Source organism: Beta vulgaris, chromosome 9, assembly GCF_026745355.1.
Source record: "Beta vulgaris subsp. vulgaris cultivar EL10 chromosome 9, EL10.2, whole genome shotgun sequence".
Lineage (NCBI taxonomy): Eukaryota > Viridiplantae > Streptophyta > Magnoliopsida > Caryophyllales > Amaranthaceae > Beta > Beta vulgaris.
In genome coordinates, this window is record NC_079210.1 from 12674216 (window position 1) to 12735163 (window position 60948).

Below are 60948 nucleotides of genomic sequence, written 5' to 3' on the forward strand. Positions count from 1 at the left end.
CAGCACCGGCATCACCGCAGCGCAGGCAGCAGGCCGCGCCAACAGCAGCGCCCAGCGCAGGAAGCTCGCGCCGCGCGAGCCACCACGACGCCGGCCACAGTCCGGCGGCACGCCAGCCACCATGTCGGTCGAATTCCGGCGGCCCTTCCCCCTTTCCCTTTCAATTATCATCAACCCTTGTGCATAATTGAATGAAAGTTACAACAAATTGATTTGGGGAAAAAAAATTAGGGTTCATATCAATTTTGTTTTAAAAAAAAACATGAACTAACACACAAAATCTGATATTTTGTGATGTGAGATTTCAATTTTGAGTATAATATATATTTATATATATACATAAAAATCCAATTTTTATGTTTCCAATCAATTAATATCATAATATCAATTATGCAAATAAATTCATATATAAAGCCCTCCCTTAATTGAATTAAAAAATGAAATAAAACATGCATCAACATGATCATATTAATCTATGCAATAGGCTAACTGATACCACTGTAGGAACTTAGATGCATAATGCGGAAAATCAAGTATCAAATACTTGTACATCTATCCCAAGATCATTGCATAAATTAGTATGAATCAAACATTAGTATAGAATTATACCTTTGATGCGTGTGTTCCTCTTTTCACCAAACTTCTAGTAGAGATCACCTTAGAACGTCAAGCGCCGTTCCTCTAATGTTGGTCCACGAACAACACTTGGATCACCACGTATGCTAGTACGGAAGAGAGAAAAGCACTCTCTTACTTTTGTGGTGAGGGCCGAAAAATGAGTGTGAAAAGACTAAGGGAAAAATCAGATTTTTCACTCTAGAAGTTGTAAAGTGTATGTACACCTTTGTAACCCCATATCAATATATAAGTTGGTTACAAAAGAGGTGTTTCATGAGGCTTTATTTTGCCTCATAATGTCATACATTATGAGCCTAATAAACTCATGAGTTACAACTCTTCCCATCCATCATCAAACCACGCAACCCTTTTCACAAATGGGTTTGGATATTATCCAAGTGTTATTACTTGTATGACCTCATAGGACCCAATAATACTAGTAGTTGGCCCTAATCATATTAGTCCAACAAACCACAATTAGCTTCTAGCAAAACGTTGTGATCATCTAATATTATTGAATATATTATCTCCATAACTTATCCTAATATTATTTAGTTTATTACACTTGATCGAGGACAAAATCCTTCAAAAGACTTGGTAACCAACTGTTTGAATCCAAAAAAGACTCAAACACCAAAAAAAAAACACAATGGCACCATTATAGCCTGACATTGGTATCAAATTGTTATCAGGACTGGTACCAAGGTATCAATATTTTCGGAGAATGGTACCATTATAACCTAGCATTGGTACCAAGCAAATGTTAGCCACACGCGCGTGAAATCTTCCAACGCATAAAATGACCAAATTACCCCCGTTTGAGTCCCCTAAGAGACTCAAACGGTTGGACGCCAAGACAAGCTCCGATTGCTAGAGCGAGGTATATATAAATTCAACTGTAACTTTCTCTTGAGAAATTTTATTTTTTTTCATCCATTTAATTTACTGTGTGAATGGAAAAATTAAAGCTAGCGTCACTCAAGTTGAATTAATGATTCAAGATGAGTCAGCTAATTTAGCAATAATCGACTTAATTTGGATGTTGCTCACATTGACATATCTTTTCCAATGTACTTCAAATCTTGACAACAACAAATGTGATTTCTATAATAATTTTCATGTTGTTTGCATATTTTGTCGTGAAGGTAACAACCAAAAAATCACATAACTAGAGAACAAAGAAACTTGACCTCAAAAGTCAAAAATGAACGAAGAAACAGACAAGGTTGCTTAGGTTTCTGATCTTATTAATTACATGACTTGACTTTGTATTTCTCAGATATATAAGGTCCAGTGATGTACTGAATATTTTATTATCTTGAATATAAGTGAAGTTATATTTACTTTTTTTTTTTTTTTGGTTCTATCTCCTATTGCATGCATAAGACTTATTTTGAACTACTATTTAAGCATGTACAATGGTTGGTGTCTCTCCAACTAGCTCTCCACACTCTCTCTCCTATTCTCTCTCTTCAAGCTACTCTCAAGAGCCATGTCTAAAAACACCCAACAACAATAAAACCCTTTAAAGAGCTCTCCATTCAACTTTTCATTATTTTGTGGTCCCCATGTCAATAAATGAACCTCATTTCATATTATGATCAAAGTTATATAAATTAAGTTATTCATGTAAATTAAATATAATTACAAATTAATCTTTTTCATAATTTAAGCAAAGTAGAATTTTTAAAAAACAATATAATTATGAGTGCTAATATTTAATTTTCATAAATTTGGCATGGAATGAAGAATTAACCTACAACATGAAAAACTAATTTTTAAATATTCAATATTAGGCTCATTTTATAGATAAAGGAAAATTATACTTGTTGGCATAATAATTATTACCATCTTTTTTTAAAATTTTTATAGAAAAGATCATTAAATGGTTGCATGAAGAAAATAGAATTGAAGTAATTACAATAAAAAGTGGGTCCCACACATTGGAGAGCCATCTCTCCATCAACCCAAATGGTATCTCCCCCAAGAGCCCTTTTGCAAAGTGTCTCCATGGAGAGACACCCAAGACACACCCAAGAGCCCCATTGTTGGGTAAGAGGTGGCTCTCCATTTTCTCTCTCCTTGGAGAGCTAGTTGGAGAGCCCCATTGTACATACTCTTAGGTGCGAGCGATGTTTCGGATTGATTATAAATTTACAATTATTAAATATTGTATGTATATGAATTTCATTTTTGATTTTCTTAGCTTTTTGCAATATTTTGTCTAGTGCATAAATGGACACCATGTCATGATGAGTTATTTTAATAAAATTTAAGCAGTTGGGGATTAAAATAACAATTTTAATGTAATTAGGGTGAAAGAATAGATACAAGTGCTAAAGATCAAAAAGTTATTCTATATCTTTATAATAACATATAATTATAAGACTTTATTATGTTTTAATTTGAAAATTAAGTATTATAATTGTAGTGGATTAGTGGTTATATAAGCACATTTTTGTTTCAAAGGTATTGTGTTTAATCCTAGTAATTACACATGGTAAATATTTTTTAATGAGATTATGAACACGTGTATTAAAAGTTTGAGAAAAGTGTTATGTGGCACCGTCCCTTTGATCAAAACGCCTTTTAATATATTTGTATAGATTTCAAAATTTACATGTATATAATCGAGAGGGCCAATTATTTGTATGTCTAATATGTTCTATAGAATAGGGCCTCGTATCTATGAGGGACTCCAAACTAGGATAAAGTCCTAGAAAAAATTGTTTCTTATGTTAAGGTGCGTTCTCTTAATTGCCTTAAAAATTTAAGTTTCAAATCTAATCAGTTCAGATAAGTTTAAATCAGGTACAATTAGGTCAATAAGTTCAAATCAGGTTCAATCAGGTCAATAAGTTCCAATCAGCAAGTGCAATAAGTTCTAATCATGTCCAATAATTTTAGTCAAAGTATCACCATGATTATATCGTATTATAATAATTGTATTATTGTCTATTATTTTATTATTCATAGTACTATTAGCTTATGATGTTATTATTAAAAAATTTAATTAAAGTACCACTATGATTATGTACTATTATATTTCCATTATTATCTATTATTTTAATTATTCATATACTATTAGCTGATTATGTTATTATTAAAAAATATATTATAATCATAATCAAATAAGGTTAACAATAATAATCATCATAATTACAATATTTTTCAATTCGTCTTTAAATAACTAGAGATAACATGTTTACGTAACCAATAACAATGAAAGATATAAATGTTATCAATTGAAAGATGTAACATGTTCATGTTACCAATAACAATCAAATATACTTTTCAATTCGTCTTTAAATAACTAGAGATAATATGTAACTTTACCAATAAGGTCTAATAAAGTTCAATCAGGTCCAATCAGGTCTAATAAGTTTCAATCAGGTTAATAAGTTCCAATCAGCTTTAATAGGTTTCAATAAGTAACTACAAGGGTGCGTTCTCTTCACATGAAAAATTCTGAACTGAACCAAACTTATTTGAAATGAATTGCATTGAATTTAACTGAACTTTTTATACCTAATTGGACCTAATTAGACTAATTGGACCTCATTGGAACTCATTGGACCTGATTGAAATCTATTGGACCTAATTGGAACTTATTGACATCATTGAAACTTATTAGACCTTATTGGAGCTATTTGGAACTTATTTAAGTTTATTTAACAAAAACTTTAATGAGTAATAACATAAATAGCATCCCTCAACATTTGTTATGACATAATAATTATTAAAATTTATCCTTCAAAATATTAGTAATTATTAATTGTCTCTTATCATTAATATTTTTGAAAAATATCTATTTTACCAAGCATTTAGAGGTCGTAAAGGCAACAAATGTAATTTGAATAATAAAATAATAAATAATAATGCAAATATAATACTTCATCTGTTTCAATTTAGTTGTGACACTTTCTATCTTAGAAAGTTTCAATTTAGTTGTGACACTTTCATTTTGGGTAAAACTTCTCTCTATCTCTCTTCTATTACATGGGACCCTTTTATTTTCTTTCTCTATCTCTCTCCTCTCCAAAAATTGCTTAGGAGACTGTGATTTAAAAAGTGTCACAACTAAATTAAAACGGAGGAAGTACTATATAATCATAGTGATACTTTAATTAATTTTTTTGATAATAACATAATCAGTTAATAGTAATGCGAATAATAAAATAATAGATAATAATGAAAATGTAATATTATTTAATCATAGTGGTATGTTACTTAAATTTTTTAACAATAACATAATCAGCTATGAGTAATATGAATAATAAAATCATAGTCAATAATACAAATATAATACTATATAAAGATAATTGTACTTTATTTTTTAGTTTTGATTTAAATTTATTGATCATTGAGTATTTTGATCTTCTTGGACATGATTGGAACTTAAGGCACCTGATTGCAACTGATTGAAATTTAATGACATGATTGGACTTATCTAAAACTTAATTTTTTTAAGGTGGAGAGAAAGCACTCTAAGTTGATCAAATCAGGTCCAATCAGGTGTAATTAGTATTGCTCATTTCAGTTTTGATCAATAAGTTAAAATAAGTTTAGTTCAGTTCTAATGTGTTGTATAATATGAGCACTATAAGAGGGGGGGTGAATTATACTGAGAGAATAAGCTATACTTTTCGCGGAATTAAAAGTAAACTTGGAAACAAACAATGGGAACACGAAAGATTTAGCGAGGAAAAACATCCTAGGCCTAGTAGGAAGAAACAACCTCGACCACAAGGGATTTTAAAACAACTTTCCACTATAATAGGCCAAAACAACTCTGATTACCACCTATTACTTTTCTCTCGATTCTCAACTTAATTCACTCAACTCAAGTTCCCAACGACAATTCCCACAACTGACGTTCCTCTCAAACTTCACTCGAAGTTCCTTTCCCTTTCTCTTTCTCTTGCTTCACTCAAAGCTTCGCACACTTACAAGAGTTCACTCAAACCCTTTTCTCAAAAAAATACACTTTGTAAAACAATGGAATAGTAATAAACTCGATTAATGTAAGTATCGAAAAACGATTTATATTTTAAAAACCGAAACATTTTAAAAACCCGAAAGATATTATTTTTGAAAACAAAATCTTTTAAATAAAATATAAAAGATAAAAGATAAAAAGATAAGATTTGAAAATCGGCTATTTTAAAATCAGAAAATCTTTTTAAAATCTTTTCCTAACAAACTTAAACTAAATTCCTAAAATAGTGGATCTTAGTAAAACAACCCTAAAAACTCTAACAATATATTGGGCGCATATTTAGTTAGCGCACAATTTTAGAGTCTTAGGTGTTCCTAAATCAGTTTTAAGTCTTGTTCCCTAACCTTGTTCCTATAGTGCCAGGTATGTTCCTATCATGGGAACAGATGCAAGTTCCTTTGAGAATTCACCACGAACTTAATAAGCTTTTACTCAACCTTAACAAGAAGATTAATAAATACCCTAATGTATTCTAATCTTCATTCCATGCTTGATTCTTCACTTCGAACATCTTTACTTCGATCTTGATTAATTCTCCGTTTAATCTTCAATCAAGTATTCTCTTAGCTCGAGCATGAATTACCTTGCAACAACATAAATAAAATATACTATGTCTTTTGTGGTTAGGTCATCTTCAAAACTCAAGGGTCAACAATTTCCCCCTTTTTGAAGATGACAACAAAAGGCATCATATAATAAAATAATACACATAAGTCATATAAAATATTTTAACAAAGTATGTAACCAAGTTAAATTAAGTATTATAGACTCGTTTATTTTATTTTGTAAAGTAGAAATATGAGAACATAAATATGACAAAAAAAATTTACTCTGATTGCCTTTATCTTTCCCCCTTTGGCATCTTCAAAAACATAGTCCACGATTTCAAAAAGATGAATTTATTCACTAAACACATCCACCACCAAACTTGTAGAAAAATTGGTTAGTATAAGCAAATAAAGCATTCAACTCTAAAAACCGCAATCCAAGAATATTAGCCATTCATTAGACGCACACATGCAAAAAGATAAACTTAGAATTATCAAATAAAAAGTTCCATTGTAGCATGATTAAAGGAGAAGATAGAAAAGACAAATATTAAAAAGTTCATGTTCCCACAAAAAAAACAAAAACTAAACTAGAAAAGTTTATGGTTTAGGAGAGGGAGGTTGCTCACTTCTTCCACCACATCATGAAGCTTGCCATCACTTCTTGATGATTTTCGGCCAAGTTGATCATTCCTTGAGCAACATTCTTCCAACTTCAATACCGAGTTCATACTTGAATGAGGAAGAAAGTTACCAAGCGCCATATCCTTGTTGTCCTCCAAGGCTTTGTCAACTTTGCATTACCCCTTTTACCAACCCATTTAAATCCTTAGCTTCCGTAGCAAACTCCATCATTGCTTCCGAATGACCCATAACCAAGGAGAACAAAAATCCAATCTTCTAGCATGAGCTAGAGTATATGTAGAACCAATGGTAGGATTTTGAGAAGACGAGGGAGCTTTGAGAAGGATTGGTGCGGCTGTTTGTTCCTTAGGTTTGGGAACAAGGTTGTTCCTCTGAATGGGAACACACTGTTTCCTTAGCTTTAGGAACAGAACAGGAGGTTTTGAGGTAGAGGGAGGGATAGGATCTTTTGTGGTGCTGGGTAGAGGTGAGGCAGATTTTTGTGGAGATGGAGGAAAAGGAGGATTGGTTTCCATGGAACAGGAGTCGGTTCCCTAGAAGGAGGTAGGTTAGATTCATAATCTTCCTATCAAACCTCCTAACTTCATCTTCCTCAAACTTTCTTGCATCAAGCAAAGGAAAATTAAGCACTTTCATGTTTTGAACCTTTGACTAGTCTAGTGCTTTGTAACCGGTTTCACCACCTCTCAACCACCTTCTTCCCTTTCTTCTTAGTTTCTTCTTTTCTTTTTCTTTTTTCTTTTCTTTTTTTCTTTTCCTTTTCTGTTTCTTCTCTTCAACTTCTTTTTCTTCTTCTTCTTCCACATCATCATCATACTCTCATCATCATCAAGTTAGCCTTCCCTTGATTACTTCTCCATTCACAACACAAACATTCAAGTTATTCAAGGCACGCACATTCAACATATTTCCCGTGATACCCAATGGTTGAGTTCCCGAAATTTTCACATTAAACTTAAGAAATTTCGGTTACTAAGAGCTCCATACCAACAACAAATCCATTTTCAATGCAATGACTCAATGTTGAATCATTAAAGAGGAAAGTTTATGTGTTTTGAGAGGCTAAACAATGAATATAAATTAATCCAACATGCTAACTTGAGCACGTTTGGAAAGACGAGGCAATAAAGCTTTCTTAGAATGTGAAAAAATTTTGTGTAGGGAGAAAGAAGATTTGATCAAGAAATGTTTTTCCCTTTTGACCACCATATTAACAATCAATTGATCAAAGAAATTCCGAAAATGGATAGGAACCACGTTGTTCTTGAAATAAACATCGTTCCTCTCACGGGAACACCAAGCAATTTACCCAAATTTTAGCATTAAAATAATTTGAGTTCCTTTACCAAAGTGGAACAATTTCCTTCTTCATCCATGGAAAAGTTTTCACAAAATTCGTCCATAATTTAGGAATAAACTATTTCCATAACATTTCACAAAAAGATTTCCCAACCTTGAAACTTAATCATATTGAGCAATTGACGAAATTTACTCTTTTGCACCAAGAAACATCAATAAAAAGTCCATGACATACCTAGATGCCGTGGAATTTTTTCGAGCAACTGTTGTTCCTCTCTCGGAACATCTGATTCCCCCTCACTTGTTGCATGTGATCTTCCAACCTCCATTTCAACGTATCTTCTTGTTCTTCCTTTTTCTTAGAATTCTTTGATGAAATTGGAGAAATATCCATGGGTGTAGGTGATTCAATTTTAATGGAGAAGGAGAGGGTTTTTCGGCTTTGTGGGAGGAGAGAGAGTGAGAAGTTTTTGGATTCATGTTTTGTGGAGTTTTCGGTTTTATGAGAAGGAAAAAAAATTAATTTTTGGTTTAAGGAAAGGAATAAGAAATAAATAAAAACCGTGTATGTACACGTTTTTGAAAAAAAAATCTTCTACTAATAAAATATCTTCAACTAACTTGAGAGATATAAGGAAAAATCAGATTTTTAGGAGAAAAAATCTGAACAGTATATTTTTGGTTTTTTGAATTTTGAAAGAAAAAAAAAATCTAAACTTAAACGCTGGGAACAGCGTTTGGGAACAATGAATGGAAACAATGAAATTTTGCTACTTTGGAACTCCATTAATTTTTTAATCCTTTTCATCACTTAAGGCATAGAATTGTCTTATGAACAATAAGGGGAATATTATTGGACATTGGTGAGCAGTTTTCAGACATTTTTACTTATACATGAAATAATCATATAAGAATTGTGATGTATTTAAGCAAATAAAAACATCAAATATGCACATCCAGACATAATGCCAAAGAATTAACACAAAGGGGAATATTGTAGCAATCATTTCAACTTGATTAAGCCAAGTTCAAGTCTCAATTTCTCAAACCTATCTCTATTTAAGGGCTTTGTCAAAATTTCTGCAATTTGACGTTCAGTCTCACAGAATTCCATTTTAATAAGACCCTTTTCAACATTATCTTTCAGAAAGTGATGCCTAATATGGATGTGTTTGACTCTTGAATGATGCACGGGATCTTTAGAAATACTAATAGCACTAGTATTATCACAATAGATGGGAACACATTCAAAGTAATTCCATAGTCACGTAGTTGTTGTTTTATCCATAGCATTTGGGAACAACATGCTGCTGCTGCAACATATTCAGCCTCGCTGTAGATAAAGCAACTGTGTTTTGCTTCTTGGTGCTCCAAGAAACTAAACTATGACTAAGGAACTGAACCATACCTGATGTACTCTTCTATTGACCAGATCTCCTGCATAGTCAGCATCCGCAAATCCTTTAATTCAAAGGTATCACTTCTCGAATAGAATAGGCTTAAATCATCTGTTCCCTTGAGGTATCTTAGGATTCTCTTCACAGCTGTGAGATGAGATTCCTTTGGATTGGCTTGAAACCTTGCACATAACCTACACTGAAAGCAATATCAGGACGACTTGCAGTTAGATATAGTAATGAGCCAATCATACCTCGATACTTGGTTTGATCCACACTTGTTCCTATAGAATCTTCATCCAATCTGGTTAAGTTCCCATAGGTGTATGATTACTTTGGATGCTTCCAAACCATACTTTTTCAATAGTTCCTTTATGTACTTTTGTTGATGGATGTAGATTCCTTCTTCTGTTTGCTTGATTTGCAACCCCAAGAAGAAGTTGAGCTCACCCATCATACTCATTTAAATTCTTTACTCATGAGATTAGCAAAGTCCTTGCACAAAGATTCATTAGTGGCACCAAATATAATATCATCAACATATATTTGAACAACTAATAAATGTTTTCCTTTTGATTTTAAAAACAAGGTTCGATCCAATTTTCCTCTTTTAAACTCATTTTCAAGAAGGAACTTAGAAAGTCTTTCATACCATGCTCTTGGAGCTTGCTTTAACCCATAAAGAGCTTTGTCAAGCTTAAAGACATGATTAGGAAATTCTTTATTTTCAAAACCTGGAGGTTGTTCTACAAATACCTCCTCATTAAGATAACCATTTAGAAAAGCACATTTTACATCCATTTGATACAATTTAAAACCCATGAAGCAGCAAAAGCTATGAAGTTCTAATTGCTTCCAATCTTGCAACTGGAGCAAAAGTTTCTTCATAATCAATGCCTTCCTGTTGATTGTATCCTTTCACAACTAACCTGGCCTTGTTTCTTATATAGTTCCGAACTCATCTAATTTGTTTCAAACACCCACTTTAAACCAATAACCTTGTTATGTTTAGGTTAGGTTCAAGGTGCCAAACTTTGTTTCTTTCAAATTGATGAAGTTCATCCTGCATTGCTACGATCCAATCAGCATCAGTGAGAGCTTCTTCATGTTCCTAGGTTCCAACATAGAAAGAAAAGCATGAAAAGCACAAAAATTTTTCAATTGAGATCTCGTTTGAGTTCCCTTTTATGTCACTGATTATTAGTTCCACAGGATGGGAACGATGAGTTTTCCAAGGCTTTGGTTGGAAATCCTGGATGGAAACTTGGTTTCCTTGATCATCTTCATTTCCCTGTACTTGGGAACCAGGTTCAACAATAGTGGATTCATTCACTGTGATCATCACTTAGTTCTTCTTCTTCCTCATTGGGAACAGGAACAGGATGTTGTTCCCTTGGCTTTGTTCCCATGACTTCGTCTTCCAAAGTCTCATCAATAAGACTTATCTTTTGCAATCCTATTTCGAAGTCATCTTCAACCTGTGTGCTTGCATCAAATTTATCTGTTTCATCAAAAATAACATGCACACTTTCTTCTACACACATAGACCTTTTATTATAACTCTATAACTTGCTACTAGAAGATATCCTAAGAATACAGCTTCTTCACTTCTAGCATCAAATTTTCCAATTTTTGTTTCCCATTATTATGAACAAAACATTTACATCCAAATGTTCTGAAATATGTAATATTGGGCTTTTTACCAAAATACAGCTCATAGGAGTTTTATTTAATAAAGGTCTTACCATGGCTCGATTTAAAATGACAAGCAGATTCACAGCTTCGCCCAAAAGTTTTTAAGAAACCACTAGCATCAACATAGTCCTAGCCATTCTTCTATGTTCTATTCTTCCTTTCAACAACACCATTTTGTTGAGGTGTTCTAGGGGCGAGAAATTGTGATCTAACCATTGTCTCTCTAAAGTCATCGAACTTAAATTTTCAAATCTTTCCATGGTCGGATCTAAGGTGTAGTAATTTTGACCACTCAAATTTTGAACTTTCTTTGCAAAGACAAGGAACTCATCATAAGTCTCGTCCTTGCTAGAAAGAAAAATAACCCAAGTAAATCTAGAGAAGTCATCTACAATGACAACACATATTTCTTTCCACTCCTACTTTGTATCCTCATAGGTCCACATAAATCCATATGATTAACTCTAAAGGTCTTGTGGTACTTACCACATTTTGGACTTGAAAGAGGACCTAACATGCTTACCTTTTGCGCATGCATCACACATGATCTAAATGAAACTTAGTAGAGGGTAAACCTAAAACTAGTTCTTTAGAACGCAGTTTGTCAAGCAAGGAAAAGCTAGCATGACCTAGACGCTTGTGCCATAAAAATGAATCATCATCAATAACACTAAGGCATGTGAATTTTTTTTTGGGAACAAGGTTGAGATCCACAACATATGTGTTCCCTTTCCTTGTTCCTTCCAAAATGATATCCTTTGTGCTATTGTTGACAATAAACATTTTTCACTATTAAACTTCACACAGTTCCCTCTATCACAGAATTGGGAAATACTTAACAAGTTATGCTTTAATCCATCAACTAGAAACACATTATCTATGGAATGTGACGATGACTTACCAACTTTGCCCATGGCAACTATGTTACCTTTCTTGTTGTCACCAAAAGTCACACTTCCACCATTATAGGCTGAGAGTGAGAGAAATCTTGATTTATCTCCAGTCATATGCTTAGAACAACCACTGTCTAGGTACCATGTGTTGTTCCCCCTCACTCCAACCTGCAAGAAAACTAATTGTTAGAGTTAGGAACCCAATCTTTCTTGGGTTCCTTTCCTTCAGGAACAATAGATTTCTTTTTCCAAATCTACTTGTTTCCAAGTTCTCATTAATGCGACCAAGTCTTTTAGGACAAGAGTTCCTAAATGACCAGTGTTCCCACAAAACATACAAACTTTATCACTTGGTAAATCAACTCTCTTTTTAGGTTTTTCAAATTTCTTTTTGTGATTAAAACCAAGACCTTCAGTTCGTTTTGTTTGAGGGTTCTTAATCCAGTTTGGAATAGGTAGCATTTTCTTTTCATTTCTCATTTGGTGCAGTTCCCCTACAAGTTCATTATTTTCAATTTCCAAAAATGAAACATGATTTTTCAATTCGTTTATTTCAGATTTGAAACTTTGCAAGGGAACTGACTTAATGTCAAATGAACTTACTTCAGGAACAAACTCTTTTAGTTGTAACTCAAGCTTAACAAGTAGTTCTCATTTTTAAGATTTTCGAAATCCTCTTTTAATTTAAGATTTTTGTCAAACAATTCGAAAAATCTTTTCTCAATATCAATTCGAACATTTTAAGCCAAGAGGTATGTTCCTTTGCACATTAAAGCATGTTGACATTGTTTTAGTTTAATGTCTCATCTTTGCAATCATTTACAGCGTCAACAATAAACTCAAATAATTTTTCTTTACTTAAAGAATTAAGACGAGTTTTGATGGTGTCTAGACTTGCCTCAAGAGATTCAATCTCTTCATCAGATTCGGAATTGTCAAGAGCCATAAGACAGAAGTTTGCAGTCTCCTCATTTGGTTGAGGATCATCTTCTTCTTCAGAGTCAGAGTCTCCCCATGCAGCAACCATAGCTTTCTTCATGTCAGATCGAGTATAGGATTTTGTATTCCTTGTTCCTATCTCTGCTTCGTTCCCTTCCTTTGCCTTTTTCTTGTTCCCATTGGGGACAATCCTTGATGAAGTGCTCAGAACTGCCACACTTATGACAAACAAGTTTGTTAGAATATTTCTTATTCTTACCTTTGTAATCTCCATTCTTCATGTTCCTAAACATTCTTTTGAATTTTGGACCATGAGAGCGGATTCTTCTTCATCGGTTTCTGAGTCTCCACTTTCATCAGCTTTTAAGGCAATCGATTTTGCTTGGACATGTCTCCATTCTCATTGTCCAATTGCAACTCATGAGTCATAAGGGAACCAGCAAGTTGTTCCAAATTGAACTTAGTAAAGTCCTTAGTTTCCTGTAAGGCAGTTACCTTAGCCATCCACGATCCCTAGGAAGGCTCCTTAGGACCTTTCGTACCTGTTCCTCAGATGTAATCACTTTACCAAGAGATGTTAGCTCATTAATAATATTAGTAAAGCGTGTAAACATGTCTTGGATAGACTCTTTTGATTTCATTTGAAAAAGTTCATATTGGTTCATCAAAAGATCTATTTTTGATCTCTTAACTTCACTCGTACCTTCATGAGTGACTTCAAGAAGATCCCAAATTTGTTTTGCGGTTTTACATCCCATGACACGATTGTGTTCATGAGGTCCAAGACCACAATGAAGCAGTTTTATAGCAAGAGCATTAATTTCCATCTTTTCGAAATCAGCTTTATCAAAATCAGATATAGATTTAGGAATTACCTCATTCTTGTCATTAGTGGTAGTGACTTCAAAATCACCTACCTCTATGACTCTCCATACCTGGTAATTGTCGGCTTTGATAAAGATCTCCATTCTGTTCTTCCAGTAAGTGTAAAACTTACCATTGAACATTGGTGGCCTCTGCGTAGAGTACCCTTCTTCCAGTTTCTCTCTAGTATTCATATTTTTCAAGATCTTGAACTCAACAGGGTTTCCTGAATATTAGAGTTCCCGCTCTGATACCAATTGTTGTATAATATGAGCACTATAAGAGGGGGGGTGAATTATAGTGAGAGAATAAGCTATACTTTTTGCGGAATTAAAAGTAAACTTGGGAACAAACAATGGGAACACGAGAGATTTACGAGGAAAAACTTCCTAGGCCTAGTAGGAAGAAACAACCTCGACCACAAGGGATTTTAAACAACTTTCCACTATAATAGGCCAAAACAACTCTGATTACAACCTATTACTTTTCTCTCGATTCTCAACTTAAGTCACTCAACTCAAGTTCCCAACGACAGTTCCCACAACTGACGTTTTCTCTCAAACTTCACTCGAAGTTCCTTTCTCTTTCTCTTTCTCTTGCTTCACTCAAAGCTTTCTCACACTTACAAGAGTTCACTCAAACCCTTTTTCTCAAAAATACACTTTGTAAAACAATGGAAGAGTAATAAACTCGATTAATGTAAGTATGAATTCTCTTAAGGAAAAGGCACTGACACTTTAGATAACTTAAGACAAATTAACTAAGTCAGACACATTTGTCTCAATGAATTAGGCGCCTATTTATAGACAATTAAGACAAGACATGATTCTCCCATTTTAAATTAATTAATTAAATTAAATTAAATTATTCTATTGTCAATGTATAACATCCACTAATCCACTACTTCACTTCATAAGAAGCAGTAACATATTACGTGGTTTTACAAAACTTGAGAAATAATTAAACTCATTTAATTAAATTAAATACTTGGAGAATAATTAACTAAGCCACTAAATCCACTAACTACAAAAACGTGTAGCAGTATCTTTAGGCGTGTAATCAGTTTTTAGGAAATAAATAATATACTTTAGCTAGTTTTTAGGAAAAATATCTTTTTAAAATATCTTTTATAAAACGAAAAACATTTTATATTTAAAAACCGAAACATTTTAAAAACCGGAAATATTATTTTTCGAAAACAAAATCTTTTAAATAAAATATAAAAGATAAAAAATAAAAAGATAAGATTTGAAAATCGTTAATTAAAATCAGAAAATCTTTTTAAAATCTTTTCCTAACAAACTTAAACTAATTCCTAAAATAGTGGATCTTAGTTAAACAAACCCTAAAACTCTAACAAATATATTGGGCGACAATTTATTAGGCGCACAATTTAGAGTCTTAGGTGTTCCTAAAAAGTTTTAAGTCTTGTTCCCTAACCTTGTTCCTATAGTGCCAGGTCTGTTCCTTTCATGGGAACAAACCAAGTTCCTTTGAGAATTCACCACGAACTTAATAAGCTTTTACTCAACCTTAACATGAAGATAATAAATACACCCTAATGTATTCTAATCTTCATTCCATGCTTGATTCTTCACACTCGAACATCTTTACTTCGATCTTGATTAATTCTCCGTTTTAATCTTCAACCAAGTATTCTCTTAGCTCGAGCATGAATTACCTTGCAACAACATAAATAAAATATACTATGTCTTTTGTCGTTAGGTCATCTTCAAAACTCAAGGGTCAACATGATGAATTAGTTAAGATAAGTTCAGTTTAGTTCACAATTTTTCGGGTGAAGAATAGGGGTGATAATGAGCCTAACAAGCTCGCGAGTAGCTCGAGCTCCGCTCAGTCAAAGCTCGGTCAAAGCTCGGCTCTAACTCGGGCTCGGCTCGAGACTTAAACGAGTCGAGCTAGGCAAAGCTCGACTCGTAAAGCTCGTGACCAGCTCGAGTATTATTTTATACTAAAAAAAAATATTTTATATCAAAAAAATATTTTATATTAAAAAAATATTTTATATTAAAAAATCGTTTATGTGTTAAAAAATTATTTATATATATTAAAAATTATAATAAGTATTTACTTTCAGATATTAAATAAGGTATATAATAGAAGAAAGATAAAAAGAAAAGGTAAAAACAATTAGAAAGAAAAAGAAAACAAATTCTAAACAAGCCTAAACGAGCTCACGAGCCGAGCTCAAGCCGCAAATTCTAATCACGAGCTCAAGCCGAGCTCGGCGAGCTCACGAGCCGAGCCTATGAAAAGTTAAACGAGCTCGAGCCGAGCCCAGTTTTGGACTCGGCTCACTCGATAAGTACCCCTAGTAAAGAGAATACACCCTTAACCTGTTTGTTGCGGGTATTCTTCTATTCAGTTTCTTTGGTCATGAAATTCGCAATAAGACCAGTGTTCATCTTCCCATCTTAGTACTCTTACAAATCAACTATTTCTACAGTAACTAATTTCGAATTCCACATTGAAATCCTGCCTTTTCTTCTCAGTTCAAGACCATCATCTCAATTCTTCAACAACAACGTAACCTTATTATTGAAAAAGGATGGCTTTAGATACCAAGCAAAGCTTTTAGTTGCTAATAAATTTATCAATAATGATTGCTTGTTTTGAAGATAAGACTACTAGTTTACATTTGTGTAAAATTTCTGCCTTTTGACTCATCTTGTAAAACACTATCATACTATGATTACATAATTACATAATTACATAATTACACTATCATACTATCATTATTTAATTTCAATATTACCATTTATAATTTTTCCAAGCCCATAATTCATAATTAGCATAATTTGTTCAGGCCTCCATATGATTTGAGCAGTGCATGAAAATTAAGATCTAATCTTCGACTTTTTCTACCATTTGGAACCTCACCTTTTCTTTTAATTACAAAATCTCATACAAGCCTGCTTTAACATGATTTATGGTAAGATAAGGGTAACTTATTGTCCTAAATGGATCACTTATAGTAGAAATGATCTTTTTAAGATATATGGTAATCCATTATCTAAAACTAAAAGTGACCCCTTTAACTTATAAAATGACACTTATAAAAAATAAATTGAGGTGATTTTATCACAATTTTACTATAAGACAGTCTTATATAGGACTTTGTTTTTTTTCATACAAGTCACGTTTTGGAGGAATAAACTGAATGTAGTTAGAACTCAGAAGATTGGGGCTAACTACTAGATTAAATCAAATGTAACACTTAATTAGGGGAGTGAACATTTTTCTTGGGCATCTTTTGTTTTGCTTGAAACGCACATGTTGTATCACATGCCACTTGTCATATTCATTCCCTGTCCCATATAACTTGGATTTGACGTCGTAGTATTTCCTACTAACGTCCTGAATACAGTATTTTTATACTATATATGTATACCTCCATTTTTTTCTCTCTTTTCTTTCCCTCTCTCCCTTCACTTCCCCAACCCCACCTTCTCCAATTGCAAAAGTTCCCACCACACCACCATCAACACCACCACCAACACCACCACCGCCACCATATCCCACACATACCACCACCATTTGTCAAGTAAATGTACCACCATTGTTTTACTTCTTAGGTGTAGATGTAGCTACTAGCCAGTGCAACAGTGGAAGTTACATTAGATGTTTTCTTGTAGGTTCCAGCATTGTTCTTCAAGTGCTTAGTTTATTTTACCCCTCCCCCTGGGTACTTGGCATCGATGTTATTTCTTCTCTCCTCTGTTTTTTCTTAATTTTTAATTTTTTTTTTAGAAAAGGGGGGTGCCCACCAAGGACGCCCCACCACCGGTGGAGGCATCCTTGGAAGGCGCTCAATCACATGGTGGAGCGCCTGCCAAGGACGGGCGTCCTTGGTGGGCGCCCCCTTTTTTCTGATTTTTTTTTTAAAAAAAAATAGCTAGGCGTCCACCATGGACTCCCCACCACCACTAGTGGAGGCGTCCATGGCAGGCGCCTACCTATGTTTTTTTAAAAAAATTCACTGTAAAAGAAAAAAAAACAGAGGAGATACAGTCGCCGGAGCTCCATCAACATTATGAGAGGTACAGTCGCCAGAAAGTTTGGTGGATGGGTTTTGAAAGGTGGGGTTTTTGTGGGTGTGAGGAGAGAGAAAGTGGTGGATTGAGGCTTTTTTTTCTCGCCGGAAAGTTTGATGGATGGGGAGTTTGAGAATTGAGAGAAGTGTATTTATGTTTTATAAAAGTATTTATATTTTCCTTTTAAAAAAAAATTATGGGAGGTGGTGGTGGTGGTGGAGGGGGGCGTGAAGGTGATGATGGTGTGGAAGAAGAAGGGGAAGTGAGGAAATAGGAGAAAATGAAAAAAAGAAATGAAAAATATAAAAAGACAGTATTTTATACAAGTATAGGGCGTTATCGGAAAATTCTAGGACGTGATTTAGCAAATGATCGTATACATGTCTTGCAGCATATGTTAGTTAAAGCAATAATTAAAAATGTGAGGTGGAACTTTCAATGCCTTGCAAAAAGTCAAGGTATATTCAAATATAATATATCATTAGTGTGTGTTTCGAGTTACAATATCGACCAAGAGATACCTAAATTGCACAGCAGCCATGTATAGAAAATTGGTGAACCTCGCCAGTAAGAGCACTCTTATCAATGATCATGAAATAAAATCATGTAATCTGAAAAAAGGATATTAAGGACAATATTCATAATCCATTAGGATTGTAATTATACTTCTTCTTAATACATTTATGAATTTAAATGAAATTTTTTCGGATAATTATAGGTGAAAATTTCGAAAATCCTTCCTTCATTTTTTATACATGCTACATAGAGAAAGTCGCGGGTATTTAAGAAAGATAGAGAGAGGAAGTAGGGAACCACCACTTTTTGAATAAAAAATTATTTATTAAGGAAAAAGTATGAGTATTTTAAAGGAGAATGGTGGGAGGGGGGCATCAACTTTTTATTGTATTTTAATACTTTATGGTGAAAAGGGATCCATTTATAGTAGGTAGCATCTATTATGACATGTTCATTTAAGGGAAATGTAGTATCTATAAAAAACGGAGGGAGTATATATCAGCTCAATTTTTTTTTTAGGGGATACGATTTCCGGAAATTAATATCATACATGATGAAAAACTTGATATAAATAGAAGGGTCATTCCCACCATAAAAGTGTATATAGAATTATCTTGAGACAAAATAAAATAAAATGAAAAATGCTAGGATTGTTGTAGAGCAAAGGAAGTATTAGAATTTACTTTGCATTAATTTTCAACTTACAAGACTACAATACAAGTAAATACAACAAAAATGATATGATGAGACATTTGTAATAGGTCATTGACTTCTCATTTTTGTGCAATCACTCTCTTAAATTGTACAATCTGCCAAAATTATATTATTGATAGCGTCTGTTATAATTCACGGTGCAAGTACTGGTGGTCTGGCGAGTGATGGCCAGTAGGTGGTATGGTGTAGGGCAACGATGGTGCAAGACAACAAGAGATAGGGGTAGAGCGAGATTGTGGAAGTGGGAATGAAAGTGGTTGCATGATTGAGTGTCAGTAATGGTATGAATTGTGATATTATATGAGCTTATGAATGAAGCACTGGTAGAGCGAAATATTCTTTAGTCAATTTTTTTTTATAAGATGGTAACATGTTCCACCATGACATTAAATACATTAGTCAAATAATGCACATGTCATAAACCGATTTTAAAATATATTCTTAATACACAATATAATTATAAAACTTGAAATGATGAGTAAATAGTCAAAACATGATTTTCGAAGAAACATTCTAAAATCTTAAATTGTCAAAAACAAAAATAATTCCGTGTATTTTGACTTGTTTTCGTTTCATTTACGTATTTATAAACTAGAATTGCACGATTATAAGATTGTTTTAAACTTTAAAATGTTGTAACAAAATATTTTTAATTTCACATTTTTATATTCTTTCAACCAAAGTTATTAAAATCGCGATTCAAATCTTAAAATCTTACGATTTTACGATTCAAAATATCATAGACGATTCGATTCGCGATTCTAGACGATTCTATACATTTCTGTTGACTAGCGAAAACCTCGCAAGTTTAAATCATGCTAACAAAGAAAATAAGAGATATATATTGTTAGCTATTGCCAATATAGTGGGTAAACAACTATTTTTTCCAATTTTTAGGTCTTTTAACTTATAATTTTAGCATATTCAATGAATATTGAGTGCAATATCTTGATTATACATGTTTGTAGAATCTTACGATTCTACGATTCGATTTTACGATTCGATTCAAAAGGTTGTTTTCGATTCAAACTAGAATCTCGATTTTAACAACATTGCTTTCAACTATAAATGTATGGATTATAATAATTATGGATTCAACAAATAAAGACTAAAAACTCTACTTAAAAAGAAAATAATTCCTGTATATTTTACACGGGTCTAAATTATGTCTACATAAACCTCACATGCATTTTTGCACGAATTAAAAACTAGTGTATAAAAAAAAAAAAATCATGAAACAGTTAAATGTGAATAGAAGAAGTTAGTGTGTCACTGAAGTTTAGTTAATCATTCAAGCTTAGTAAGCTAGTTTTTGCAATAAATTATGTTGTTTCCATACCACTAAAGTTTAGTTAATCATTCAAGCTTAGAAAGCTATTTTTTGCAATAAATTATGTTGTTTCCATATCTTATCTGAAGAGATTACCGACAGAAAAAATCACAGGACTAGACAACAAGGTCACTGTAGTTACATCAAGAACTTAATTAATTATAATGTTCTTTTGAGGAGTTTGATATTTTGTATAGCTAGCCCTAATGCCCAATACAAAGTCAAGTGACGTAATCTAAGTCAAGTAATAATTTACTTAACCCTATAATATCTTTTCTATACATACGAATGGAATGCATTTTTCACTTCTTTTGGTGTTATCATATTCTTTTTACATTTGAAAACTCTTCTTATTTTGATTTTTATGCAACATTTATCTTTAGCTATTAATATTTTTAATTATCTAATTATTAAAGATACGAAAAATATGTATTTTTCAAATATACGTCAAAACATATACCAATAACTTTTACATATATTATTGGCATATACTACATCCATTTCAAAATAAGTGAAACACTTCCCTTATTTGACATATTCGCAATAAGTGAAACCAAACTTTAAATAGTAAAAAAATTCACTTATATTACAAATATGCCACCATAAAAGTGAGAGGGGACCATAACCTTTTTGTTTCATGACTCTACGTTATTATGGTCCCAACTTTCTCTTTTTATATTCCTTGGTATGTGTGTATTTTCTCTATGTTTAACTTATTGTGAAACGGAGGAAATATGTTATTATCAAAGCTATAATAAAAATGAGGCAGATATATATCTATACAAATATATTAAAAGACGTTTCTAAAAATGTCAATGTGTCATGTGGCGCTTTCTTCTAAGGTTTAATGCAAATGCTCTATTTTCATGTCAAACCTCTCAACTAAAACAATAAATTGTGTAGTTACAAGGTATCGAACACATATCATTTAAAATGAAAGTTGAGAGGTTAACCATTGATCCACCATAACATCATTATTTAGTATTGCAAAATAAAATATAAAAAGATCTTGTAATTATATTTCATTAAGAGACATACACAAGTAGTTAGATACTTGGATACCTAACACATTAATGGTAATAATAATAGACTATTGTAGATATAAACTCTTACTTCAATTTTTTGTATTTTTCAAATTATGACGTTAAATGTTTTCCTCACAAAATAGAAATTTACGGAATGAAATTAAACAACCCGGGACATCGTTCAGGATACTCACTAGTTTTTATCTGAATGATGGGGGGAAACTTCACAACATAGCCAAAGACCAAAATAATTCCTTTAGAGTCCTTAACTAAAATTAGTACTAATTAAATAATGAAGTACTATTTGAATATGAAGTTAATTTTCTTATGATACACATGAGTACATGACTATGATAAGAAAATCAACCCACAGCCTGGTTTAATTTCCTATTCCATATATAGTCTATTATCTATATATGTTCATGAATCAGCATCTCCGTCCACTCCTGACTGTCAATCATAGCACGGCGATAATTGAGATTTGAGAAGATATCCTCATTTGCTTTGAACAGCTTGAGTGCGCAGATGCGAAGGCCAAAATAGGGCAGCTTAAAATATTGGAAGTATCGAATCTTTTTATTATGTTTCATCGCTGAAAATATATATTCTCGTGCATCATGCACGGGTACGTATACATGTGTTCATAAATAATGTCACAAAACCTTACTCGTTTCTGAATACCAAAGGTGTGTAATATACTGCGATGTACTGCAATGTTATCAGAGGTTTATAATACAGGCTGGGAACTATTAAAAATAAAGAAATTAATCATTAAAATTAGACCTACGAGGCTACGATGTATATACTGCAATACAGTATATCATCAATGCCATTAAAAAAGAGCTTAATATGGCTGTGGTCTTCCATGCCCTTAAAAAATGAACTTGATTGTGGACTACACTTAACCGTTCACGCGTTGATTAGTCGTTATTGTGATTTGTTGGTGTTTACTGAAGTCTTTTCTTTTGAAGGGCCAAGTTTTAATATTCCGATTTGATATCATCATCTACTTTTCCTATTCCTAGTTCACATTAGCTTATCATTTGCTTTTGTTTCCTATCTAATTAGCTAGTTAGTTAGGATTGGTGTTATTAGCTTGCTTCCCTATTATATACCTCATTTGTGATATGGGATTGCACATTTTTAGGAGTGACTCATGTTATAAACAAAAGGATATAAAGAACCCTTTAACCAAAAATCAAAGTGTCGTTTACTTTGCAACTTTTTGTAAAAGAAAATGTTGCATTTATTTTAAAATTAGTGAATTTTTATTAGTGTACATGAGTCATTAAGATCAATTCGAGTATTGACTAACTACCGTCTAGAGATGGAAACATCTGTCAGTCCCTGGACGTGTCTCTTTCCAATGAGAAGGATGACCAGTCGGCTTCTAGAAGTTCTTCTTTTTCTTACAGCTTTCGTCTGGAAACCAAGGATGTTATTGGTTTCTGTACGATCCACCTTTTCTTACTGGCTACTGCCTTCGTCTGGGAACCAAGAATATTATTGGTTTCTTGACGAGCATCCAATTCTGATGAAGGGTGGCCACCTGTTTTGGTTACTCTCCTTCCATGAGTAAGCCTCGTCCAAGAACTGAGTTTTCATCAGTTGTTGGACGATCCTCTTCCTTTTGGGGTTTAATTTTTAATTTGTATCTTTTTGTTTCCAAAAAAATGCCCCAACGTCCAAAGCGTTGGCAGAAAAGGCGGCCGTCAAGAAGAGGCCAGCTACTACATAAGACGTTCCTTCGCCCAAGAAATCCAAAGGCTTCACAACCAAAAAGACAGCGATGGTTCCCTTTATTGGGGAACTTGGGTTGACACCTACTACAATAGCCAGACAACCAAACTCGATTTTCCTTCTGGAAGGCACTGAAAAGGGTTAAGAAGAGATCACACTAGCCGGACGCGGCTAAGGACGACTCAATATTTTTTGGGTCTGTAGCAGGGTTGGTATCTCAAATGTCCCCTGCATATAGATCTTCTTCATTGTCTTTTGGTGAGTCCTACTACTCCAACATAGTTATGACTCTGCACGTTGGTGGGAGTCCGATGAGTTCGTCCAACAAATTAGCAGTAGTCATTTCCGTCATAAACACTGACGATTCTACCATTTCAGATAAAGGTAAAGGAGCAGCTGAAGAAGTTCTTGCAGCTTCCCCCATACTTTCGGACGACGATCCCTCGGCCGCCTTTGCCAGGATGTCCTGGGCCCAGCGTGAGAAGCTAAAACAGCAGCTCTTCAAGTGCTTCCCTGAGTCTTATATCAAAGGCCTAAGAGGTGCTTTTTCTGGACATGTTGCCTACACGTCCCAACTTGCTGCTGAAGTATGAAAAATGTTTCTTTGCTGTTCATATTTCATACTTGTCAAAAAACTTATTGTTTTATGGTCGCCTTTAACTAATTGATCTTATGTTTTCTTCTTCCCAATTCTTTGCTCGCAAGATAATAACAAAAGACTGGGCAAGATTGCTCAGAAAAAAAAATAAGCAGCTCGTCCGGGATGCCACAACAGCCGGGGACAGGGCTATGCATGACATAGTGAAGCAGGAAATCCTGCATCGCCAATCAAGGGAGGCTAGGGAGTTGCGGTCGGCCGAGATGGAGGCGCCCATCAAGAATCATATCCTCAAAATCAGCCAACTATTCGACGAGAAGGACGCGTTAGAGTTGGCCTTGAAGGATGAGATAAACACTGCTCTTTTGGTCGCGGTACAACTTAGAAGGCAGAATTGCCATCTAAGGGCTTAGAACCATCAGCTAAAGGAGGAGGCAACTCAAGCCTTCAATCTACTAAAGAGGCCCTCAATGAGGTTAGTGATACCTCCAAGTCCTGGGCTGTGAAGGCATTTGAAATGCTGGTCGAAGCTGACGATGTTCCTCGATACGAACGTTGTATAGAATTCCAAGAAAGCCTTCATAGGGCCATGGTGGCCGACGAGGAGCTCCAGTTTTTCAAGAGTCTTCTGACGACGAAGAAGAGGTGGAGACGGCCGACCCCGAGACTCAGGCTGATGACACCAACCACCCTAGTGAGTAAAACTTATAGCCTTAAGTCCCCTTGTTGTTGTATCTTGGCTAGGAGGCCTTTTTTGTACTTAACTTTTTTTTTTTATAAACCATTAGGTTGTAATCCTTTTTGGAATTTATATCAGAATCGCTTTTCCAACATTGTCTCTGCTTGCAATTTTTTGTTAACTAAGTATGGCAATGCTTTGTGCAATCTGAATAAACATGGACGAATTAAATCCCAAAATTTAATTGAACACCCAAGTGTCGAAGTTACTAGTCCTTGATTAAAGAAACGGTTTACTTAAAACACAAATTCGGACGTTAATATCTATTTATGGACGGCCCCATTTCTTGGACGGTCATTTTTTTCTAAATTTGCACAAGTGTTAGTGTTCTTTGTCTGAGAATAAAGAACAAAACAAGATGATCAAGCTGTCTACGGTCTAAGGTCATAAGGTGACGCTTATACTAGACAGTTTAATTTCATTTGAATAGTCATTATGTCTTTGCTCTCACCCCTTCTTGGACGAAGTGAATTCGATGAATCCTCTTTGTTCCGAGAAGGATAACCGCCATGTCTAATAGTGAATTTTTGCAAGATAAAGCATTCAGGATACCAGTAAATCGTCCTACTTTCTTTTGCAATAACTTATACCTTTACTAAGGTGGTTATTACTTGGGTGGCCTTTTGATAGAAAGTAAGATCCCTTTACTAAGGTTTCTTAATGCTGGTTGTCTTCTGTTAGGAGATTGATGTTACCCTTTCTAGAATTGATCAATTCAGAACATGCTGTCATGTTACAAACCTTATAGATCTGGAAGATGTTTGGCCGATCTCCTAATAGAAGCACTGTTTGCCAATGAAATTGTCCTTGTGTTTTTCTATGTTTGGTGGACGTGCGTTTATATTTCATTACTTTGTTATGTAATTATTTATTTTAGACCACTATTTTGGCCGGTGGTAAGATGACCCTAATTAAATGGTAATAAATAACAAGTAAAGAGACAGATATAGAGCGAAAGTAGATTGTATTATATGAATTTTGCTTGGCCGAGGGTCAACGTACATGTATACGTATCTACTTTTTCATTTATGTGTCGTAGAACTTTTGTTAGAGAGAAACAAGCTTCCACTTAATTACATCAGACATTGTATCTTTTCAAATTATCTGACTTCCAAGTTCGAGGGATTGGACGACCATCCATGACTTCAAGACGGAAGGTACCACTTTGTACTTCCTGGACGATTCTGTAAGATCCTTCCCGATTTGGCGTGAGCTTGCTGAGCTCTTTGGCTCTATCGACCAATTCCATCTTCCTTAGAACCAGGTTCTCCACTTTTAGTGGTTGCCTGGCGACTCTTTTGTTAAACTCTTGAGTCATCGAGGCTTATATAACCGCATCCTTAACAAAGCATTGCCCCTGACTTTTGGTACTTGGTCCAAGGCCGTGCGCAGAGCAGCCAAGTTGACCTTCTTTAAGTATAACATGATTCTTAGAGTGGGCTCTTCTAGCTAAATGGGCAAGACTGCTTCTGATCCATAGACAAGCATGAATGGGGTCTTGGCCGTAGTTCTGATAGACCATAGAACCAATTGTAGCTCTTCTACCCATAAGCCTTTTGCATTGTCTAGTTTCTTTTTTATGCTGCTTGAAAAGATCTTATTGAATGCCTCCACTTACGTGTTTGCCTGAGGATGGGCAACAGCCGAGAAGTGAGCCTATATTTCTCGCTCGGCCAGCCAGTCTTTGAGCTTAGGGTCTCAAATTGCAGCCCATTATCAAAGACAATAGACTGTGGCATGCCAAATCGTGTTATGATGTTCTTCCAAATAAGGCCTTTTACATCATTAGTGGTGATTCATCTCATTGCCTCAGCTTCAACCTACTTAGTAAAGTAGTCCATTGCTACTAGTATGAACTTTTTCTGGTCGGTCGCTACAGAAAACGGTCCCAGAATGTCCATGCCCCACTTAACGAAGGGAAGTGGGAATAAGATTGGGGTCAGATAGTTGGACGACTTCTAGTGTATATTACCATGTCTCTAGCGGCTATCACATTTCTTAGCATAGGTAAGGGCGTCTTCCTTTAAGGTGGGCGAGTAATACCCAGTCCTTAACGTTTTTTCCCTTAACATTCTTCTCCTAATATGTGAGGCGCTGGCTCATTCATGCAACTCCTTTAAAACCTCCAATCCATCCTCCCTAGTGATACTCTTGAGGAGAGGACGGTTAAAAGCTTTTTGGTAAAGGGTTTCATCCCTGAGTTCAAACCATTTGTCCCTGGCCTTGACATACTTAGCCTCCAACAGATCTGCATGCAGCCGGCCTGTTTTCTTGAATTCAATGATGGGGTCCATCCAGACTTGCCCCCGTCTGAGGAACAACACTTGCTCCAGCTCAATACTTTTCCTTAGTTTTACTTCCAAAAACACAGTTCATGGTGTATCACCTTCGGCCGAGCTGGCCAATTTTGAAAGGGCATCAGCCTGATGGTTCTCAGATCTCCAAACCTGGTCGACCATAAATCGGTCAAAAAATTTGACTTCTTCTTGAATTAACTTCATGTATTTACTCTTGGAGGCTTCTTTGCACTCAAAATCTCTATTCTTAACTGACGACTAGCAGATAATCTGACTTAGCCTCAATCTCTAAGGCCAAAGCTGCCTTGCACATTTTAATTACTGCTAAAAGTGCTTCATATTCTGCTTCATTATTTGATGCCTGAAATTCAAATATGAGAGCATACTCAAACTTGTTTTCTTCTGGCGATTGGAAAATTATTACAGCCCCATAACTATTAGTAGTGGAAGACCCGTCTACCATGAGCGTCCAATGCTTTCTGCCCCCAGCTGGATCTTGGACGGGTTCCACCGTAGGCCGGGTAACTACGATGAACACAGCCAAGGCATGCCCTTTGGTCGCTTTTCTTGGGTTGAAACATCAAATCAAATATGTTCAGCTCTACTTCCCATTTGAGCATTTGTCTAGAGGCATCCATCTTTTGCAAAACTTGTTTTAAGTGTTTGTCAGTATAAACTAGTATATTGTGGGGCAAAAAATATTCCCTCAATTTTCTTTTGACCATGAGAAGTGTCATGCCGAACTTCTTTACCAATGAGTACCTGTATTCTGCATCCTTCAATACATGACTTACAAAATAGACGGGAACTTGCATTGATTCCCTTTCATCCAGGACAACTGCGCTCACCGCTTGAGGCAAGACGACCAAGTATAGGAACAATTTTTCCCCCTCGGCTGGACTGACCAACCGTGACAGCTGACGGAGGTGCTCTTGTACTTGCTGGAGTGCTTGCTCCGCTTCTTCGGTCCTCTCAAATTTTGCCTATTTCTTGATAATTGAAAAGAAACGATGACATTTGTCTCCTGATTTAGAAAGGAATCATCCTAGGGCTGCCAAGCACCCTGTCAGACGTTGAACTTCCTTAACCTTGGACGGTGATGTCATGCTCAGTATTGCTTGAATCTTTTCAGGATTTGCTTCAATATCTCTTTGGTCGACCAGGAAACCCAAGAATTTTCCTGCAACCCCTCCAAACACGGTTATGAGGATTCAATTTCAACTTGTATTTTCGAAGAGTTTCAAAGGTTTCTGAAAGTTCATCAATATGACTCAGCTCCTCCTGGCTCTTGACAATCATGTCATCAATATAGGATTCCATATTACGTCCCAGTTGAGGCTGAAAAACAGTATATATTAGCCGCTGGAAGGTAGCTGATGCATTACGGAGGTCGAATGGCATTCTCATCCAACCATAGAGCCCCTTCTTCGTTATGAATGATGTATTATCTTGATCTTCCGGCCACATTGGGATTTGATGGAAACCAGAGTAGGCATACATAAACTTAACAATGCATTCCCAGCCGTAGAATCGACCAACCGATCTATTTTTGGCAAGGAAAAATTGTCCTTAGGACATGCCTTATTTAGAACAGTATAGTCTGAGCATATTCTCCAAGTACCATTAGGCGTGGGCACCATAACAACATTCACTATCCATTCCGGTTAATATGTCTCCCGAATGAATTTGGATTTCAACAACTTCTGTACCTCTTGATCAATGGCTTGATTCCTAACCGGACCTAAGTGTCTTTTCTTCTAATGAACCGTATGTTCGATTTATGAATAGTGACCTCAGGATCAATTCCTGGCATTTCCTCCACGGTATATGCAAAAACATCTTTAAATTCTTTCAACAGATTGACTAACTCATCCTTTATCTATGGATCTAGAACAAACCTAACCTTCAGCGTCCTTTCCGGACGTCTATCATCCAGGTAGATCTCCATTGGCACTTCTACAGGCTCTGGCCATTCTAGTCCAATTCCCATGATGGCCATCACTACTTCTGACAAAGCTGCTTCTTCCTTGATGGCCATGCACTTCCTCTTCTTGCTCGGCAATAGGCTGGACGATTTGCTTATTGGAGGGGCCCGTTTGAGGTCTTTCAACCGCTGTCCTCAGAGCATCTACCTAGCCTTTCACAAAATTAGTCGCCTTCCCATTATCAGTCATCTTTGACTTCTCTGATTTTTCTCTCCTCCATGATGAAGGTTTCAGAGTGGTGAAGTAGCATTCTCTAGCTGCTTGTTATGGTTCAAAAACTGCTTGATATCGTTCAAAGTGGGTCGTCCGAGAATGACATTGTAGGCGGTCAAATCTCGAACAACCATGAAATTTATGAACAGCGTTCCGGGATGCTTTCTTGTCCCCTACCCTAACGGGTAAGGTAACAGTTTCCACAGGGTGGACTACTCCTCCTTCAGACCCAATTATGGGATGATGCACTGGGACTAAATCACCCTTATTGAAGTTCAGCCTTGACAAACAGTCCGCACTTATGATATCCTTCGAACTTCTAGTATCAATTAGAATTCTTCTTACTCTTAAAGTGGCAATCTTCATCTCCACAACCAAGGGATCATCATGAGGGGTTCTCAATTTCCCACGATCCAGCTCAATGACGACAACCTTAGGAAATGGGTCAGACTCTGCTTGATTGGTAAGAATGATCTGGCAGAGTTCCCTTAGGTAATTTTTACATCCTCGGTTAGTTGATCCTCCAGCTACAAAACCTCCAGATATGACAAGTACCACATCCTCGTTAGTACTTTCACTTTCTTTTCTCTTGTTTTGACAGTCATCTCTTTTCTAAAACTTTCTTCCCCCTTGGGGCAGGTATGAATTCATTTTCCATTTGCGAGCCAAATCTTTCAGAGCTCTCTTCATATGTTTGCATTCATTTGTTTCATGGCCACAGTCTTCATGAAACTGACAATATTTACTCTTGTCCCTATTACTATACGGAGTTTTCATTTCAGCCGGCGCCTTCAATTCATGTTGATCTTTTATCTCCATAAGAATGGAGTAATTGATCTTTACTGAATTCTATAGGTTTCGCCGAAGTTTCTGGTCCACTTCTTTTACTTCTCCTAGACGAGGTCGTCATGGAAGTCAATGCCCAAGTTTCTTCCTTCTTGGGATTATTCTTCAGACTTTTTTGTTTCTAGGTACTTTGCCTCTGCACATAATTCTGTTGCGTGGATGAACGCTTCAGCCTCCCGGAGGGCTTCACCTACAGTGGTAATCTTTTTCTTTACTAGATCAAACTTGAAACTTCCAAGCCTCAAACCCCTGATAAAGACGTCAAAGGCCAACCTCGCATTCAGATCTTGAATCTGCAATGCTTCTAAATTGAATCTCTTAAGAAAACTTCTTAAATCAAACCCCTGATAAAGGCGTCAAAGGCCAACCCTGCATTCAGATCTTGAATCTGCAATGCTTGTAAATTGAATCTCTTAAGAAAACTTCTTAAATCCTCTTTTGGTCCTTGGATGACCTTCTCCAAGTGCATGCTACTTTCTGCTCTTGCCGATTTGCTACGAAATGACTGGTGAACAAATAGTTAAGCTTCGTGAAGTTATTCACTGATTTAGGGGGAAGATTATTAAACCATTTTTGTGCCACACCTTTCAAAGTAGCTGAGAAATTCTTACACCAGGTAGCATCATCTACTACCTGAACATACATTTGATGCTTGTATGTAGACGGGTGATAGTCTGCTGGATAAGTAGTTCCATCAAAGCGTTCTATCATAGGTAGCTTAACCTTTGGGAACGGGGGAGATCCCATGATTCTGGCTGAGAATGGAGTCGGCTAGTTAATCTTCAGAACCCCCCCCCCCGATGATCCTTCAATGGGTATGTGCTCCCGCCGATATTCGCTTAGTATAGGGTTAGAAGAGATGTTTGTAAGGCCTGGTTGTAGGGATGGACATGGGTCCAGGACCCTACCTGGACCCTGTTGGACCCGACCCTATTTTAAGGGTCTATGTCCAACTTTTTCAGACCCTAAGGGTCCGGGTCTGGGTCCAAGTAAATTTTTTAGGATCCGGGTCCGGGTCTTAAAATTTTGGACCCAGACCCTACCCAGACCCAACCCTTAGACCCTAAACTTATTTAATATATACATTTTAACTTCTTTTAAAAAAAAAACAAACTGATTTTCTAAAAGACTAAAATCTTACTATAAAACCAAAACATCCATTCTGAACTCTTATGTAAGTTGTGTTTGTTTCTTTTTTTCAATTTGTATGTTTGTGGTTTTGTTTCGTTTTTTTTCAATTTATATGTTTGTGGATTGTGTTTGTTTCGGTTTTTTTTCAGTTTATAAGTTTGTGTTTGTGTTTGTTTCGTTTTTTTGAATTTATATGTTTGTGTTTGTTTTCATGCGATTTTTGTGTTTGTTTCATGCGAATTTCAGATGATTATTGATATTAATAATGCTGAAAATTTGGCAAAATAAAGAATTTAGGACTGGACCCTCCAGACCCTCAAGACCCTCCAGACCCTAAGGGTCTGGGTCAGGGTCCAACTTTTTCAGACCCTTAGGGTCCGGGTCTAGGGTCCAGCTGGACCCGACCCAGACCCTACCCTTGCCCATTTCAGGCTGAATGTCTATACACCATAGGTTGCAATACAGTTTTTTCTTGCCTGGGCTGAATGACAGATGGTCCTAGACTTATTTCGCAGTTTTGGACGACAACCTCAATGGAGGATCTCTTATGTAGGGGTTGGACCCTGATGCTGAGTGCTGCAGAGATGCTGCTTTCTTTGCCTCTAGATACTCCCTAGCATCTATTTCCATTTTGTGACCGCTAGGAGGTAAGTTGTCCCCAGGTCGGACCACCAACTTCCAGTCCATTTTCCTCCGCTGCTCACTAGCCGCCAGCTCTTTTCTTTCGATATCCGTCTAGCCACTTCCTGACGATGAGGCCTACTTGTTCCTGGCTGACCCTCCTAGGAATGCCCTTTTGGTGGATTTGCAGCAGCTGGATTTAGATTTATCATAAAAAATAACATGTTATTCTTGATCTGCTCCTGAACAACAACAACCATCTTAGTCTAAAAATCATTCAAGACGCTTTCCAGATGGGCAGCTGTCACCAGTCGCTCAAGATATTCCTTGATGATAGGCTCGCTGCTTCGTCTAGAGAGATTGACAACAGCCGGGGGCCTATCTCTTCCTCTCGCTGGCCTTTCATCGCCCATCGTATCTTCCACTCGAATTTCAAAACTCCTATTTCTAGCAACGTTAGATGAGTGACAATCAGTCATTGTTGCGTCTCCCCACACACAGTGCCAAATGTTACGTAGTGCTGAACTCGTAAAATACTGTTATTTCCAACATGTTCTTCAATAGGATACTTGTGCAACAATACCCTGACTCAAAATAACCCAAACTTGAGCTCCGCTTCCGGACTTGCAAAAAGGGATCCACCCTGGAGGTTTGGGTGATATTTTCCCCTTCGAAGCTTAAGTCACGCATCAAGAGTAGAAAAGGAAACTTTTAGAGAGAGAAAGTAGAGAGAGAATTATGACACAGTAACAGCACACTGCTCTAAAAACGTACCTTTTTCTTGATTTCAAAGATTATTTATAATGTCTGAAATAATTGTTGTACCCTGAGGTCACCCTAATTTGGGAGCACTTGATTGGTTAAGCAATGAAATCATGACATGTGGCAAGCATTTATTGGAGAGTACACATCATCCTACTTTATGCAAATGCCCTTTTAGGATGCTGGGGTAGAGTACAAATTAGGCCAGAAAATGGGCTAGTACAATTCCCAAACTAGGAATTGTAGTTCAACCATCTGCATTTTGGACCTTGTACTTTCTGCGGCAGAGAAGGGACACACGTATGCTCCTGATGGATCCACATGTCCAGTTTTGAGTCGTCGATCTTTAGGCTACAACAATGGTCATCACAAATGTGTAATAATTGTAATTGAACAATAATTTTTGATTACTTATTTAATTAATATAAGAAAAACTTCTATATATTTCAAGGTTACTAGTTTGATAAATTTATTTTGATTAATAACGTCAATAAATTTTTGGGCAACTTTAATCTTTCTCTTGATCAAACCTTTTTTTGATTTTGGAGAAACTAAACGAAAGATATGATATGAGATATTGGTAGACTAAAAGATTAATTCACAAATACAAAAAATTTACTTATGAAATATAAGATTTTAAAAAAATCTTTTTAGTGAAACTGGAGATTATAAGTTTTGTTAAAAATAATTCACTAACATTAAGAATAAGATAATATATACCTTACAGTAGTAGTCAAACATGAGCAGCTACAATTAAAACTGACACGTGTGAGTTTGTGGCTCAAAATTTTACCATCAAAATTCTAACTCCTAAAACAAAATATAGATATTTAAGAAAATATTTAACTTAGGCAATTAATTATTACATAAGATCGGAGTATCTTAATATGTGGAAGTAATGAGAATAAGTGAAAACACATTGTTATCCTCCACTATATCTTATGATATAGATATCTTTGGCATAATTTTAAATATTTAGATTCTATATTTAATATATAAGTTCTTTGTAGAACGATACTTATAGATATTACTATATATAGAAATATATTTTAACATAAAACGGGAAATTTCGCTAATATCTTCTCATATAAAAGCAGTTTAGTACACTACTAATACATTATTACGATTTACGAATTAGAAATTATAGTTCTTGTACTATAGTTATTTTCGCAAATTTTCCTGGACACATAGATTGAAGTACAACAGGGAGTGTATACCCTGAATACTAAGTAGGTACTAACTATACCCACCTTTTAGGCAAGGTTCTGGCAAGCTAAGGGAATGTCTTGACATTTAAATTTCCCCTAAAGTTATTTATATTTTGTTCGGTTAATTGATGATATATAATTAATACTATAAGCAATTAATTACATGGTATCTGTATAGATTTGATCATTTGTTTTGTATGGAGGGTAAGTGATGTCTAAAACTTCGATTTTGCATTATGATGCTGAAATAATTTGACAAAGCAAATTCAATTCAAATAAATTAGTAATAAATTTAATTAAACATTTCGAATATAGTTAAGAGTGAAAATTGCCAATATTAAGGACAATATCCTTTTGGATTGTAATTATACTTCTTTTAATACATTTATGTATTTAAATGAAATTTTTTCCGATTATTATATGTTAAAATTTCGAAAACCCTTCCTCCGATCCATATTTTTTATACATGCTATATAGAGAAAGTGGTGGGTTTTAAAGAAAGGTAGAGAGAGGAAGTAGGGAACCACCACTTTTTGAATAAAAAAAAAATTATTAAGGAAAAAATATGGGTATTTTTAAGGAGAAGGTGGGGAGACCATCAACTTTGTATTGTATTTTTATACTTTATGGTGAAAAGGGATCCATTTATAATAAGTAGCATCTATTTTGACATTTTCATTTTAGGGAAATGTAGCATCTATAAAAAAAATGGATGAAGCATATATCAGCTCAAATTTTTTTGAGGGGATAAAATTTACGAAAATTAATAGATTGCATGATGCAAAAATTGCTATAAATAGAAGGATCGTTCCCACGATAAAAGTGTAAATAGAGAATTATCATGAGACAAAATAGAATAAAATAAAAAAATGCTAGGATTGTTGTAGAGCAAAAGATGTATTAGAATTTGATTTGCATAAATTTTCAACTTACAAGACTACAATACAAGTAAATGTAACAAAAATAATATGATGAGACATTTGTGATAGGTCATTGACTTCTCATTTTTGTGCAATCACTCTCTTAAATTGTACAGTCTACCAAAATTATATTATTGATAACGTCTGTTATAATTCATGATGCAAGTAGTGGTGGACTGGCGGGTGGTGGCCAATAGGTGGTCGGGTGCATAACAACGGTGGTGCAAGACAACAAGATATAGGGGTTGAGCGAGACTGTGGAAGTGGGAGTGAAAGTTGTTGCATGATTGAGCATTAGTAATATGCGAATTGTGATTTTATATAAGCTTATGAATGAAGCACGGGTAGAGGCCGTAGAGCGAAAGATTCTTTAGTTAATTTTTTTTTTTTTTAAAAAAAAAATGGTAACATGTTCTACCATGGCATTAGCTACATCAGTCACATAATGCACGGGTCATAAGCCGGTTTTAAAATATATTCTTAATAGATGATATGATTATAAAACTTGAAATGACGAGTAAATATTCAAAACATGATTTCCGAAGAAACATTCTAAAATATTTAATTATTGTTAAAAACAAAAAAATTACCGTGTATATATTTTGACTTGTTTTTTGTTTGATTTACGTATTTATAAATTAGAATTGAACGATTATAAGATTCTTTTAAACTTTAAAATGTTGTAACAAAAGATTTTAAATTTCACATTTTTATATTCTTTCAACTATAAATGTATGGATTCTAGTAATTATGGGTTCAACAAATAAAGACTAAAAAAGCTACTTAAAAAGAAAATAATTCCTGTATATTTTACACGGGTCTAAATTATGTCTACATAAACTTCGCATGTATTTTTGCACGGATTAAAAACCTAGTGTATTTATAAATTAATATACTCCATTGTCAAAAAAAAAAATCTTGAAACAGTTAAATGTGAATAGAAGAAGTTAGTGTGTCACTGAAGTTTAGTTAATCATTCAAGCTTAGTAAGCTAGTTTTTGCAATAAATTATGTTGTTTCCATATTTTATCTGAAGAGATTACCAACAGAAAAAATAACAGGACTAGACAACAAGGTCACTATAGTTACATCAAGAACGTAATTAATTATAATGTTCTTTTGAGGAGTTTGATATCTTCTATAGCTAACCCTAATCCCCAATACAAAGTCAAGTGACGTAATCTAAGTCAAGTAGTAATTTACTTAACCTTATAATATCTTTTGTATACATACGAGTGGAATACATTTTCACTTCTTTTGGTGTTATCATATTCCTTTTACATTTGAAAACTCTTTTTGTTTTGATTTTTATTCAACATGTAACTTTAAATATTAATATTTTTAATTATTTAATTAATTATTAAAGATACGAAAAAATATGTATTTTTCAAATATACATCAAAACAAAAACCAATAACTTTTACATATATTATTAGCATAGATGTTATTACCAAAACTATAATAAAAATGAGACCAATATATATATTTTTATCTAAATGCTGAGGGGGAAATTCACAACATAGCCAAAGACCAAAATAATTCCTGTAGAATCCTTATCTAAAATTAGTACTAATTAAATAATGAAGTACTATTCGAATATGAAGTTAATTTTCTTATGATACACATGAATCAGCATCTCCATCCACTCCGGACTGTCAATCATAGCACGGCAATAATTGAGATTTGAGAAGATAGCCTCATTTGCTTTGAACAGCTTGAGTCCGCAGATGCTAAGGCCATAGTAGAGCAGCTTAAAATATTGGAAGTATCGTATATTTTTATTATGTTTCATCCCTTAAAATATATATTCTCGTGCATCATGCACGGTACGTATACATGTGTTCATAAATAATGTCACAAAACCTTACTCGTTTCTGAATACCAGAGGTGTGCAATATCTGCTCGGTATCAAAGGTTTATAATACAGGCTGGAAACTATTAATGAAATACAGAAAGTAATTGCCTACGAAGCTACGATGTATATACTGCAATTCAGTATATCATCCATGCCATTAAAAAAGAGCTTAATATGGCTGTGGTCTTCCATGCCCTTAAAAAATGAAGTTGATTGTGGACTACACAGTCTACACTTAACCGTTCACGCGTTGATCAGTCGTTATTGCGATTTGTTTGTGTTTACTGAAGTCTTTTTCTTTTGACGGGCCAAGTTTTAATATTCCGATTTGATATCATCATCTGTTTTTCCTATTGCTAGTTCACATTAGCTTATCAGTTACTTTTTGTTTTCTAGCTAGTTAGCTAATTAGTTAGGATGGGTGTTATTAGTTTGCTTTCCTAGTATATACTTCATTTGTGATATGAGAATGCACATTTTTGAGGGGTTCATGTAATGATAGAGAGAGATAGAGAGAAATTGAAGAGTGATAAAAGAAGAAAGATTGGTACGCTGTATCGCTATATAGTTCTAAGGTGGAACCTAGTTTGTTTTGTTAAGTGCAACCTCTCTCCTTATAATGGGTGCGTCCTATGTCCATATTTAACACCATCCAACTGGTCATCTTTATGTTGTTACAGCTTTTTGTTTCAGCCTCACAAATAAACTACTTATAATTTCTATTTTTTGGTGTTCTATTGTTCGTTGTTGCTGGGTTTATATTGTTGCCCGTAATTTTATTAGGGAATCATACTTCTAGACATGTGGAGTGCGTGGATGTGTTCATGGACTTGCTACGTCTCACAACTTTTCCCCTTTACCTCCAAATCCAACCCATCTGTACAGTTTCATATGCCAATTAAAAGGTTCTCGAAGCCAGCATCTTTTCTAAAGCGAAGAGTTTATCATGGGTGCAACAAAAAAAAGATTTGGTTTCTTATTGTTTCGATTACTCATGTTTTAATGCACAACCCACTTTTTACCGGATACAATTCTTTTATCTCGCAAATGGTGTGCCATTTGTGCTGGTTGATAATAATAATAACAATAATAAATAATAATAATAAAAAAAAAATAACAATAATAACAACGTGTAAAAAAAGCATACTGAGACATAAGGAATTCATTTATCATACACTCACGTCAGGTGTACCATGTACATGATAGAAATAAGACTTATTTCTATTTATTTGGTAATTTGGATGATTTTAAATGACCAATGAGCATAAAAATAGCTTGAGTGGGCGATACTTAGAAGCCACAAATCACATATGAATATGATAATATTTGGACACATAAGTAAATATAAAATTTGTGGGACTGAAGATTTAGATTGTTTTTCACCCTTTAATTGATAGTCTCTAATTCTCAACTTAGCGAAGATTTCAGCCGAAGCGAGCTGCTTTGTTTGTTTTCTATTAGGACGGCAACACATGAAGATTTTTTTAAAGGGTGATGAAAGTTGACTTATGGAGCATAATTCGCGTCCTTCCAAAGATTTCTGAGTGTTTTGTAAAACCAAGTTTGCATTTCATTCGATTGTGCAAGCTAAAGATATTTCCTTAAGTTATTTTAGTTTTCAACTACACTTTAGTTTCAAAAAGACTTTTGTGTGACTCTACACAATATAAAGTTACTATTTTTGTAGATATAGTACTATTATATATATATATATATATATATATATATATATTATATATATATATATATATGAAAATGGGTTTGGCTAACCCAATAAGGGGAGGAGAGTTTAGCCCACTTACAAGCCTAAAGAGGTTCCATCCTAAAATCAATTGGTGATAGAAGTAATAACTCCTAATCTTATAAAGTGGTTTATTTTCTCCTCTTTCTCCAATATGGGACACTTATATGTGGGCTTTCAATGAATTTCAACATATGTCATCTAACTTACTTGTTGAAGTGTCTTGTAGACTTATTATACTGTGGCACGCACTGAAACCTGAATTTGTATACGTTTTAATCACACTATACTTTGTCCCACATACTTTTTTATCGTGCGTCACTCTTTTTTATTGATTGTTATTACCATTATCTATAACCACCTTTTAATCATCTAAAATCTGAACACATAATTGTAAATAAATAAGAACATGTGGCACGCACCTGGTACAGAATTATGAGGTGAAAGATGTGCACACAATCTGTTTGGTGACCTTGATATATTATAAATACCTTGCCCTAGTCACACCGTTTATTTTATCGAGCAAATAACACCACAAACAAACACACAAACCCTCCTCGAATAGCCAAAATGCTTTCCCTTGGCACAACCATTCTCCTACTTCTCCTTGGGTTATTGGCTTCATGGAGATCACTAAAGCAACTACTTACACTACAAATTTCATCCTCAAAATCATTGAATAAATTAGAAGCTCCAAAATTACCTCCTAGCCCACCAAAATTGCCCATCATAGGACATCTTCACTTAGTAGGGAGCCTCCCTCATCGTAGCTTCCAAGACTTAGCGAAGAAATATGGACCCATCATGCACTTAAACCTCGGCTCCATGCACGTCATTGTGGTCTCATCACCAGAAATGGCGGAGCGCCTTCTTAGGAACCATGACATTCTTTGTGCAAAAAGGCCTATGTCCCAGGTATCTCATGACCTTTCATATGGTTCTAAGGGAATTATTTTCACACCATATAGTCCTTATTGGCAAAATGCGAGGAAATTATGTGTTATGGAGCTTTTAAGTGCTTCGAAAATAAGGTCATTTGCATGGTTGAGGGAGGAGGAATTGGGAAACCTAATGAGTTCATTGAAGGATGCTTCGGCAGCTGATCAAAGCGTAGATATTGGCGCTTGCGTTGGTGGTGTCTTTGAGGAATTGATATATAGAATGTTGTATGGAGCTCCTAAGAACGACTTGGCTCTTAGAGCTGTTGTTCTTGAGGCTTTGAGACTATCAGGAACACTAAATATTGCTGACTACTTGCCTTTTCTTGCACCTTTTGATCCTCAGGTTTGTTCCATGCATCGTCTTTATTCAATATACCACTAGATGCTAAGATGCATGAGATGCTATACTGGTTAAAACTAGTATCATCTCTTAAATGAGATATTGAGGATTTGATTCTTGTCTGGGTCATATTATTCGTTTAGATATTAGACTAAATTCACGAAATCAAAGTCAAATGATACTAAAAATTCATATATATCTGGGAAATATCGTACTAAACTTTAATTCTGAACAAAAAAAAAAACAAAAGATGGAATAATTATAGGCTTATAGTATAATTTCTCTATATATTATTGTAATTCTACTAGTTTTGCTGTATATTCACATTTTAAATCTAGTTGTGAACTTGTGATCGGTACCATTTCAGCTTTAGTTGGATGGTAATTAGGTGATCATCATTTCCATCATCTGTAAATCTCACATGAATTCAGAGTCCATATTAGCTTACGTGTTATTTGCCATGTACTAACAAGCGTACCAGTTTCATCAGTATCACATGTGCTTTCGGGACAAAAAGACCAAAGAGAACGTTTTTAGTATAATCTGTTAAGGCTATTAAGGCAATCAACCGTATCCAGCAAACACGTTTCCACAAGTTTATTCTTTTCTAAATCATGCAAGGATCAATATATTGTTGTTCTAGAAAATCCTTATTAATTTCAATTGAATGTGCAGCCTGACCCCTTGGTGCGTGCATGGAATCATGATGTATGTTCAATGACACAGTATTAATATTTGACCTTTAAATCTTAATACAAAGTTTTAGAATGCATTTTTTTCTTAGAAAAAGTTGACAATAGGGTCTGACTTTAAGGTGATAATTTTTAAAACGACTGAACTATTGATTAATTATATAGGTCTCAACTTTAGGGGCCAGGGGGTCTCAACTTTTTGTGGGCCTTAGTGACTTGAAACTGGCTTAATAAGTCATACTCTCTCCATTCTTTATTAGTTTACCCGTATTCCTTTTTGGGATGTCCTTTATTAGCTTACTCCTTTCTTTTGTTTTTATTTTTGAAATGGAACCACTAATTTTTCATCGCACATGCATAGAAGGGTTACTTGAGGGAGCCACAAAATTATTTCTCCTAAAACTCTGTACAAAAGGAAGTGGTAAACTAATAAAGACCGGAGGGAGTAATTTGTAAAACGTGAGTCACAATAGAAGGGTTACTTGAGGGAGAGAAGTAGGAACTAGGTGAGATTTTATAAATAATTGTTACTTTCATTACTAAGATCCGCTAAAAGTTAAGACCCCAACAATAAGTACATATACAAGTTAATCAATAATTCAGACATTTAAAAATTTATCGTCCAAAGTCCAGACCCTTATGGTCAATTTTTCCTTTTTCTTGTATTACAATATTGATGCTTTTAAGGGTTTTTTCCCATATATAATTGTCCCTGAAAACACCTTAGTAAACGAAAAGTTTCAAGTTTCAAGGTGTCAAATTAATTTTTTAACATTTTTAGTAGTCTAATCATAAATCCATCATCTGGTTACAAATAGATAGTTTAAATCATTTTATCTCAATACCCAGCATGTAACAAAATTTCCTCAATTAACTACATGATTAAACATGTTACAAGATATTTGTTCCAACTTTTATGGGTATCATTGATATAATTATATATATTATATAATTATAGGGTCTCAAAAGGCGCATAAAAAAACTGATGAGGATTGTGGATGATGTATTGGAGAAAATTATCAATAGCCATGAAGATGAAGCACGAAAGGAGCACCGAACTCACCGAGATCTGGTTGATGTAATATTATCATTGATGAAGAACAATAATACATCATCATATGGCATTGAGAGGGATGGTATGAAAGCCATTTTAATAGATCTAGTAGTGCCAGCAATTGATAGTGCTACCAATATAGTAAAGTGGGCACTTGCATCTCTTCTAAAGCATCCAGAAAAAATGAGGAAATTGCAAGAGGAGATAGAAAATGTTGTAGGAAAAAACAGAATGGTGGAGGAGAAAGATTTGCCAAAGTTGAAATACATAGACTTAGTTATCAAAGAAATTTTTAGGCTCTACCCAATCATATTTGCTCCACATGAAGCAATGCAAGATATTACATTTGATGGGTATTATGTTCCAAAAGGCTCACAAATCTTCTTAAATTCATGGACAATTGGCAGAGATCCAAATATATGGTCAGATAATTGTGAAGAATTTCAACCAGAAAGATTTTTGGTTAATGATGTTGAAATAATTAGCGGACAAGATTTCCGCCTTGCCCCCTTTGGATTTGGTCGGAGGAGATGTCCTGGTACACAGCTTGGTCTACTAAATGTTAAGCTAATATTGTCTCAATTGGTGCATTCCTTTGATTGGAAAATGCCTCATAATATGTCTCCCAATGATTTAGTCATGCAAGAGAAGTTTGGCCTTGTCATGTCCATGGCCAATAACTTGGTACTTATTCCTAAATATCGCCTCACTAGTTGAGATCTTGTTTTCTTTTTAAAAAAAGTTTCTTGATACTTCTTATACAACTTTAAAATATGTGTAATATATTGTGAAAAATGTAATTAAAATCTAGCCCCCCCTTATGTTGATCAAGGCTGAACTACTTGACACTATTGCTAATGTAGTAAAAGTCAAAAGATTAAGTTAGTTTTGTGGATTTAAACTATATTTTATCGCTTTTCTAGGAACAACACGGTTTTACCATTACTCCTAAAGTGTGGGTTTTACGTGTTGAAATTTATATAGTTAATGTTGTTGTTAATGGTTATGGTTGTATAAATGTAGTATGATGTTTATAATTTGAGAACCTTGTGTTGATTTTTTGTGTTTAAAGACGTTTATGAAAGGAGACTTTTGTGTTGAGCTAGCTTTTGTACTTAAACCTTTGAAAGGAAAATTTAACGAATTTATAACCTTAGTTTTATATTCATAGGAAAAATTATGTGTTGCTTGTTGCAACTAGTAAAGAGAAGTAAGAAGTTAATACTAAACTGATGAACTAACTCTGGTAATTAATTAATTAAAGAACTATAACAACTTTGAACGTCTAAGGTTGATAACTAATAAAAAATCAACTAAACAAATAACAATTCGTAAAATTCACATTTTAAAAGTTATGGTAAAATTTTATATATGGTACCTCAAGCATTAGTATAACATTGTTTAAGTTCATGAAGCTGGTGAACTGAGTAAACCATTAGACCTAGATCCTACACATAATTAGCGGTCGTATTAAGCTTAGTAGGGATCCTTGACAATAATTCGAATGCATTAGCTCTGTCCAATAAAGCCTATTATAAATTTCGATCCTTGACTTTAATTCTTATGTATCAGCTTTAAGGTTATATACTTTATTATGGTCAATACACTTATTAGGAAAATATCATAACGAAAAACAACTTTTCTTAGCTCCAAGCTTTCTCTTGGCATGATACCCTATCATCTACCATCTCTTAGAAATTTAGTATGGATATATATAACGGTGAGTAATTGGATAAATGATCTTCCAAGCACATACTTATACAGTTTTATATAAGTTAGTTACCAACCCACTAAGAACAACGGAGTATCACGTCAATACTTGTGAGATACTAAGAAGAACCATTTAATCTTGGTTGTTAACAAAACACAATCCCAACAAGAGTTTGTAATTGATGTTGTTTAGAAAAAACACAAGAGAATCTCATTCTCTAAGCAAGTATATGGAATAATGATTGTTGTAACGGATGTGAGAAAATAATATTGAATGCAAAACAACGGCATGTAGATTTACGTGGTTCAACAACGATGTAGTGGCTACGTCCACGGGCATGAGTAAAGAGAGAAGTTTTATTGATTTTGAGGAATTTCGGATTACATATGTGTATATTACACTAATGACACTTTTAACGAATTTTTTTAGGTTAAAATATATTTTATAACACAACTCGAACTCACATCCACGCGTCAAAAACCCACCGCCCGATTGGGTGGTCACTTTCTTCACAATCCAAATTTGTCTCGGGCCCGACACTACTACAGAAAAGGCAATTTGCGTCGGATGTGAGGCGCCTATTTGCGTCGGACTATGGTGCGACGCCAAAGCCCTCGACGCAAATGACTCAGAAACGATCTGCGTCGTATACGGAAACGACGCAAATGGTTCAGCTATTTGCGTCGCACCTTTATACGGTACGACGTAAGTGGTTCTCCCTTGCCCAACATAGAGCTTCAGAGGGTAATGTGCGTCGCACATTACCTAGGGTGCGACGCAGATAAATTGATTTGCGTCGCACCTTGGGCTACGTGCGACGCAAATTACAATTTGTTTTAAAAATAAAATTGTTTTTTTTTTTTGGAAAAATAAATTTTTTTATGAAGAATGAGGCTCTGTGCAAACGCAATCTTGATGACAAATTTGATTAAGAATGAGGCACTTCGTTGTCATGAATGTTGATGGAACGAGATAATAAATTAGAGTCGATTAAGAAACGAAAAAAATCCTAACAAATAACAAAAATAAAAAATTCAGATCTAACATACAAAAAAAAAAACGAAATTAAAAAACTAAACATAAAAAAAACCAGATCTAACAAACAGAAATTTCACTAAATATATTTTAAAAAAATTACAAATCGCGAAATGGAACGAACAAATTCGCCAAAAACCAAATCTCGTTTTTTAATCTCGTTCTTCAAATCTCTTTCTTCAATCTCGTTCTTCAAATCTCTTTCTTCAAATCGCTAAAAACCAGATCTAGCAGAAAGATATCTCGTTCTTCAATTTAAAAAATAAACATAAATATGACAAAACAAAGAAATTCAGAATAAAATTTGAACTAAAAAATACCTGAGAACGTTAGATCTGAGAAAGGGTTGGTGGTTTTTCAATTTTTATCGCTGCTCTTCTTCGAATCTGATGTTGGTGTTTGCAGGCGGTGTTCGACGAAAATTCCTAAAAGACGATGAACCTAAAAGATGGAACAACAAAACGACGCACATAGGCGCGGTGTTCGACGCGGTTCGACGGAAATGAGCGTGTTCGACGCGGTTTTTCTACAAAACGACTGCTACAACGAAGAGAGAGAGAGGGAGGAGGTGTTCGACGAAACAACGAAGAGAGAGAGGGAGGCGCTGAGAATTCCTAAAAGACGTTGAGAATTGAGGGGCGTTTGAAGAGAGAGAGATAGAGGGGCGTTTGAAGAGAGAGAGAGAGGGGCGCTGAGCATTGAGGGGAGGGAGAGGCGTGTGAGCTAGGGTTTTTGAAGTAGTGGGCCTCCTGAAATAAAATGGTAGTCTTAATATGCGTCGCACATTAGAGAGGTGCGTTGCAAATTGGGTATTTTGCAACGCACCTAAAAGACGTGCGACGCACATAGTTTGATTTTTTTTTTTTTAATATAGAGACAATTTGCGTCGCATAAGTCAGGGTATCCGACGCATATTTGGCTTTTGCAACGCATGTAAAGCAGGTGCGACGCAAATGGGTCACGTTGTGCGTCGCACTCCTCCCACATGCGACGCAAATCCCAGCTGTGCGTCGTTTCCGTGTCTGTGAGACGCAAATCAGGGGACGCAAATTAACCTTTTCTACTAGTGCGACCGAGCGCTGGTTGCCTGGTCATAATTCGGTAAGCTTACCTGATCGGTCGCCCTGCTTTTAAAACTTTATTGAGACAAGCGACCCCATCTGGTCGGGCGAGCATACGTAAACCATTCTTTAAGATATACAAGGCATATATTCCTACAAGTCTCCACCTTGACTTGAATCCTCTCACAACGAACTAGATGCATTTATCACAATGGCCAAATCCTCCCTCCAACATTGCCTCGAAAGGCAATCAAACTAGATTTGTCCCGTAAGGATACCAGATTATCCCCGAAGGACCCCAAAATTCCCCCCAAAGGACAAGTTACAAACTTGAACATTGTGCAAGTCCAAACAATGTTGGAACTTACTCTGCGAAACCAGCTTAATGAACATATCAGCAGGATTATCAGCTGTACCTATCTTCACCTTAATTCTTGTCTCACTTCTTAGAAAATGATACCTCAAATCAATATGTGTCAAAGTTTGCCTACGTAAACTATTTTTGAAGATATACACGGCATATATTCCTACAAGTCTCCACCTTGACTTGAATCCTCTCACAACGAACTAGATGCATTTATCACAATGGCCAAATCCTCCCTCCAACATTGCCTTGAAAGGCAATCAAACTAGATTTGTCCCGTAAGGATACCAGATTATCCCCGAAGGACCCTAAAATACCCCCCAAAGGACAAGTTACAAACTTGAACATTGTGCAAGTCCAAACAATGTTGGAACTTACTCTGCGGAACCAGCTTAATGAACATATCAGTAGGATTATCAGCTGTACCTACCTTCTTCACCTTAATTCTTGTCTCACTTCTTAGAAAATGATACCTCAAATCAATATGTGTTAAAGTTTGCCTACGTAAACCATTTTTGAAGATATACAAGGCATATATTCCTACAAGTCTCCACCTTGACTTGAATCCTCTCACAACGAACTAGATGCATTTATCACAATGGCCAAATCCTCCCTCCAACATTGCCTCGAAAGGCAATCAAACTAGATTTGTCCCGTAAGGATACCAGATTATCCCCGAAGGATCCCAAAATTCCCCCCAAAGGACAAGTTACAAACTTGAACATTGTGCAAGTCCAGACAATGTTGGAACTTACTACGCGGAACCAGCTTAATGAACATATCAGCAGGATTATCAGCTGTACCTACCTTCTTCACCTTAATTCTTGTCTCACTTCTTAGAAAATGATACCTTAAATCAATATGTGTTAGTCCTTTCATGATGAACTTAATCCTCGGCCAAGCATATCGCACTCAAGCTATCACAATAAATTATCGCTTGATGATGATGTAGACCCAAATCACTGACTAGCCCTTTTAACCAGATTCCCTCCTTAGCTACTTCTGTCAAGGCCATATACTCCACTTCACTAGTAGACAAAGTCAATGTGCAAAGTAGCTTTCCAACTCATAGTAGAACCACCAAGAGCGAACACATAACCAGTCATAGATCTCCTACCGTCCACATCCCCAACATAATCATAATCAGAGAAACGAACCTATAACTAAACATGTCACATCCTCCATAAACAACACTAATATCTAACATACCTCTAAGATACCAAAATTTTATGTTGACTGCCTGCCAATGCTCCTTATGAGGATCACCCATGAACCTACTAATAACACTGACCCCATGTGCAAGATCCGGCCTAGTGCAAACCATGGCATACATCAAGCTCTATAGTGCACTAGCATAAGGAACCCGAGTCATGTACTCCTTCTCCTCAGCAGACTTAGGTGCGAAAGGAACCGACAAATTATTATTGGTTGCACTTGGAGTATCTATAGATTTTGCAGTAGACATGCCAAACCTCGTAGTATCTTCTCAATGTAGCCTTTAAGTGACAAGAAAAACTTCTTTTGAGCCATCCCTCTATAAATTTTCGTACCTAAAATTTTTCGAGCCCCACCCAAATCCTTCATCTCAAACTCATCACTGAGAAGCTCCTTCAACTTATGAACATCCAACTTGTTCCTTGCTGCTATAAACATACCATCTACATACAGAACTAAGTGAATAAAAGGTCCATCTGTCAGCTTGTTGTGATACACACAACAATCATATGAACTCCTGTTGTAGTCTAGCTCCATCATGTAGCTATCAAACCTCTTGTAACATTGCCTCGGAGATTGCTTTAGCCCGTATAAATACTTCTTCAACTAGCATACAAAAGTATTTTGCCCCGGAACCTAGAAGCCATCTAGCTGAGCCATGTATATCTCCTCTTCCAACTCTCCACGTAGAAAAGTTATTTTAACATCTGGCTGCTCGAGCTCGAAATCCTGATGTGCAACTATTGCTAGTAGCACTCTATAGAAGTGTCTTACTACAAGTGAGAAAATCTCATTGTAGTTTACTCTCTCTCATTCTGTGAACCCTCTTGCAACTAGTCGAGCCTTATACTTGACCCCCTCTAAAGATGTCATCCCCTCCTTTTTCTTGAAAACCCATTTACAAGTAACAATTTTCCTCCTTGGAGGCTTAGGCACAAGTTTCCAAGTCTCATTCTTATAAAGTGACTCCATCTCGTCTCTCTTTGTAGCCTGCCAAAGGTTAGATTGTACATGTAACTACCTCCCTGCAGGTAGATGGTTCATAGACATCCACCTCCTCAACAACTTGTAGTGCATACGCAACCATATTTTCAAAACCATACGTGTTTGGGGGTTTCCCAATATTCGTCCTCATAGGACGCTCTTGAGCAAGGCTAGACGCCTCTTGTTTGGTGTTGAAGAATGTGGTGCTTCAAAATTTATGTGTTGATTTTCTTCACATGTTTCATCACTCTCATCATGATTGACTTGCTGCTCCACCTGTTTATCAACACTACCACTATCTGCTAAAATAATGGACTTGATAGTAGGATTGAACACAGAATTTTCATCAAAGACAATATTTCGACTAAGTATAACCCTACTCTCGGACATGGACCAAATTCTATAACCCTTCACCCCATCCTCATATCCTACAAACACTCCATTTTTGGCTCTCGGCTCCAATTTACCCTTATTTACATGATAGAAAACACTACAACCAAAAGCTCGCATATTAGAGTACTAATCTGGAGGCGTGCCTGACAACATCTCATATGGTGTTTTGAGATTGATTTTAGAGTGAGGTCCACGGTTGATCAGATAACATGTTGTAGTAACGACTTCTCCTCAAAACCTTCTAGTCATGCCAACATTAGAGAGCATGCACCGAGCTCTCTCTAGAAGTGTTTGATTTATTTGTTCAGCTACACCATTATGCTGTGGTGTATCCCTGACAGTAGGATGCCTAGCAATCCCTTCATTCTTACAGAACTCATCGAACTTAGATAAACAAAATTCCAAACCATTATTAGTTCATAGTCTTTTGATCTTCTTCTCAGCTTGATTTTCCACCAAAGCCTTCCACTGCTTGAAATTCTTGAAAGCTTCACCTTTTGACTTCATAATAATCAACCAAGTCATTCTTGAAAAATCATCAATGAAGTCTACAAAATACCTATGACCTCCCAAAGATTCAACACGTGAAGCACCCCAACAATCGGAGTTGATATAATCAAGAGTAACTTTTGTTCTATGAATGCGCTTAAGAAACTTGATATGATGTAGTTTCCCAAAGACACAGTAGTCACAAAACTCAAGGTTTATGCCCAAGTGTAATGTGCCAAAGTGCAAAATGTACCATCATGTATCCGGATCTTGATAGAGCCTATTCCAACTATCTTGCAGACTGTACTATTAGCCATTGAAATATTACCCCCAGCCATCTATCTGTTCATAAGTAGTGAACCACTACCTACGAAGACTCATATGATACGACGCTCTAGAATTAAGAACTCACACATCATTACAACGCGTTTGTTCATTAGCTACTAAAGCAAGATCGTCCTTAACAAGAGAAACCAGACCCGGATTTATTTTCCTGATACTTCTTCTAGGACATTCTTTCAATGCTCCTTCTCCTTACAGCAATCATAGATATCATTAGGTTTAGGACCCATTTTGGAATTTCCAAATTTCCTTAAAAAAATTTTCTTGAAATTCCTATGTCCCTTTTTACTACTAGACACTAACGCAATTCCCTAGTATGAAGAGATCATCTAACCTCTTCTAGAGACACAATATTTACTAACAATAAAAGATTGCACAAAATTCTCATATGACAATGGTAAAGATACAAGAAAAATTAAAGCAGCATTCTCATCCTCCACCTTAACATCAATATTACGCAATTCTAACTATACAGTATTTTATTGATCAAGGTGATCTCTAAGAGGTGTATCTTCATTCATGGGCAGACTGAATAAACGTTGCTTCAAAAACAACTTGTTGGTTAGAGATATTGTCATGTACAAACTCTCCAATTTCAACCATAGACCAGATGCGGTATCCTCCTGTGCGAGTTCAGTGATGATATCTTCAACAAAACATTTGCCTTCTTCTCCAGAACGATCATCTCAACAGTAACTGAATCCGATGATTTTTTCGCTAACGATGCCCACAACCTTTTTCTTTAATAAAGCCCGCATCTTGATTTAACCGGGAATGAAACTATTACTCCTAGTGAATTTAGCAGTTTCACATTTATCCAGTCATCTTTCTCACTCATATCACAAAACCAAAGTTCTGATACCAATTTGTCGTAACGAATGTCAAAAAAACAATAAATAACACACAGATTTAGGTGGTTCACCAACGATGTGTTGGCTACGTCCACGGGTAGGAGAGAGAGAAAAGTTTTATTGATATTGAGTAATTCCATATTAGAGATGTGTATATTACACTAATGGCACTATTAACAAATTAGGTTTTAAGAGATTTTATAACCCGACTCGTAATCGCATCCCCGCGTCAAAAACTCCACCGCCCGATCGGGTCAAGCGAAAACCGCCCGATCGAGCGGTTCTTTTCTTCAACACCCGGATTTGACTCCGACCCGACTGGGCGCTGGTCTTCGGTCTTAATTCGGTAAGCACGCCCGATCGAGAGAGCTCGCTTGATTCAAAAGGGCAACCTGCTTTTAAACCCTTGCTAAGTCGAGTGACCCCTCCCGGTCAGGAGAGCCTGTGTAAACCACTGTTGACGATATTCAAGGCACAAATTCTTGCAATGATTTCTCATCACACTCAATACATATGACACATCCTTATTTATATTATAGGTGATAGTTAAACGAAAGGTCTGAAACAAGGTGTTGCTTCACGCCAAAAGACACATTTAAATTCTCTAACTCATATTATACTTATAAAGTTATACTCCACGACACCAAGTCCAATAAACATCATATATATAACCTACAAACACATTTAATTATAAATAGTGTTCCAATACTCCTCATCCATTTATAGTATGAATGCTATATAGTTTGTAACTTACAAATAATATAAAATCAACTAAACTTGTGCAGAAATGAAAATGTCTCAAATATTCAATTTTCACTTAGTATAACTTAATCTACAAACTTTCGATTGAAATGATTGACTAAGCATCGAACCACTCAACCATAAAATTTTTGAAGATGATATACACACAAGCTTACACAAAAAAACATTGTAACCTTCGACTCCATTAAAGGCGTCGAGTCCATATCGACATTCATGAGTGTTCCTAGTTATACCTCAAACTAGGTGAAGTGGCCAACCTTCTTACGTATATAATTAAACATTTTATAACATGCTCTCGCAATCGAAGTACTAACTAAATGTTTATTAAGAAATTAATCAACATCCAACATTTGGAAAACCAGTACTAACCTTGGGATGTAATTATAAATATTATAGTGCTCCAAATCACCAATAAAGTGTAATTTTAAATATTATAGTGCTCCAAAGAAGCACTAACCTTGGATGTAATTATAAATATTACCTTAGGATGTGATTTTAAAGATTATCAACATCCTCATTGAATTATTCAAGATTTTGCATTGTACAAGACGTGAGTTGTGTTTTCTTCATTTGCAGTTTTCTTAAGCAAGGCTTTACACCCATCCCTACTTTTATATGACACAACTTGACAATAATTTTGGCCAAATTCATCAAGTTCACATGAAACATATATAAAAAGTTAACTAAGACAACTCCATGTTAATAAAATCACAAACACTACAATGTTACAATCCAACGTGTTGTGACTTGGCATATATAAATAGAATAACATATAATTATCATATGTCATTGATACTCATTGAAGTATATCACAATAAATGGTGATATGCTGCATGGTCCAAGCAAGCCATGAAACACTTCAAATATCAATTATTAAAAAATAATATGTTAATATTAAAACAATCAAGTAAATTATATTCTTACCAATTTTAGTAATAATAAAGTAAACACCTTATCTACATAAACCAAGATTTTATATATGAAAAAAACCACGTAAGTGTACTTCTTAGGTCACAAGGAATTAACCTCCTCCATAAAAAAACATCTCCATGAAGTAAATCCTCCAAGAAGAAATACCAGCTTCTTGTAAAAAACAAATTCCTAAAACCAAAACTACTTAACTTACGCCAAATAATTCTTTTTGAGCTAAAGAACGTATTTTTTTCCCAACCAACATCGTCTATTAAATAGATCAAATCAAAGATATTAAATTATTATCTTTTCACGACATTTAATAGTTCCAATTTAAACAAAATTAGTTTCAAGTATAAAATCATATGTATACACTACCAATTTCAGACAAATTTGTTGTCCCCAAATTTGATACATAATCAATGTATACTACTAATTTCATCAACATCATTAATTAATGATCTCATAAATTCATATATCCAATTACCATGTCTGTCATTATATTTGATTATGTAGGAACTTAGATGCATAATGCGAAAATCAAGTATCAAATACTTGTACATCTATCCCAAGATCATTGCATAAATTAGTATGAATCAAACAATAGTATAGAATTATACCTTTGATGCGTATGTTCCTCTTGTCCACCAAACTTCTAGTGGAGATCACCTTAGAACGTCAAGCGCCGTTCCTCTAATGTTGGTCCACGAACAACACTTGGATCACCACGTATGCAAGTACGGAAGAGAGACAAACTCACTTGCTTTTGGTGGTGTATGAGGGCCGAAATATGGGGAGGAAAACTAGAGAGAAAAATCAGATTTTTCTCTTAAGAAGATGACACACAAAAAGATGATCAACTATGTAACTCCTAATACAAATATATAGGAGTGGTTACAAGTGAACTTCATGAGGTTTTATTGGCATCATAATGTGATACATTATGAGCCTAATAAACTCATAAGTTACACATCTTTTCCATCCACCATAAAACCGTCCAACCCATTTCACAAATAGGTTTGGATATTATCCAAGTGTTATTACTTGTGTGACCTCATAGGACCCAATAATACTAGTAGTTGGCCCTAATCATATTAGTCCAACAAACCACAATTAGCTTCTAGCAAAACGTTGTGATCATCTAATATTATTGAATATATTATCTCCATAACTTATAATATTTATTTAGTTTATTACACTTGATCGAGGACAAAATCCTTCAATCTCCCACTTGTCTAAGAACAAGTGTGTAACCTTCAAACTCCTTAAGTCGCTTAATGTCTAACTTGATGATATGATAACATCATATGTTCATCATACCAATATTCAAGTCGTTCCTTGAAATCTGAGTTCGAACTTGTCGAAACAAATGATTAACTTCTTAATCCATTTGAGCACGGCCATGCATTTTCTGTTCTCACTCTTCAAGAGGCCAAGACACCAATCCTAACTCTTAGGAGGACTTATCCAATCTTGTATGACCAAAGCTCCCACTCAGTTCATAGCAGTTCCGATCGTTGCTTTTATAACCTCCTTTTACGGCACGGCGTTTTGCAGCGTCAAGAACATACTAATCCTTAAGTAAGAACAGTTTCATACTCATGTCAAAGGAATCCACTAAATATATTAATAAGAGTCTCATAAACCTTTTAGAGAACTCCCAATAGGTCTGCCCAGCGTGTATCAACTATACAAGCCTATGCAAATGACTAGACATCTCCATGTCCCTATAGCCCATGAAACTGCGCTATCAATCAACTTGCAATCTAGTCCATGAAATTGAATGATTTACGTTCAACTTAATGATTCGAACTTATAACTCCTGTTCACTGGATAGAGTTCCATTTGTCAAATCACGTATTTGACAATTCAATCAAACGTTATAAAATACTTTGAACGTTTTATTTAATACTAAACCAAGATTACATAAGAATAAAACTTCTATTGATAAACATAAACATAACATATCAAAGCGAGTAATTATAACTGTGAACTAATTAAAAGTAAATAGTACACAATTAAACCCACTCTCCTATATGCTTAAGCCCTATAGCCCTAGTATGACCCTCATGCTTGGGCTGTGGCAAAGGTTTAGTCAAAGGATCAGCGACATTGCTATCCGTATGAACCTTGCAAACTATTACATCCTTTCTCTCAACGATTTCTCGAATAAGATGAAACTTTCTAAGTACATGTTTACATCTTTGATGTGATCTTGGTTCCTTAGACTGAGCTATGGCACCATTGTTATCACAATGTAAAACAATACCATCTCCAACACTAGGCACTACTCCTAGCTCGAGAATGAACTTCTTCATCCAAACGGCTTCCTTTGCTGCATCTGCTGCAGCAATATACTCAGCTTCTGTCGTACACAACAAGAATGTCAGCCTTTAGCGTCCGCAACAATCAGACGCTAAAAACGCGGAATCGGACGCTAAATATATTAGCGTCCGCCGACGGACGCTAAATGGCTGATGCAAAACCCTTGGTCGCTAATTCTCCAAATAGCGTCCGCAAAAAAATTAGCGTCTGATTTTTTATATTTAGCGACCGTTCACTAAGCAGTTGCTAATTAGCGACCATAGTCAACTGCTGACGCTAATTAGCGACCGCTTGGGCCTAATTAGCGACCGCCCTGGCCGTCGCTAATTAGCGACCGCCTGGGTAGACGTTAATTAGCGACCGCCTAGGCCGTCGCTAATTAGCCTTGGCAGTCGCTAATTAGTCTGGTCAGGTAGTACACATTTGCACTTTTTTTTTTTTTTTTTAAATTTTGGTTAACTAGAATTAAATGTAATAGCTTTTTGCTTTTAATTAATTGATATTAAATATAATAAGATATGGAATGATGCAAATACCATAATTCTTTTATTAAGGCAAACAAATTAATCAATTCAATTATTATTGATAATAAATGTAATTACAAGTGAAAAAAAAATTCTACAACTAAATTTTATTATAGTTCGAACAAAATCTAATACAAATCTCATATAATTACATGTACACTTTAAACTCCACAACAAAAATCTGGAACCAAAACGGACTTTAAATCTGGTTTTTGGATCGAAACCAACTTCAAATCTGGAACTCAAACTCAAATCTCATAACCCTGCAAATCAACAAAAACAAAGAAATTAACAGGCTAAATACACAGGCACCCCCCAAGGCAGAATATACTCAAGAAAACTTGCATGATGAAATACTCAAACGAGCAGCATTCAAGCCAATTATAATATCTAGACAAATATTAATTTGTGCTATATAAGATTATGTCAACTTTTCTAGCTAATTATAATTTCATCACCTATTGATTTTAGAAGCACTTATAAGGAGGTAGAGATACTATAATTTTTCACTACTCATTCATCCTAACATATTGTATTTACTGATGAAAAGCAATAAAGAACCAACGTACATAGTTAAAGCAACTGAAATAATATACCACCTTCAAAGAGGCACAAACCCAGTAGTCTTCACAACAATCTCTCCTAAAGGCAGAAAAATCTCTTGTATTGACCAACACTATCTTTTTCTGATTGTCGCAAATCGAGCTAGTTTCCATTGCTTTACTTGAAGGTAATTTGGGAAGTTTATCAGATCTAACAGCTACTAATGAATTTAACATATCTTCTCACAGGAAGTTACACCAGATGGTAGCATATTATTTTAATTCAGATAAGAGATTACTGACTAGTAAATAAGTCACAAGTTAAAGTTCTTTTTTTTTTAATCTCTTACCTATAATCTATAGCCTATACCTCAAATTCCATAATTGACAAGGATTTAATCTATAGCCTATATACAAAAATCTACATCTTAAACATGAACATCACTTAACCATCTTAGCTGCATTCGTCTTACAAGAGTTATGTGTCAAAAATGCCATTTAAATTACAAAACTTCATTATAATTTTACACACCAAACATCAAAGGATAGTTTTAGTACTATTACCACATTCAGAATTGTAGCCATACATATATATATATTGGCTTCACTGTGTACATATGGTTAGAAGCATAAAGTGAATTTAATGTGTCAAAAATGCTGTACACATCAAGAGTGGAAGAGTTAAAGATGAGGTTATCTATATTTTCATCAAAGCATTATACAATTTTTGAAGAAGTAACCAAAAGGTAGTTGAATCATCATTTGGACAAGGTGTTTCACGTTTCGAGTTTCAATGCAATCAATGAACACATGATATTGAATTATGATGAGACATGATACGCCTTACAGAAGTTACTACCAAATCTATCATGGAAAGGTCCTGTTTTCATCATAATTTTATACACATCTATGATTTATGCTCGTTTTTAGAAAGAATTGAAGGAGATTGCAGGTTCTCATACTGATCAAAGTTGGCTAGCAGCAGAAAATTACGATATGGAAGCTGTGACATATACTTACCTAAGAAGTTGTCTGCCACCCTTTTCTGGAAAAAGAAAATATAAGCATAAAGTTAATTTAAAGTCAAAAATGGATGCATCAGAAACATGGATAATCAAGTAATCAGTGGACATCTAGGAACCAAATTTATTTTGAAACAAGTAAAGGTGTTTCTCTAAAGAGAAAAAAAAATCAATTTTACAGCAGTACCAGCATGATACTATCGTACAGCTAGTAAGAGACTACATAAAATGAGAAAATTGAATATGTAAAGTTAAGTGGATAATGAGTAGACACAAAATTTCGTTTCAAATCTCATTTACAACCTAAGCTCATACACAAGAAAAGGTTCATGTACTGAAAGAGCTCCCATGAAGATTACAAAGCAAAACTATGTTGAGCAGAATAAAGGAGACAATTTATTTCACCTGGATGGTTCGTTTAGCTAAGGTAATTGTGAAGAACTGACGACAAGATGTGGCATCGCACTAAGAAGTAAGGAACTCCCCAAGATATCCAAATATTAGTCATGAATCTAATCATCTACAATCTCATTAAATACTTAGCCCCATGTTCAAGTAACACAGCCCATAATTATCAGTTACAAATATCAGTTAGCAAATGCCAAAAAGATCGGAGGGAGAAGAGAATATTATCTTCTACGTTCCATTTACAGAACGAGAATCAAGCTCAGCCCACCATTAGTGATAGGCTGAACTGATATTGTACTTAAAACACTCATGCCATTAGCGATAGGCTAGTGGAACTGCTGCAACTTCATTTTAGAAACAGAAGTCAGATATTTTTGCAGCATAGACTTCAGGAGGTTTATAGCTGATGAGTTCAGGTTTGGGTGAGTCACACTTGGAGCTAGACCAGCCTGTGAGCAAAGAGTCGTCTTTACTACTCACACTTAGCTTGAGCATTTTATAACAATCACAATTCGGGGAAAAAATTATACTATGGTGATAAGGAAAGGCAACAAGGGAGAACTAATTTTCCAAAATATAGGTTCCACAGTAATACTAAAAGAGAAACAATGTAGACGAAAAGCAGAAATATGCATAAAGAGTAGATGTCCAAAATAATTTTTAGATCAACTCAATCTTGAGTCTGTCAAAGAACATAATAGATAAAACTTTGAGATGTTTTTATGATGAATTTCTCATAAAAAGGCTACCGTTAAATAAGTAGTACGACCTTGATGGAATTGAATCCTTTTTTTTCAGCTTCAACGATATGTCGATATCCAGATTTAGCTTCAAAAAAATCCGCTCAATAAGACAAATAAGATCACCAGTAAAGGTAAGAGGAACAACAATAGCAGTCAAAATTTTGAGAGATACCTCTTTAACAAAACGCTTCAAATTAACTTCTGTAGGTGCTTGAGATACTCCTAAAGAACAGACAAAAAACCAGATAGTCCACCAGATTACAAATTCAACACAAAATCATATATAATCCCCAAAAAAAACCCAAATCTGATGAGAAGAAGAAAAACCTAAAAATAATTAGGACAAAAACCCAACGAAAAAATCAAGAAAAAACCAGATCTGAAACAAAAATCGAAAAAGAGAGAGGATAAATAAAATCGAGAACACGAAAAAAAATACGAAATTAACGAAAAACATACGAAATTAACGAAAAAAAGAGGGATAAATATGGGGTTTTGAAGGAAAATTGATAAATTAACAAAAAAAACTAGATCTGAAACAACCCACATAAAAACCCAAAAAAATCACTAACCCTAAAACGAAAACCTCGACGGTGATTGGCTCATAAATCGATCGACCCTCCTTCAAATCAGAGAAAGTGTGGTAGCGGACCATTGAATAGCGTCGACGGTGAGAGAGAAAAAAATAGAAATCGATCGAACCTCCTTCAAATCAGAGAAAAAACATAGCGGAGCATTGAAGAAAAGAAGAGCGAGAAAGAAGATGAAGAAAGAGGAGGTTGTGATGTGAGAGAATAAGGAAATAAGGTGGGTCGTCTTTTTCTTTATGACCATTGAATACCGTCCGTCATTTTAGACGGTAAATTTGTAAAACGGACGCTAATTAGCGTCCGCTTAAAATACGGACGCTAATTTTACAAAAACGGACGTTAATTAGCGTCCGTTAAAAGACGGACGCTAAATTTACAAAAATGGACTCTAATTTGCGTCTGATACGGCCGGATGGTAAATTCAGACGCTAAAAGCGCGTATTCTTGTTGTGGTAGAATCAGCGACAGTGCTTTGCTTTGAACTTTTCCAGCTCAGTGCCCCTCCATTTAGACAAAAGATGAAACCAGATTGGGATCGGAAATCATCTTTGTCAGTTTGGAAACTTGCATCTGTGTAACCCTCAACAATTAACTTACTTTCACCTCCATACACTAAGAAATTATCCTTAGTCCTTCTCAAGTACTTTAGGATATTCTTAGCTGCACTCCGTGTGTCACCTGGATTTGATTGGAATCTGCTACACATGCTCAAGGCATATGAAACATCTGGGCGAGTACAAATCATGGAGTACATAATGGACCCTATAGCTGACGCATAAGGAACATTACTCATTCGCTTAATCTCATCAGGCCCAGAAGGACACTGAGTCTTGCTAAGCGACACTCCATGTTGCATGGGTAGGAAGCCTCTCTTAGAGTTTTCCATGTTGAACTTAGTGACGATCTTATCTATATAAGTTCGTTGGCTAAGTCCGATCATCCTCTTAGACCTATCCCTATAGATCTTGATCCCAAAATGTACTCAGCGTTTCCAAGGTCTTTCATAGAAAAACAACTTTTTAACCATTCCTTGACTGACTCAAGCATGGGAATGTCGTTTCCTATGAGAAGTATGTCATCTACATACAAGACCAAAGAAGACTATGTTACTCCCACTTTCCTTCTTGTAAACACAAGACTCTTCTCCTTTTTGAGAAAACCAAACTGTTTGATTGTCTCATCAAAACGAAGATTCCAACTCCGAGATGCTTGCTTCAATCCATAAATGGATTTTTGAAGCTTACATACGCTCCTAGGATTTTCTGGATCCACAAAACCCTCCGGCTGTGTCATATACACATCCTCTTTCAAGAACCCATTCAAGAAAGCGGTTTTGACATCCATTTGCCAAATCTCGTAATCATAAAAGGCGGCGATCGCTAGGAGTATCCGAACGGATTTAAGCATGGCTACCGGTGAAAAGGTTTCGTCATAGTCTATACCATGAACTTGCTTGAACCCTTTTGCAACCAACCTTGCTTTGTAAACCTGAATATTACCATCCTTGTCTGTTTTCACTTTGAAAACCCATTTGCAACCAATAGGTGTACCCATCGGGCAAATCTACCAAGTCCCATACTTGATTTTCAGACATGGATGCCATTTCGGACCTCATGGCTTCAAGCCATTTTTCGGAGTCTTCACTCATCAAAGCTTGCTTATAAGTAGTGGGTCCTCAAATTCTAAAATCATTATCTCAGAATTTTGGTTAACAAGAAATCAACAAACCTCTTGGTTGGTATTCTTGTTCTACTAGACTTACGAGGGGCTGCAACAGGAGAAATTTTCTTCTCAACAATTTGAGAATTTTCGCACGAATTAGATTCGAGTGGGAAAGTAGGAGGTTCGTGTACGGGATGCACGTCCTCCAACACTTGGTCAGTTATGGGAGAAGATTCCTCCAAAGGAGGAACTACTTCAAGCCCAACATCTGGCTCTTGTGTCGTTGTCTCTAACATAGGATGAACTATGTCCATTTGTTGCTCTTCTCGAACTTCTTCGAGAAATACATTACTCCACCATTGCCTTTTTGGAAATAAAATCTTTTTCCAAAAAGACACCACGACGAGCAACAAACACTTTGCCCTCAGTGCGATTGTAGAAGTAATAGCCCTTGGTTTCCTTGGGATAACCCACAAAGAAACACTTATCTGATTTAGGGGCGAGTTTATCTGAAAGTAAACGCTTTACATAAACCTCACATCCCCAAATACGTAGAAAAGACAAGTTTGGAACTTTTCCACTCCATATCTCATATGGTGTCTTATCTACTGCCTTTGATGGAGTTCTATTAAGTGTGAAAGTAGCAGTTTCGAGAGCATATCCCCAGAAGGATATTGGAAGATCAGCAAAACTCATCATAGACCGAACCATATCAAGTAGAGTTCGTTCCTCCTTTCCGAAACACCATTCAACTGAGGTGTTCCAGGCGGAGTGAGTTGTGAAAGAATTCCACAACTCTTCAAGTGTCATATAAACTCTTGGCTCAAATATTCACCACCACGATCGGATCGCAGTGCTTTGATTGTTTTGCCAAGCTGGTTTTGGACTTCATTTGGAATTCTTTGAATTTTCAAATGATTCCGACTTATGCTTCATTAAATAGACATATCCATATCTACTTAAATCGTCCGTAAAAGTAATGAAGTATCCAAACCCTCCCCTAGCTTTTGTGCTCATTGGTCCACATACATCAGTATGTATTAGGCCCAATAGATCACTGGCCCTTTCACCCTTTCCAGTAAAAGGTGACTTTGTCATTTTACCCATTAAACATGATTCACACACATCAAATGGCTCAAAGTCAAAAGATGTTAGAAGTCCATCTTTATGCAACTTCTGAATGCGTTTCGCGTTTATGTGTCCTAAACGACAATGCCATAAGTAAGTAGGATTAGTATCGCTTGATCTATGTTTTTTGCTGTCTATGTTAAGGACATCTTTGTCTAAGTCTAGGTAATATAGACCATTAGACCTCTTAGCAGTGGCATAAAACATTGAATTCAAATAAACAGAGAAACAACCTTTCTCAATTGTAAATGAAAACCCTTCATTATCCAAAACAGGAATAGAAATAATGTTTTTGGTAATAGCAGGAACGTAATAACAATTATTAAGCTCTAATATTAATCCAGAAGGCAAAGGTAGACTATAAGTCCCAACTGCAACGGCGGCAACTCTTGCACCATTTCCAACTCGCAGTTCCACCTCTCCTTTAGCCAAGGTTCTACTCCTTCTTAGTCCCTGCACATTCGAAGTAATGTGAGAAACACAACCGGTATCAAATACCCAAGAAGTAGAGGTTGCTAAATTAATGTCAATGACATAGATACCTGAAGAAGAAGCCCCAGACTTCTTATCCTTCAAGTACTTTGGGCAGTTACGCTTCCAATGACCTATTTGATCACAATAGAAGCACTTGGCATTTGCGGCCACCTTTGGCTTTGCCTTTGCCT

At 35.4% G+C, this 60948-nt stretch overlaps 1 protein-coding gene and 2 long non-coding RNA genes across 3 annotated transcripts; 1 reads left to right on the top strand and 2 right to left on the bottom strand.

Moving 5' to 3' along the window:
* The first annotated feature begins 39048 nt into the window (after positions 1-39048).
* Positions 39049-41937, top strand: LOC104903304 (cytochrome P450 CYP736A12). Its single transcript, XM_010691320.2, has 2 exons — positions 39049-39477; positions 41125-41937. Exons 1-2 carry the CDS (start codon positions 39049-39051, stop codon positions 41935-41937), a joined length of 1242 nt encoding a protein of 413 aa, XP_010689622.2.
* A 2003-nt stretch (positions 41938-43940) lies between these two features.
* On the bottom strand, positions 43941-44767 carry LOC130590057 (uncharacterized). Its single transcript, XR_008967648.1, has 2 exons — positions 44287-44767; positions 43941-44193 (listed from the first exon to the last, which is right to left on the bottom strand). It is a non-coding gene; the product is annotated as an uncharacterized LOC130590057 (long non-coding RNA).
* A 9460-nt stretch (positions 44768-54227) lies between these two features.
* LOC125493117 (uncharacterized) lies at positions 54228-57702 on the bottom strand. The gene is made up of 5 exons (XR_007269549.2): positions 57476-57702; positions 57076-57125; positions 56930-56988; positions 55751-55775; positions 54228-54451 (listed from the first exon to the last, which is right to left on the bottom strand). It is a non-coding gene; the product is annotated as an uncharacterized LOC125493117 (long non-coding RNA).
* Between the last annotated feature and the right edge of the window lie 3246 nt (positions 57703-60948).

Bases quoted from the DNA above. Each gene is read 5' to 3' on its own strand.
- LOC104903304 (XM_010691320.2), top strand. From the start codon at position 39,049: ATGGCGGAGCGCCTTCTTAGGAACCATGACATTCTTTGTGCAAAAAGG. The intron at 39,478-41,124 runs GTTTGTTCCATG...ATATAATTATAG, and splicing joins TTGCACCTTTTGATCCTCAG to GGTCTCAAAAGGCGCATAAA.